The sequence below is a fragment of the Eucalyptus grandis genome, chromosome 3, assembly GCF_016545825.1.
Source record: "Eucalyptus grandis isolate ANBG69807.140 chromosome 3, ASM1654582v1, whole genome shotgun sequence".
Classification (NCBI taxonomy): domain Eukaryota; kingdom Viridiplantae; phylum Streptophyta; class Magnoliopsida; order Myrtales; family Myrtaceae; genus Eucalyptus; species Eucalyptus grandis.
This window is the reverse complement of record NC_052614.1, coordinates 22,123,907-22,195,009: the sequence shown is the minus strand read 5'-3', so window position 1 is coordinate 22,195,009 and position 71,103 is coordinate 22,123,907. Positions and strand designations below refer to the sequence as shown.

The window sequence follows — 71,103 nt, the reverse complement described above, 5'->3', positions numbered from 1 at the left end:
GATAGAAAGAGCACCTCTGGCACATGTCAACTACTTGGTAACAAGACAGTATCTTGGTTTTCAAGGAAGCAAAATGTACCGTAGCTCTTTCTACGGCGAAGCGTAGTATGTAGCTCTTGGAAGTTGTTGTTCACAAATTCTATGGATAAAACAATAGCTAAGAGACTTTGGAATTGAAGATTCATGCACTGAGATCAAATGTGACAACACCGGCGCAATCAATCTCACCAAGAATCCGATTATTCACTCAAGAGCAAAACATATAGATATTCGACATCATTTCATTAGAGATCATGTTCAAAATGGAGAAGTTTCGATTCAGTTTATTGATTCAAAGAATCAACTGGCGGATATATTTACAAAACCTTTGGAGAAAAATTAATTTGAAGTTATTCATTCCAGACTCAATATCTTAAAGTCTGAGGAAGTTTAGACTCAAGGCTGAAAGTCTAAAGACACTCAGACTTAGACGATCAAGATTCATGATTGTAAGTTATTTCTATTTTAGAAACTTATCTCTTGGATCAAATCTCGAAAAGGTACGATCATCTATCTGTAATTGATTGATGTTATTTCCCCAGTTTTCGTGATTATTGCAATATTTCCTTTACGAAAAGAAGTTATTTTTGAAATGACGGTTATCTAATTTTTTTTTTGAAAAGGCAGTTATTTTTTAAAGGAATTTTTATATTTCCTTTTACGACATTCTGTATGCCTCGCTTCGACTGCCTTATATACTGTTAGTTTTTCTTCGTTTTACTCACAAAAACCCTAAGAGAGCACATATCTTCCACTTCTCTTTTCTTCTCTTGTTTAATCCTCGAAAAGTTTTCACCTTTCTTGCAAAACAAGCTTGGAATCTCTCAAAGACTGTGAAAGATGTCGTCTCAAAGAAAGTCTTCGAGGATCGCGAACAGGGGACCACAACAAATGCGTGAGGGACCTACGCATTTTGATCTCACCGAGGAAGAAGAATCTCCTAGACAGCAGCAGAGCCCATAATATTCTCAGCAACGTCCATCTCCTCCATCTAGACCTCAGAATATTGAACATCGAGAAGATGAAGAAATCATCGAAGATGTAGACCCCGTAAGAACTCAAAAGCCCGCTTTTACTTTTAAGCTTTACCGTGCTTTGAAGAGGGGTGGTACTCCTTTGAATTATATTGATGAATTTTTGAAAGACAAAGGGTATCGAAATGAAACCTACTTTTTACGCACAATGGAACGATTGGGAATTGCTCCTATAGGGTCAACAGAAGAAGCATTGGCAAATATCCCAAGCAATCCACGTGTTGGAGGGCTGAGTCAACCTGATGGGAATGATGATGATAGGATGTACACTTATTTTAAACCTAGAATGGGTGTTGCGGCGAAAATCCGAAGCAAAACGACAGATTTGTTTCGCTCAGAGGAACACAAGCAACTATACTCTAAGTTGCTAAAGCGTGGTGTGATTAACTCTAGAAGTGTGGACTTTGATTTTCTTGATTCTCTAAATGTCAAGCTGCGAGAGTTCAATCTTCTTCAACTAGAACGGTTTTGTTCTGAAACAACAGAGGCTCATGCTGAACTCACTGCTTACTTCTATTCGAATCTAAGTTTCTTGGATACGAATAGATTCTCTTTCAGTGTTCGAGATCAGGGCTATGTGGTTGACATGGATACATTGGCTGATGTGATTGGGGTTGAAAGAGGGAAATACCAACCAAATAGTGTGTCTATTGGTCGTGCGACGATAGAGCTTGTTCGGGATAGAACGACGGAAGGAAAGATTTCATATTTGAGGATGAATGCCTCAAATATTTTGCTTCACAAGATAGTGATCAACTGCCTCAGACCCAAATCGACTTCGAAGACTAATGTTTCAAACTCGGAGGCAAAGCTGATGTATGCTATTAACGCTAGCAAAAAGTTCTCTCTTCCACACACTATTATGTTCCACATGTACAGAACGATGGTGGAGGACAAAGGCCAACTTCCTTACTCAGCACTTGTCACTAAGTTATTCAGACATTTGAACATTCAGCCTCCCAGGATTTTTTGTGTTCAAACATGCGATCAAATGGTAGTGGGATTGAAAATGGTCTCTAAAATGCGTCTGAAGGAACTTAACAAGGCTTTGGAGCAATTCAAGGTTAAAACCCCTGTCAAGACTCACCCAGTCTCTTTGGCTGCAAAACGGAAAGGGAAGGAGCCCATGGTTGCTCCATCCAACTAAAGAAGAGCACTCATCTTGGAGGATGAAGAGGATGAGGATGATATCACAATTTCTGCTCTTGCATTGAAGAACTTAAGTCATTCTGTTCCAGAGACAGAGGTGAGATAGGAACAAGATAAGGAGGAGATCGAACAGAGGACTGGAGAGAGAGAATCATTGGAGAAAGAAGCAGAGGAGGAAAGGATTGAGGAAGAAGAAGAAGAAGGCAGAGGTGAACAAGAAGAAGTAGAGCATGAAGAGTACTTCTCACCGCCTGAAGGCAATGAAACAGAGGGAGATGCTGAGAAAAGAGGTACGTCTTCAATTGCTGCCACTAGTGAAGGAGTAAGTCGTTCACCAGCAGATCTAGAAGACATCTATGCCTCTCAATTTCCTGAGGAAGGCCATGAGGTTTCGTCGCCCAATCTGCGTGATCGTGCTAACTTGCCATCATCTGCCAATACACCTTCTGATCGTGCAGAAGCCAGTACTCAGATTGATAATTCAGCAGACTTTCGCAAAGTGCTTGATGTTCTCTTGGAGATGCGAGGCCAAATTTATGGTCTGGGATGTTAAGTTCAGAACTTGCAAAATGCAGGTCAAGCCTCTTCAGTTTCTTTGCATGATCAAATCCATGCCCTTACTCTTCAAGTTCAAGCAAATGCCAAGGGTGAAGATGTGGCTGAACTGAAGGAAGATTTGAAAAAGTTGGAAGGGATTGTCCAGTCAATGGGAGATTTCTAGCGTGTTCGTGTTCCAAAGCAATCCTAATTCCATTCTCTTTTCATCTCTACCTTTTTAATGCTGACAAAAAGGGGGAGAGATGTGGTGTAGATTTGAGATTTAAACTCTTGACTTTTGTGTTTGGCTGTTTGGCTGTGACTGGATTTGAATTTGGACTGTTTGATCGTTTGTTTATCTTAAGCACTATTGGTATTTCATGGCAAAGATAGTTGCTCATTTACAGGACTAACCTACTTTATGTGGATGCAGATTTTAATGTTATCTTTACTAAGATAATTATCTTTTGTGAGATATCCAAGTTTGCTTGAGTATTGTTTGCAGGTCAAAGTTATCCAAATTTGCAGGAAAGTTTTGTCACCATCAAAAAGGGGGAGATTGTTGGAGAAAACTTCCTTGAGTGTTTTGAAGTTGACAAAACGTTTCCATCAGTCTAGTCTAAAGACTTGCGACTCCTCCATCAAAGTCCTAAGACTTCCGGACTGCCGAGACTCAAGACTCAAAGTCTATCCTCATTGATAGTTTCTAAACCGTCGAATAAGGCTTATCCGTAACGAGTATTTCGTTAAGGATTTGATTCTATCGATCAAGAAGATCTCTCGACTGGATATAGCATGTCGGAATCCATTATTCAAATTGAGATTGATTTAGGGATTTTGGATCCGTTGATTGGCAAAGTATACTTGGAATGTTCTACTTATGGAAACCTAGATCCTGATTGTATGGGTGAGCAGGATTGGTGGGCTATCGTCATATTCCTTAAATAACTCGAAATCTCCCTAATTGATTCTGTCCAACGGGTAGATTGGAAGAACTCATTTGGTAAGTGCCAACGGGTGTGATGGCATGAAGGAGTATATAAGGAAGACATTCTAGTTGTTCGAGTGAGTGCACGATAGAAGAATTCCAAAGTCTGAAGCTCCTTATTCTTAGTCAATTCAATTGTTGAGCGAAATCTTATACTCAAAAGAGAGTTTATATCTTTGTGAGACCTTGAGGAAGTGTAGCAGAGTCTCTACACTGTGGAATCAAGGAAGAGCTTTACTGTAACAACTTTTTTGATTCTTAGTGAAATCTAGCCGGTGGGCTGTCAGTGCGGAGGAGTGGACATAGGCTTAGATTAAGCTGAACTACTATAAATCCTGTGTTCTTAATCTTTTGATTTGGCTTTAATCTTTTGTTTGGACTGTGATTGGTTTGGACTGGTTTGACCTTTTTAAATGCTTGTAGTATCTTAAGCTATGTTGATGATTTTGGTAAGGATATTTGATGTTACAAGACTAACTTGTTTTTCTGTGGATGCATAATCACTACCATCTTTATCTTAATCTACTTATCTTTTATAAGATATCCTTGTTTGCTTAAGTGATGTCTTGCAGGTCTAAAGTTTCCAAATTTGCAGGAAAGTTTTGTCATCATCAAAAAGGGGGAGATTATTGGAGAAAACTTTCCTATTTATTTTGAAGTTGACAAAATGTTTCCATCAATCTAGTCTGAAGACTTGAAGACTCTACCGTCAAAGTCTGAAGACCTCCAGACTCAAGATTTAAAGTCTGCCATCATTGACAGTTTCCAAACCGACGAAGAAAAGTATTATCCGTTGCAGAAGACTTATTCAAATGCGGGTATATCTTTAATGATTTGATTCGTACGGTTGAAGAATGTATCACGGCTGGAGATTGCACCTCGAGATCTATTATTCGCTCTGAAATTAATTCGTGCATTTTAGACCCGTTGATTGGCGAAGTATACTTGGAAGGTTCTACTTATGGAAACCTAAATCCTGATTGTATGGGGGAGCAAGATTGGTGGGCTATCATCATATTCCTTAAATAATTCGAGATCTCCCTAATTGATTCTGTCTAACGGGTTGATTGGAAGAATTCCTTTGGAAGGTGCCAACGGTTATGAAGGCATGGAGGAATATATAAGGAAGACTCTCCAGTTATTCGAGTGTGTGAAAAGATAGAGAAATTCCAAAGTCTGAAGCTCCTTGTTCTTTGTTGTTTCAATTGTTGAGCTTAAATTTCTACTCAAAAGAGAGATTAGATACTTGTAAGACCTTGAGGAAGTGTAGCAAAGTCTCTACACTATGAAATCAAGGACGTGAGACTGTAAAATCTCTTTTGATTCTTAGTGGAATTTAGCCAGTGGGCTGTCAGTGCTGAAGAGTGGACGTAGGCTTGGTCTAAGCCAAACCACTATAAACCTTGTGTTTTGATTCTCTATCCCTAAACTCTTTACTTTAAATCGCTGCTCTATATAACTGTTTATAGTTGTTCACGACTTCTGTTTATTATTCTTAGAAGTCAATTTGTTTTGATAAGATTTACAAAAACTTCTTTGATCATCTATTCACCTCCCTCTAGATGCTCGTACTAGCCCTTTCAGAGGGATCCTCTAATCTTGGGAGTTCAACTTTAAAACCTTTGTCGGGATCGAAGGAAGCTGTTGAACAAAGGAGGAGCATCTAAAACTAATTAGCCAAACGAAGCTAACAATAAATCAAGACTTTGTTTGAAATGTCATGGATTTGGTCGCATCGCCTCGAGGGTCCTAATAGAAAGATCATTTCTCTTGTGCGAGATGAGCAATAGGGAGAGTCGCAACACAACCCTTTGCTCCAAGAAGATACACAACCCTTTGCAGCACAACCCTTTGCTCTGAGAAGATTCAAGGAGCCGCGAAGAAATCATTGACAGAGATCAAGGAGAAGCTCTTGTCATTCAAAGGAGCTTGCATGCTGCTCATCTCGAGGATGATGATTGGCTTTGCAACAACATACTCCATACAAGACTGTACTTCTTATTTAAAGTACGTGATGTCACAATTGATAGTGGATGTTGTGAGAACGTTGCATGTGAGATAGCTAGTATAAGCACCTAGAGGGGGTGAATAGGTGCACAAACAATTTCTCGAGATACGAAAGCGATTCTAGGCAAACGATAGAAAGGAAGTTCTCTTCTGATTAATAAAATACGATCAAAGTAAAGTAAAGAATAGGGAAGAGAAAATTGAACACAAGATTTATAATGGTTCGGCTTATTCCAAGCCTACGTCCACTCTTCCGCACCGACAGCCACCGGCTGGATTTCACTATGAACAAAAGAGAAGTTATGGCACAGCTTTTCCTTGATTCCACAAAGTGTAGATGTTCTACCACACTTCCTCAAGGTTTCTCACGAATATAGACTCTCTTTTGTTTACAAGATTTCGCTCAACAAATGAATTGACTAAGAATAAGGAGCTTCAGACTTTGGAATTCTTCTATCGTGCACATGTCTCGAACAACTGGAACGTCTTCCTTATATACTCCTTCACGCCATCATACCCGTTGGCATTTACCAAAGGAATTCCTCCAATCTACCCGTTGGATGGAATCAATTAGGAAGATCATTCGAGCTATTAAAGGAACATGTCGATAGCCCATCAATCATGTTCGCCCATACAATCAGGATCTCGGTTTCCATAAGTAGAACATTTCAAGTATACTTTACCAATCATCGGATCCTTAATCTTCGAATCAATTATGATCAAATAAAGGATTCCGTCATGTCATATCCAGCCAAGAGATCTTCTCTCCCGCATGGCGACATGAGGGCGAAAAAGGGAAATCCTTAATGAAACATCCAGTTCTGGATAGCCTTTCTTCAATGGATTAGAAACTGTCAATGAGGATAGACTTTGAGTCTTGAGTCTGGCTGTCCGGAGGTCTTCAGACTTTAAATAGCAGAGTTTGCAAGCCTTCAGACTAGACTGATGGAAACGTTTTGTCAACTTCAAAACACTTCAAGAGGATTTCTCCAACAGCGTGGACCACCATGGGAGACAAGTTGCATCTCAAGGCGGAGGATCATCCACATCTTTACAAGCATTCTTGGCTCAAGAAAGGGAGTGAGATAAAAGTAAATAACCAGTGCTTGATTTCATTCTCTATTGGCAAAAGATATAAAGATGAGATTATGTGTGATGTATAACACCTATCCCTTTGTCAAAGACCGCGTCAAGATTACATTGGGCCCTTGCAAGACGGAGAGAGTTCCCAAGCCTCCTCATGGGAAAGGAACAAATCTTCTTTCCAAGTCTAAGTTTTCCTAAGCATCGGAGGATGCTTGTGAGGCTTACGCTTTTGTTATAGTGGAAGAAAATGAAGCAAAAGAGGAGATCCCAATCATTTTGCAGCCGTGGCTTGAGGATTTCTGTGAGGTCATGCCAATGAAATTTCATCCAACCTTCCTCCTTTGAGAGAGATTCAACATCATATCGATTTTGTGCTTGGTGCTTCTGTTCAATCGATTGAGCTCTGAGAAGCATAAAGAACTTCAAAGGCAAGTTGATAAACTCTTGGCCAAGGGAGCAATACAAGAAAGCTCGAGTCCTTTTGCTGTCCAGGCACTTCCAGTTCCAAAGAAAAATGGTTCTTGGCAAATGTGCATTGATAATAGATCGGTGAACAACTTAACCATCAAGTTTTTTCCTTTTCCTTGCCTTGGTATTTGCTTGATCAACTTCAAGGAGCTTGTGTGTTTTTCCATGATCAATCTTCGGAGCAGCTATTGTCAAATCCTGATTAAAGTAGCAGATTAAAGGATGACAGCTTTCAAAACTAAGAATGGTCTTCTTAAATGCATGGTGATGCCCTTCTGACATTTCTAATACTTTTAGTACTTTTATGCATCTTATGAATCATGGTTTTAAACCTTTCATCGGCTAGTTTGTCGTGTATACTTTGATGACATCGTGATTTATAGCATAGCAAGGCGCAAGTGGAGCTTTTGGAGTATCAAATTCGTCAAGTGCTACGGGAACAACGTTTGTATGCCGACCTGAAGAAGTGTCACTTTTGCACAAGGAGCCCGGTGCTATGTTGTCTCCAACGATGGTGTTAGAGTAGATCTTAGAAAGATGGAGGCAATAAAAAGTTAGCCAATTCCTAGCTCGCTGAATGAGAGAAAAGCTCAAGAATGTTTTTGGCCTTTTTTATTTTTCAAATATCGTCCGAATGTTATGTTACACAAATAAGGCCAGTCACTCCATTTGGACGTAGCAATTGAACTTTAAGCACATAGACCAAGCAACTAAACAGACAAAAAAAAAAAAAAAAGACGAGAAGATACACACCAAAAAAAAAAGAATAATAGTACAAGGACCAACATTGCCATGACGTCTCATCTTCGACTTTCAATTTCGAAGGACACTTGGTTACTTATGCTATCATCACTTCCTGATGCATTGCTTCTGAGGATGCCATCACATTCGCTTGATCTCTCACCAAGCAAATGCTCAGCTTCTTCAAGGTCACCACTCCGATTCAACCATGGATGCCTGTCCATCACCCTCATCAGTCCCTCCAATTCCATTGCCACTTCCTTCATGGTTGGCCGATCTTCGCCTTTCACTGTCAGGCATTGGTTTGCCAGCATCGCAACTTCCGTAATCTCTTCCGAGTTCCCCTCGTTCAGCACCATCGGGTTGATGATTTCGAACAGCCTCTCGCCCTTTATTGCAGAAGCAAAATACAAGGACAAGTTCCTCTCATTCACGGCCCGCTCAAAGGACAAGGCCCTCAGTCCAGTCAGCAACTCAGCCAACACGACCCCGAAGCTATAGACATCGCTCTTCTCAGTCAATTGGCTCGAGCAGAGGTACTCAGGGTCCAAGTACCCAAGCGTGCCTTGAACCAGCGTGGTCAGCTGTGTGCCGTCGAGGGGGACTAGCCTGGAGGCTCCAAAATCAGCGACCTTTGCGGTGTAGTTTTCATCCAACAATATGTTTGTGCTCTTTATGTCTCTGTGCAAAATCTGAGCGGATGCATCGGAGTGCAAGTATGAAAGCGCACCTGCGGTCTCCCCTGCAATGCGCAGACGAGCCCTCCAGGATAATGTGGACTCGTGGCCGCACTTGTGTATGTGGTCAGAAAGGGTGCCATTGGTCACAAACTCGTAGACTAATAACGGGACCTCCGTCTCAAAGCAACAACCGATTAGCTTAACCACATTGCGGTGATTAATTTGGGAGAGGATGATCAGCTCGTTGATGAATTCTTCAACCTGACTTCGGTCCAAAATCTTGGCCTTCTTGATGGCGACAACCGTGTTGTCTCGCTAAGATCCCTCGGTATACGCTTCCTGGCCTCCCGGCCTAGGATTCGGCTTTCATGGTAGTGGTCCGTGGCCTTCTTGAGCTCTTCATCGGTGAATATTCTCGCCGATTCAATGGAGCCTTCGCGCTCAGAAAGAATTTTCTGCAACATAAGGCGGCCCCCATTTTCTAGGAAGAACTTCTCTCTCCGTCTGCTGATTTTTCTTTCTCGAAGCCCCCAATATAACCAGGAAACGCCCAAAAGAACCAGCAGGAAGCTTATGCTCACGCCTAGTAAAAGACATTATATTCGATGAACAAACAAATTAGTTGTCCATCACACTACATATGTTCTCACAACCAAGAAAAGAAAAGAAAAGAAAAAAAAACAGAATCGAAATTTGCTTGACTCTTTCTTTTTCATTACTCAAACAATCTTGTGTTAATTTACTTCTCTGTCCTATTTTCTTTTTCTTCTCCATCAACTTGAAGCTTTTTCATTAAGAAAAACCTTGATAATAGCAAAATAAACCTAAATATATAATTATGCTGAGAGTAACTTATGATAACAGGAACGATTCAATGCATCAAGCGGATAAAACGTGCTTGATTCTTTTTCAACAACAGAAGAGCAAGTGGTTGATTTTGTTAATATCAAATTGAATAACTTGAGATGACGACACATGTATATAATATCAATTTAATCCACGGACACAATTAATTCAAAGAGAAAGATTTACATCCAAAAAATCTCAATAACTAATAGCAAAAGATGGAACAATGGCATAATAACAACATTTAAAGAATGTGAATAAATTACAAGATAAAAGAAGCTTTTATATGACGAAAAAGTTTGAGCAATGTGTACGACTTACTGACCTAGCACGATGTCCATTGAGCGAAACCTCTTTGTAGGAGTACAACCGTTGCCATCTTTTTCCATCTCCTCGGGATCCCTTCGAACATGAACAATTATACGTTCCCGGCAAGTTCGTACATATTCCAACGCAGGGTTGTAAAATCACACATTCATTGATATCTGGAGGAATATATTCCAAATGGAATAAGCAATCTGACACCATTTCAATTGGAAGAAACTTGAAAAAGTAAATAGAATTCCATGATTTGGCAACACTTTCAATATGAGAGGACATATCAAGTTAATTTGCTTTTCCTGAGATCGTGATACCTCACCACACTTTTTAAGTGATAGGTCATTATCTCAAGAGCCTAAGCGTAACCAAGCATTTGATCTTTGTTTAGAATAGAAGATTTAAGAATTATCCAACAAAATTGTGCCATTACTAATTAGAATAACACATTACATAGAAAAAAATTCAAAAATAATTGTCTATAAATACAGAATAATGCTGGATGTATTAACATTGGTAGATGAAATTGATTTACAAGCTAACTTTACCGATTCATATTGAGGGTTCGGTATGGATCATCTGTTTATAAACTCAATTGCACTCGACTGATTCAGTTTGTAAAACAATTGTACGGATTAAACTTAAGAGAGAAGAATGCCTAGCTATATCCGGAATGATAGCTGTGAAAATTTACAGATTATTACTAAGCGCTTCATAGGTCATATTAAATTTCAAGCAATGAAAATTCGTGCATCTGAAAGAAAAAAAAAATATGATTGTGTTTAACGGCCTAGATTGTTATGATTTTTAAGATTATAAATGTTACGTGATTACTAGGAGAATCGTTTGAAACATGTACCATTCATCAAGTCAAAATTTGGTCCTCTGACTTGAAGTTTCTAAGAATTTCTTTCTCTGGGTTTTTTATGCAATTGGATCCATTTAACATGGTCGCCCTGATGGAAATAATGATCCACGATTCTATACAGGAGCACTCGTTCGGATGTGAGGTGGGTCTAATGAAAAGACCGGAAAAGGTACCTTGACAACCATTTTGGAGATAGGCGTTCCCTTGAAAACCCTTCAAGCAGTGGCACTGGTAGCCCTTTCCATTCTCAGCATCTGTACAATTGGAGTTCTCTTGGCACATGTAGGTCGCTGTATTCTTCTTTGCATCATCGCATGTTTTATTTGGAATTAACCAATCCACAACTAGAGGGACCATATCAAATGGCGGCTCGCGCAGATTGTCCGTAGAGAAGTTAAAGAAGCCGTCTTGGGCAACGAAAGCGTATCCGCACGGATTGAATTCAGAGATGCCGCGATGATTGTTGTAGCTAGTGACAGAGATGTTGTATCGGTAGGCGTCTCGAGGAATGCTAGTCTCGCAGCAACCGATGCCCGAGCACGACCCATTAATCACGTCCAAGACGCTGTGGCATGAGGACAAGCACCCCGTCACATACGTGCTTCCGCTGAAGGTCGCGTACGTGTCGCATCCCACGGCGATAAATTTGTTCTTGGCAGAAGATATGGGGAATTTGGGAAGAGAGAAGTGAGGATGATTCTTTCTCAAGAATGTACCAGACGAAGTATAACAATCTTTGGCTACAAACACTGTTACACTAATCTCATGATTCTCCATAGATATATCGAGTACTCGGAAATTAGAATCTTTACTGTACATACGAGGAGTGGGAGGATCAGTCGAGTCGTTGCAAAAGATGAGGAAAGACTCTGATTCTTCTTTGAAGTAGCAGTCGTTGCCGGCATCATTCATCCCGAATGGGTACGGGAAGGTGAGGTTGCCACATCTGTTCGCGCATCCGGGCTTTGTTGTTTGGACTACATCCGCTGTAACTACTGAGAATAGAGCCACCAATGAGCACAACAACAGCACAGCTCTCAAGGAAAGTCTATGGAGCTGCATGGATCCACCCATATTCTTCCTGAAATGAGATGATGTTTTGCAACGAGATGATGAGCTTCATAGCCCGATGACAACCTTTATAAGCGATGATGGAGCTTCTGGAAAGCTTAGTATATGCATTATTCATAGTCCCCACTATATTGATTGTCTTCGCGGCGATTACATCATTACTAATCAATCATACGGTTTTGTCCACTCTCTATGGCTCTTCACTAAAGAAGCCTTGACAAGCCTGTCGTGATTCACGTTGTGGCGTTGCAATCATTCGTAGGAATTTCCAAACTGACTTGGAAATAATAAAAGTCGTGATCAGATAGATATTTTTTTCTTTTCAATCTCAGAATTAGTTTCGATGGGTGGTGCTCATAAACTATTGGATGCACATCTCTAATATATGAACTCCTTAAATATTTGTACAAATATCAACATCCTATTTAAATCTTTATGCGCAGAGTAATATTTCAATTTATGCTATGTACAATTAAAAAAAAAAATAGGTACATCGATGGTAGGTACTAAAGATTAGTTAGATAAAGCAAGAAACTGTTGATTCGGGTCAGTTCGAATTTAAATATGAAAATCAAAACAGCACCAAACAACCCAAATATAGAAGATGAATGAGAATGAAATTTGCGGTGTTTAGATATGATTTGCTAAGTAAAAGGACTTCAAGAGTCCGAAATTGATTTTGAGAATTTTCTCAGATTCGCCTATAAAGTTTCAAGTAAATCCTAAGTCAATGCGATCAGTTTTCTTGGCAATTTCTCACGCACGAGAGTATGTCTCATCAGGGTGCTTTCATTATCCTGCCAAGACTTGAAAAGTCAAGCAAGTATGAAGCGTATGCAATGGGAGATCACAATGCTAAAATTCGTTAAAGGACTCATTGCCCTCAAGGAAAATATAAGAGGTTTTATAATAGAAAATTATCAAGAAAAAAATTCTAAACCTATTATACTAGTATAAATTCAGTCATAAAATCTTCAATTGTGCTAATTAAAACTCAAACCTTTTGAAAGTTTACCAATTTAATTTTTTTGTTCACACTTGACCAAAAATCGCTATAGTATATAATTTTTATAATTTTTGGGAAAAAGGCTAAGTCAAGGCGGTCGGTTTCCTTGGCAATTTCTCATGTGCAACAATATATCTCGTCTGGAGTTATTGCCCACCAACTTTGGGTGCATCATTGATAGAGAGTATAAATGAGACGAGATGCTTACTGCACCAAGACTTGAAAAGTTAAGCAAGTACTAAGCGTATGCAATGGGAGATCACAACTAGAAGTGATCGGTTCTCGGATGATTTGGTTCCCACCCCAAAATTGAGAATTGGAGCAAACGGATCGATTCTTTGTTTCTAAAACCATGAAACCGGACTAGTGCCCTTGAAACTAGACCAATGCCCCTGAAACCGAACCAACTAATCTGGTTTAGTTCCTAGGTGGATCATGGAACCAGTGGCGTGTTCAATTTTTCTTATTTATTTATTTGTCATTAATGTTCAAGACGAATTGAAGATGTTTATGATAACCAAGATGTTTCTAAAATCAGTGAATTACGTGTAGCATTGCGGGTTACACATAATTTTTTTCCAATTTGTGGCAAAATTTGGTTAGAATGAGCAACTACTGTTTATGTTTTGATTTGTTCTTGTCATCTTACTCACATGCATGAGTGAAATAGGAGTCATGCGACTCGTGCTTGTCTACTCGTGCTTGTCTATATGCGTGAGTGAACTCTGAAATGTGAGATAGATTAGGGTTTTTTACAAATTATAAGGAAATTAAAAAAATTAAATAAATTGGTCGAACCCAGGTGGGCAATTCCACACTTGAATCTGAGAATCGGACTAAAATTCACTAGTTTCAATTTTATAGAATTGAGAACTAGATCGGTGCCCCCAAGAACCGCCCAAAACTGGCCGATCTAGTCCCATCCAAGTGGCTCCTTTTGCTTATCCCTAATCATAACTCTAAAATAGAAGAATGCCGAAGAAGAAAAATCATGAAGAGCAAACTGCTTTGAGCTGGCGATTGGTGATGGTCGGTTCCATTTCAATTTGAAATTTGAAAAGAACAAAAACTAACCAACCTATATATAGCAGAAGAACGAAAGTTGCGGTGTCCAAATCTACACAATAGAAAACATAATCCTCAAATCAAATTACATTTTCCAATTCAAAGTAAAACCATAGATATGATCCGAGATCTAATCATTGCTAACTAAAAGGACTTTGGGAGTTTGAAATTGATTTTTAGAAATTTCTTATGGTTGACCGAAAGTTCCAGGTAAATGCCAAGTCAATAGGGTCGGTTTCCTCAACAATTTCTTATGTAGCACGATAGGTCGCATCAGAATTTGTCATTGCCTGCCAACTTTGACTACGTCATTGATAGATGCAAGGTGCTTTCATTACATTGCCAAGACTTGAGAAGTCTAGCAAATCAACGGTAAGCGTATGCAGTGGGGGAGAGATCACAACCCCAAAACAAGAGAATGACAAAGAAGAAAAATCAACAAGAGCAGAGTGGTTTGAGCTGGGGATTGTCTGCATGTTCAGATTTTTTTCTATTGCATTCTGGAAAAGAATAACGCATATTTCAGAGTGATTAATCAACTAGTTTTAAAGAGGTAAAAACTAAACATTTGCCATTGCCGTGCTACGAAAAATAAGATTCTTAGATAACATTTCATTCTATACTTTTACATTAAGATAAGATACGATGAACGTAGGTTTGTTTTTTTTTTTTTTTTTTTTTTTTATCTTGGTTGTTGGCCTAGGATTTCTAATTAAAAATATGGACTGTGGTGATACGTATTTGTGGAGAATCATCATTCCAAGGAATTTATTTTTCCTTCCATCTGGTATCCGTGTTGTAAATCTTTTGTTGCATTTCCATAATTTTGAGGAAAACACCATCTTGGTGACATCGTGGTAACGAAGAAAAACGCAATCATTATTGCCAAAAGTCATTTTGAAGAAACTAGGCTAATCGAATTAGGAGCAAAATAGTGTCTCATATTGGACCTTAGTGTAAATGTGACTTAAACCGGAAAAAGTACAAAAAAAAAAAAATTCTTAAATCTATTGTCTTGATACCAATTCAGCTCTAAACATTTTAATTGGATCAATTTAATCCAAAACATTTTCATATTGATACCAATTTAGTCCATCCGACCAATTTAAACCGAAAATTACCAACGTGAACACCAGCCATCCTACGTAGCATGATCAATGCTGGCATGAACACTTTTAATAATATTTCAATATTTTTTGAATATTTTGAATTTTTAAAATCCTTTTTTATTTTTCTTTTTTTCGACCTCACTCTTCGTTGCTTTGCTTTTTCTTTTTGCCAGTGGCCATTGCTAGCCACCGACCATAGCCATGGTCGGCGAGGGCTGGCCTTGGTCGGCCTCACCTACCACAAGTAATATTCGGCCTCGCTAGGCCGCCCTTGAGCGAGGGCAAGCACCGACCATCTAGGCGAGGCCCCCTCACCAGATCTAGCGACCAACCATCGCATAGGTGAGGGCGAGGCTAGTTAGGCCTCGCCATCACCCACGTGGGGCTCACCAAGCCTCACTCTCTCCCAAGCGAGCCTCGACGAGGCCAACCCTTACTTAGGCGAGGTGTAGTGAGGCCACCCTGGCCTAGGGGATGGTCGGCCTCGTCAGATTTGGCGAGGGGGCCTCACTTGGCGACACCTGGACGGCCGATGCTCCCCCCTGCTCACGCCCTCACCCAAAGAAATTACCATCGGATAGTTGCATATATGTTGCATTGCTATGTATACAAAGAAATTACCACTATGCAAGGCGCCTATTTAAGCAAAAGCATACGTTCTTCATTCAAATTATCTGATGGCAAATTGAATAGCAGTATTGTGTTGCTGGTTGGAGAGCTTACCTTGTACTCTAACAATTATACCACACATAAATAGATAATGTTTCCTTTCGACGGATTAGTTATAGAATATATAGAATCAATGAGTGTAATATCTTTTAACACACTGTCTAAGGGCTTTGTGGCAGAACGTCAATTAGATATAACAAATGTGACTGTCCATCAACAAATTAACCTAGCCTTGAACCGGTCAACCTACCCTAGCAAAAAACTATTGATTCAGGTCGGTTCCGTTTCGATTTGAAATCTGAAAAGAACAAAAACTAACCAACCTATATATAGCAAAAGAACGGAATCTACAATGTCCAAATCTGCACAATAGAAAACATAATCCTCAAATCAAATTACACTTTCCAATTCAAAGTAAAACCACAGATATGGTCCGAGATCTGATCATTGCTAACTAAAAGGACTTTGGGAGTCTAAAATTGATTTTCAAAAATTTCTTATGGTCGACCTAAAGTTCCAGGTAAATGCCAAGTCAATGGGGTCAGTTTCCTCGACAATTTCTTATGTAGCACAATAGGTCGCATCAGAATTTGTTATTGCCTGCCAACTTTGATCGCGTCATTGATAGATGCAGGGTGCTTTCATTACATTGCCAAGACTTGAGAAGTCTAGCAAATCAACGGTAAGCGTATGCAGTGGGGGAGAGATCACAACCCCAAAACAAGAGAATGACAAAGAAGAAAAATTAACAAGAGCAGAGTGGTTTGAGCTAGGGATTGTCTGCATGAAATGAGCTTCAAGGTGGATGGATTTTATAATCTGAAAATTTGTATTTTCCTGTTTCTAGACTGTATATATGCATTCTAAAAAGGAGTAACTGGTAGCTTCAAAATAATTAATCAACTAGCTTCAAAGAGGTAAAATATCGACTTTTTTAATTGTTGTGTTACAAAATTAAGATGTTGAAATAAGATTTCGTTATGTACTTTTAAGCTAAGAAAAGATACGTCGCATGTGGATATTTTTTTCCTTTTTCTAGGCTAACATTTCCAACTAATGTGGATTGTGAAGGGAATATTGTCCAAATAGTCCTACACCTATTGCACTTTTGTCAATTTAGTCCTAAACTTTTCAATTTTGTCAATTGAGTCATAAATGTCACGCCCCGACCCTCAGGCACGCACACATCCCTTACTTTTGGTCGATTTTAAAATGCGATATCCCAAGACTATGTATTGCCGACCCTTTCATTTTTAATAGCACATGCGGAAGCAGTTATAATTCTCCAGACAATAAAGCAATGGGATAGAAAAGCAGGCCATATATTTTTCTTATTGAAAATTCACAACTACATCTTTTTACATGCATCTCATAGTATTCTACAATACTATATATACGCAACTGTGGTCTAATGTCTATTCACATGCAAACAAGGTCTGACAAGACAGGACAGGATCTCTGTCCTCATCCGGGTCGTACTCGATGTCATACTCGGGGTCCTCCTCCACGTACTCCTCTTCGGGTTCCTCAACAAGGATCTCCTCGTTAGATTCATGCTCCTTAGGCTCCTCATCCAAGTCCTGAAATGGTTATTCAATAACCACTGAGACAACGTTTCAGCAAGTTCTACCTCCTAAGACCCGATTAGTAAACTAATACACCTTAGGGCTGCCTATGCACAACATGAGTCGAGGACTTACCTTAGCCTCGCATTCCACCTCGCATATTAGTACGATCGAATATGCACACAAGCAATCACATCATAGATCGAAGCATCGATCTAATCGACTTAGTCGATTTCATATCAGGAAGACCACTCACGATAATCTCTCTTCAATCATTCAATTCACAACATCAAACCAAGGCAATGAATCACATCAAGTCACACTCAGATCGAATCATCGATCAATCGACCTAGTCGATTACAAGCCAGTCGAATCATTTCTAGGTCATTCATCCCACACCAAGCAATTCCTTGGATTTAGTGGCTTTACGGTTCCACCCGACCTTTCCAGGATTTAGTGGCTTTATGGTCCCACCCGACCTTTTCAAGATTTAGTGGCTTTATGGTCCCACCCTACCCTCTCATGATCTAGTGGCTTTACGGTCCCACCTGACCTTTTCAAGATTTAATGGCTTTATGGTCCCACCCGACCTTTTCAAGATTTAGTGGCTTTATGGTCCCACCTGACATTTTCAAGATTTAATGGCTTTATGGTCCCACCCGACCCTCATGATCTAGTGGCTTTACGGTCCCACCCGACCTTTCCAAGATTTAGTGGCTTTATGGTCCCACCCGACCCTTTTTACAATGCCATACTATGTCACCGAGCCACGTGCATTCTCCAGGAAGACATACCAAGTCTCCGAGCCACGTGCATTCTCTAAGGCTACCTTTTCGCCAAGATGACATATCTAATCACCGAACCACGTGTCTTTCCCAAGTAACATTCAAATTCACTGGGCCACGTGCATTCTCCAAGTGATTTACCAACTCACTTTCGATACTAACAACCGATACCCGACCAATTCTCAATCACAAGGCCAAAATTTCATTATTTAATAACATAACTCAAAAATGCACCATTAAATCAATTCGACACGAATTAAAGCTCAAATAAATAAACGGACTGCTCCACGACAATCATCACGAAATTCCGATCACCCGCCATCCGGGTTGAATTTCCGGAAAATAAATAATTAAATAATTAATTTCGAAAAATAATAAATAAACATAATAATTCCAATTTAGCACAATATGAAGCTCAATTAAATAAACGAACTGCACCACGATCATCAGCAGAAAATCCTGGTCACTGGCCATCCCAATTGAATTTCCGGAAAATAAATAATTAAATAATTAATTTCGAAAATTAATATTTAATTCCTAAAAATTCTAATTAGGCCCGAATTGCTTAATTAACACCCGATAAGGGACGGGAAAAATCCCAAGAAGCATCTAATAAATACTACATGCAATTCTCTATCTAATTACACTAATCACATAACTAATATGCAAAGCAATTAACTAATAATCACTAATCAATTCTAATCTAACAACCTAATTATACTTAATTAACACTAATCAACCTTTAAGTATAATTAGCGCACTAAAAGGCATTAGTGAGTAAAACTCACTCAAAACGACGGACTTGACATGAGGATCGACTTTCCTCAAAGCGGGCCGAGCATCCGGGCTCGGGAAGACGGCCAAAACGGGCCTCGAAGTTGCTGCAATACCCATTCCTCAACTCTCTGTTCGCTGGGGTTGAGGCTGAGAAAGGTGAGGGAAGGCTCGGGTTGAGGCGAGCAAGGGCCAAGGTAGATGGAGGAGGCCAAACCGGGCCAAAGCGGTGGCGGTAGGAGCTTCGGCGGTGGTCTACAAAGTGGGCGGAACAAGCCGAACAACTCGCTGGGATGACGAGCGGGGTGAGAAGGAGGCCGAGATGAGCGGAGTAGTGGCGGAGCGACGGCGTGCAGCACGGCGGAGGGCAGTGGCGTCGCACGCGGCGCTGGATGCTCCGACATCCATCCCAAATCTGGGACCTCGGGCAGCACACGGAGGGGAGGACAGAGGGCATGAGGGCGGACGGCGTTCGAGCGGGCGAGCGGGAGACGGATGGCGGCAGCGCCCTGACACGACGGCAACGGCAGCTCTGGCATGGCTGCGGCTCCTTCAACGATGCTAGCCGCTGATTCTGCTTCTGCAATTTTTTCGAACCAGCCCAGAAGGAGAAGAAGAAGATGTCGAGAGAGTGAGGGAGTCCAGAGAGAGAGAGAGTTAGAGATAAGAGAGAGCGAGAGTTTGAAAAGTCAAAAGTGAAAAGGTGGAGAAAGCCAAGTTGAAGACAACCGTGTATTCGTTGGGAAGGGGGCGTTTCGCACGAGGGGGGAAAAGGAGAGAAGGAGAGAGAGAGAGAGAGAGAGAGAGAAAAAGGAAAGAAAGAAGGAAAGAGAACCTTGTGGGAAAGTTAGGTGTTTGGTCAAATGGGGTAAAAAGAAATGGGAATAAATTTAAAAGAAAAGAATTCCCTCAAATAGAAAATTCTTAATTCATTTTCTTTTGAATAAGCTCGTTGATTCCCAAAAGAAATTTCAGGTTATAGTACTCGGTTCCCACTTGCATTTATGCATCCATTTTCCCTATTTAATTTCTCTCAAATGACTCTCATAAAATCAATTGATGTCTCACTTATCAAATTGATTATTTTCCTCATCCAAGAATCCCTCATACTCCTCAATTTCACAATCCCCGGCTTCAACTGAACGAAAACGGCCCTATTTATCCAGTCGAAATTAGAACCCGAAAATCTGGATGTCACAATAAACATTTTCACATTTTGCAAATTCAATCCTAAACCTTTTTCACTTCTTGCCAATCGAGTCCATTCAACCAATTTTGGCTAGAAATTGCTGACGTGAACAACCGGTGCTAATGTGGCACTTTTTAAATAATATTTTAAAATATTTTTTATGGTTTTTTTACTCTTTTTTTTTTTTTTTTGGTTTTGGATCTAGTCGACAAGGTTGTCGGCCAACCCTCGCTAGCCACAAGTGAGGGCCAGCAAGCGAGAGCCGACCAACCCTCACTAGCTTTGGGCGAGGGCACACAAGCCCTCACCTAAAAATAGCGAGGCCTGTGATGCCCTCACCAAATCTAGCAAGGCGAGGGCTTGGCGACCCTCACTGGCTCCAAGCCAGGGGGTGACCTCACTCAGGGCCTTTGCCTAGCTAGATCTAGCGAGGGCGATGACCTCGCTCAAGGCCTTTGCCTGGCATGCCCTCCCCTTTGCTGGCGAGGGCGTTGCAACCCTCGCCCAAAGCTCGCGAAAGGCACAACGCCCCCAGCCAAAGTTGGTGAGGGTCGACTAGCCCTTGCCTATGGCTAGTGAGGGTCATTGAACCTCGCCTATGACCGATGCTGGCCCTCGCCTATGGCCGAGGCCGGCCAAATCGAACCCAAAAAAAAAAAAAACAAAAAAAAAGTTAAAAAATAAAAATCATAAAAAAATTCAAAATATTATTTAAATATTATTTAAAAAGTGCCACGTCAGCACCGGCCATCCATGTTAGCAATTTCCAACCAAAATTGGCCGGATAGATTGAATTGATAAGAAGTGAAAAGATTTATGATTAAATTAACAAAATTGAAATATTTATAACTGAATTAGTAAAAGTGCAATAGGTTGAGGACTTTTTGGATAATTTTCCCGATTGTGGTTGATACGCATTTGTGGAGAATTATCATCATCAAGAATTTAATTTTTCTTTGTAGTTATTAGCTGTGGATAATTTTCCTGATTGTAGTTATTAGCTTATTTCAAGCCGTGGAGTTAACAACGGCAGGTCCTGGAGACTTTCATGAGACGATTCCACTACAAATCCTTGTGTGACGAAGTCTTTGTGCAGTGCGGTGCGCGTTTGAATTTTCCAAATGCACAATTTATTTGACATATATTTCTTCAATCTTTTGTCGATGCTCATCCGAACAAAACAGGCCATTGTGGGCCAGAGACTGGTGCACAATTGTCACGGAAGAGCTGCTCTTACTTTCCAAATAATCCGTGGGAAACAAAAAGTCTTGGTCTTCTCCTTTCCCAATCGATTTTTATAGTATGGTACATTGGGGATGTTACTTCTAAGCATGGCAAATTTTTTCTTTCGGGGCGTTGATTAAAGCAAAAATTGAAAGTTGATAGCGAAAGGAGAAGACCTAACCTCTCTCTTTCATGAAGAAAGAGCTTCTTGTTTAACTCTATATTTGAACAATTCCAAAACTTAATAATGCACCTTAACTCTCAGTCGTCGGGCATCAATTATCAATGAAAAAGGTACACTAGTTCGTAAATTTCATCGGTTAACTTACAGTAAGGTATAATTATCTTTAGCAATGTCTCTCTACAAATCTTTAGAATTCTTTGGAGAGACTAATTGAAAATCCCAGCCACCGACGTAATTGGATGATGCATTGAGAGATGATTTGCATCTAAACTCAATAACTTATTAATGAGGCCTTTGACGCTCTCCATCATAAGCATCTACAAACTTTTCAAACGGGTTCTTTGCCAACTAATAAGCTAAGTACCCTTGTCAAATTTCCAGTAGAAATTTGGCCATAAGAAATTTTTTCAACACTGACAAATTGACGCATGATGCCTACATGGGCAAGTCGAATTACTTCGATAATCTAAATCTATCAGTAAGAAAATCGACATTATCTGGAGTCTTTCCTTGGGCAATAGTAAAATTGTATCAGTTGGTAATAGAGCCTAAATCTGGCTAGTCCAACCGATTTGAGAAGGCAAGTGCAACATCTCCAACAAGGATTGGAGCAATCTTGATTGTTAAGGCCTGACGATCCCTACCCTAACCAAGAAGAGGAGATTAACACCTTCCATGATGTTTATTTTTTATGCAACTTGTGAAGTGTCTCCTTTGCATCACTGGTGTTGGAATCGTGATTCTAATGATTTGGATGTTAAAGTAGACATTTCAAACTTCCAAAGCACTATGCATTGGAAGACTTCATAGATTGGCTTGACAAAATCGAGCAAGTTTTTGATTATGAGAATATGGTGGAGAATCGAAAGGTGAAGCTTGTGGCCATCAAGCTTAGAAAGGCATGCTTTGATTTGGTGGGAAATCTAAAGTGTCAAAGAACTCGTGAAGGAAATTAGTGTATCGAAACATTGGATAAAATGAAGGAGCTCGAGAGGAAGCATATCTCAGAAACAGAAAATTGTCCAGAAAGTCCTAGATCTATTGTACAACGGCTTATTTAGCTCTAAAAACATTTCAATTGCGCTAATTTAATCCTAAATCTTTTAAGAACTTATTGATATAGTTTTAAACCTTTTAGTTGTGTTGATTCATTACTAAACAATATGATGATTTGTTAATTTGAATCTAAATATTTTGACTGCTTGCCCATTTAGTTATTTCGACCAATTTTGGTGGAAAATCGCTAATGTAGATGTCGGCTGACCACCGGCTATCTTATATGGCATGGCCAATGCTAATGTGGACAAATTTTGCAATTTTCTTCCTATCTTTTTTTTTTTCCTTTTTCTTTCTCTTTGGCTTGTGGCCAATAATCGGCCATGGCTAACAACCAGCCACAAGCGAGGGCTCGTGAGGGTGCTTTGCGGCCCACGGTGGATCTAGAGAAGGCTTGCTTGTGGCCTAAGAGAAGGCTGCCCTCATCAGATCGAATAAGAGCTCGACCTTTGCCCGACCACAGGCCAAAGAGAAAGAAAAGGATAAAGAAACAAAAGGTAAACAAATGGAAATTTTTTGTTAAAAAAAATGCAAAAATTATCCACGTCAGTGCTAGCCATGCCACCTAGCATGGTCGCCTATTGCCGAGTGTCCATATCACTGTCGCGACCTCTCTTTTGCCGTTTGGGGGAAAAGGAAGAGGTTTAGGAGTATACGCCTAAAGAAGCGGGCCAACGACCCTGGATTAGGTGCGAACTCTTCGAAGCCCATTCCTCACACGACATTGGATTTTGTATTTTAGTTCTAACAACCTATGTATTTCTAGAAGTCACCACTAGTCTATTGAGGTTGGCTAGAAACCAATCAAGTCACGTAATGTTGTATTGATTCCTACGCAACCAGAGATTTCTAGAAACGGAGACTTATTTACGCCAATGTTTCTAGTAGCGTCCTTGCAATACTACTAACTTGACTAAAAAGGATCTTTTTATGTGAAAAACTCAATTTTTTACTAAAGTTAACTTTTGATAAAAGGATTGACCAAAAAGTTAACTCCAAAATCAACCATTTGACTTTTCTAGTTTATAATTAAAAAATGAATAGAAAATTGCTTAACAATGACAAGACAGAAGAAAGAAATGAAAACGACACTTTTTGTTCAAAAACAAGCTTTGTCGCAATCGGAAACCCTAACCTCGAGTTTTTATCTTTATTGATGCGTCAACTAAAAATCAAATGTTAACAACCTTAAAACAAGTTCGGTTACCAAGTTGGTGAATAGAGGGGTAAGAATCTCAGACAAATGATTAGCCATATGGTTAGTCAAATCATTTTGTGTTCTTCATACATCCTCCTCATGGTGGCCATTAGTGTTGAATTTGGGTCAAATCCCTCCTCTAATCCTTGGTAAAGTTCCGGGGAATATCATCAAAATTCAAGCTCAAATTGACATCATCAACTGGGTTTGCCTCCTGATTGGAATTTTCTAAACAAGCAGGCCTTTCTCCCACACGTTGCAGGGACTGATTGTCCTCGCCAATGGCAGTGCCACTCTCCTTGTTCCTTATTCTTGCCATAGACACCTCCTAGGAATGGACCATGATGGTCCCACCGACGTGCCAAAAAAAAAATATTCGCAGGGGAAACAACTTCCTTGACAACTTTCTTGGGCCTTTTTTTATGTAAACCGGGTTTTGTGTCATTTCATAAAGGAAGCAACTAGTCCTACTCTATAGACAATAAAGCAAATGATAAATAGGAGATAAAATGTGCAATAAAATGTAAATGTGCAATAACAAGATAGCCAAAAGACAAATGTTCTTGTGTTCATTTGATTGTTAGGAAAATGGTCGTTTACAATTGTGTCTCTTTGGCTATTTATAGCTAATCTCACAAGTAACTGTTCTTCAACAGTTATTATCTTCAATTTCAAATCACTTCTGGAGACTTCGGTACCACGCCAATAATTGCATCACCTTATCCATAGTGTCATGGGCACCAAACTCTTGAAGTTGTCTTCATTTTTATCGCTTTGAGCCGGAGCAATTACTAATTCCAAATCCTCGGTATCTCTTGTAACCCGCTATTCTTCTCACGACTTGGGCTTAATGGGCGTTCCTCTTTTCTAGGCCCAATGAGCTAATTTTCGCGCCAACATCAGTTATCCATTAAGTATGAAGTTTTGACAAATTATACCACAAGCAATGCATCAAGACAGGTGAGTCCCTAAAAAAACTGATAAAAGCAGCAAACCGAAACCGAGCGGTTTCGGGTGTGAACAATGAAAAGAACTATGTTCAGCAAAAAAATCATCGTAAGGAACAAAGAAGTTCTTAAGAAGCAATTACATTTTAACAAGAAAATGCAGTAATACTGTGTCAGAGACCGAATGTTGTATCAACATACAAGATTGTACTGAAAGCTTGCAACTTTTGGTACTAGTTCAGAACCCAAGGATATAATCCTTCAATCCTAGGACTTAATAAGATCCACACATCTCCAGTCAATCGAAGTTCGTCATGAATGGTTACTAATTGCTGCTTCTTGGCTTTCGGTAGGAATTCCTTTTTTCTTTCAGTCGAATACCAGAAATGGTGCACACAGTACTCTTGCGCCAAAATAAGAAACAGAATTCAATGGACTCGAATTCGCTGAAATATTTGGCTTGAAGGATTTACATCAATCATTTTCAATGCCGCATCCTATGCTGATCAATCATTTTTTTTATCATCTCAACTCTAAGGGCGTGCGGGTTGTGTTCTTTTTTCTATTTATGAACAAAAATTCTATTTTTTTGTTCCCGAACAAAAAAAGAACAAAACGCGTTTGTTTGTGTTTTTGTTCCAAATCTGTTTTTTTTTGTTTCCGGAACACATTTGGAACGGAAACAAGAAACAAAAAAAAAAACTTGTTTTTTTATTTATTTCTAGAACAATTTTTAAGAACAAATTTTCTCTCTCCTATCTTTTTCTTCTCTTTTTTTCTTCTTCTTTTCTTCTTCTTTTTCTTTGGCCGGTTGTCGGCCTCGGCCATGGCCGACGATTGGCCGGCGAGGTCGCCAGCCCCCGGTGAGGCCAAGCATCACCAACCCCGGCGAGGCTAGGCCTCGCCTTGGTTGGGCGAGCTCGAGCCGCTCGCCCAAATTCAAGGTTGAGCTCACCCAACCACCGACAAGGCTCGGCCTCGTCGAGGGCCGGCGAGCCTCACCGTGGCTAGGCGAGACCACCGGCCCTCATCGGCCATGGGCGAGGCCGGCGACCGGCCAAAAGAAGAAAAAAAAAGAAAAAAAGAAAAAAGAAAGAAAAAAAGGAAAAATAAAATAAAAATATTAAAAAATTAAAAAAAAAAAAAAAGAACATAAATTTACCAAATGTGTTTCGATTTTTTATTATTTCCGGAACAAGTTTACTAAACACGTTTTTGGTAAAAAATTGTTCTCCGTAACAGAAATAGTTTTTCTATTTCTATTTCCCGAAACAATTTTTGAACAAAATACAAATAAACACACCCTATATTTCCAATCCTTCAAAGAGAACGTGCTGAAATATTTGGCTCGAAGGATTTACATCAATCATTTTCAATTCCCCATTATGTACTTGATCAATCATTTTTTTATCACCTCAACTCTAAATTTCTAATCCTTCAATTAGAACTTGCGAAAACCAGAAGAATTTCATTATAAACCACATAAGTACATTTACGCGATTAAAATCGAGAGATATTTACTAACTGAGCTTCTGTAAGCTAGAAATTACGAGAACCCTTTTTTAATTATCTTCATAAGTGAGCTTTCTAGCGTTTATGCTCCAAAAAATGAGATCCAATTTCTTTTCAGGAAGGCATACATAGATAAGTATTTCTCTCCTCCGTGAGAGCTTCTCGATTATCCATACTCCTCAAACGGGCTCTCTATATTATCATGAGTCATTTCCATGTGCTTTCTATTTTAGTTGACTAGTCCCGTCGCCATTGTTTCATCCCATTAGTTTTCCTATCACTACACATTGGCCCTAACAACCGTTCGACGATATTTCTGAGTCGATTCTCTGCTGACCCATTTCTTTTTTTTTCTCCTTACAGGATGGCTGCAGAGGTTCCATTTAACATCCCAAGCATCTCTGCTAGACGATCTTCTGGGGGGATCAAATTGGACTTGGAGCAAGTTGATGATAAGGATGCTGAGATGGTTTTGAATGGAAGGATTTTGTCGGAGGAGGAATGCTCGAGTCAAGCTGCATAGCTAATGTTTTAAGGAATGCCTGGGCTGGTATTGGTGAGATTCCCATAACCCCTCAAAAATTCATAGGACATAAGGAATGGAGGCATTCCAGCCCAAACATACTCCCATCCTCGCCTCAGCATAGATCGTGCCAAAATGAAAATTGAAGTAACATGCCTGCCCACGCAGGACTGGGACGCTAATGGTGGGCCGATGCTGGACCAATGCTTTTGGCAGCGGTGGTGCTCCACGATATATCGGCCTCCGTTCATTCCAATTGCGGGTGCGGTTCAATCTGGATTGCGGATTGCTTCTTCAGGCCCCAGTCAATGCCAAAAATGGCTTCGTGAATCGACGGAGCAGACCTCCCACGGCCATGACTATGAAGTTCGCCAGCCTCATGTGATCGCAGATCTCCGTCGGAGTGAATCAACGCAGGTTGCGACGTCCATGGCCCTGGTTCATGACCATAGCTGAAATTAAATGAGCGGAAACAACAGCTTTCATTCCTATTCTTACGAAAACAGGTCCGGTATGAAAATTTAATGTAAGAACACACGTTTGATATGTCATTTTTATATATTCTTACACCTCGGTCTCTTTATATACTATTCATGTTTATTAAAAAGCGATTAAATAATCCTTTTAGGATAATCATCTTAATGAATGGGAAATTACTGAAGTATAGATATTTGTTTCAGTTGAAATTACTGAAGTTTTCCAAAAACGAATAGATAGTTTTCCAAAAAAAAAATGTCGGAAATTACTGAAGTATGGCTTTCACTAATGCAAAAAATCTTCTTTTTTTTAATTGTTCTGTGAAGGCTGTATTTCTTGTAATATTGCAAGTGGGGGATTACAGTGTTGTAAGAGATGGTCGTCTGTAAGTGGAAGCCCGGAACACTATAAATTTATCTTACAATATCATCCATCTCTTTACCTTTATATATATATACACTACTGCATCTATATAACTATGTTTCTTTTGCAAAAGCTAATTTTCTCCCTTTTTATGAGATATTATATTTCTTTTAAAATTCAGCCCCTTCTTGAGTTTTACATTAGTAGTCATCTCAAGAATAGAGGATTATGTTGGTTTTGTTTTTGTCGTTGGAGTAATCTATTTTATCCGTACTAATAAGAATTGTATACCGATACAAAAAACAAAAAAAAGATTAATATTATGAAAAACTCCAAATTGATATATTTATGACAAATTTATTCCAAATATTTTTTATTATTAAAAATCCCAAATTGGTACAATAACAATAAATTTGTCCTCTATTAATTTTCATTAAATTAAATTAATATCACGAAAAACCAAAAATTGGTACGCCCGTATAACAAATAGAGAATAAGACCCCACATTAATAAAGGGTTAATACCCTGAAAAATCCCAAACTGGTACACATGTGACAAATTTACTCCAAACTATTTTTTGACGACCAAAAACCTCAAACTGATATATCTTTAACAAATTTACCCCAAACTGGTACACTTGTGACAAATTTACCCTCTATTAGTTTTCGTTAAATTTTACTTGTCAAATTATTAAGTTAAATGACATGTGACACTTGACTAGTATACCAATTTGGGATTTTACGCTCCATTTGTCACGCTTTACAATTTTTGTGATTTTTTTGTGGTATTAATTACGGAGGGGTATATTTGTCATAAATTTACTAATTTGGGGTTTTTTGCGGTCGAATAAATTAGTTTGGGGTAAATTTATTATAAATGCACAAGTTTAGGATTTTTTTATAGTAAGTCGGGTAAATTTGTCACCAGTACCGGTTTGGAGTTTTTCATGGTCAAAAAAATAATTTGGAGTAAATTTGTCACCGGTGTACCCAGGTTTAGGGTTTTTTAGGCTATAAACCAATCAATTGTTATATATCATTTAACTTATTAATTTGACGATAAAATTTAATGAAAACTCATAGAAGATGAATTTGTCAAAGATGTAATAGTTGACGGTCTTTGGCAATTAAAAATTTAATTTGGGATAAATTTATAATAAGTGTATCAATTTTTGTGGTATTAATCCAAAACTATTTCCTTTTCTTTTTGAAAACAAGAGAACTATTTACCGACCAAAAAAAAAAAAACTATATAAGAAACCTGATGTTTTTTTTTTTTTTTTTGGTCGGTCCTACTACTCTAATCCTACTCTACACTCACTCGCAGACTTGTGCCCCGCGCCTCTTGCCGGGCGTGGGAGTCGCAACCCACTCGCGAAACTTACGCGTCCCTACCCATCGATGGAGGTGGGGATTTGAACCTCACCTCCCCTTCCATGTTGGAAGGGTGGCCACCGGGCGAACCCCAGTGGTTTATAAGAAACCTGACGTTAAGTGTGAAAAGAAAAGGCCATGTGATCCCTCTCCTCTCCAGAGCACCGAAGCGCTTTACTTGGAACAATGGCACTTCCGGTCTCTTCTCGGTCGCCTCGGCCTGGCATATTATTAGAAGAAGGAAGGATAGGGTTAATTGGGCATCATTTATCTGGAATAAGGTTATCGGCCCGAGATATCAATTCAATCTCTGGCTCATTATAAAGAACGTCTTCCCACTCAAGCCTTACTTATGTCGCATGGTAGAATTGGAAGAGTGGTTTGTGCTTTTTATAGGCTGACGCCGGATTCCATCAATCATCTCTACTTCGGGTGTTGCATCACTGTCAGCATGGCTTTCTTTTGGGTTGCTAAATGCAATCTCCCTTGGCGTAACAAGACATGGTTTGAAAACCTTCAATGGGCGATGGAGTTCCTCTTCGGTAAGAACTTTTATCGCTCCATTGGCCGTTTTTCTTTTGGAGTTCTTTGCCACCTTATTTGGAGGTACAGGAACAACATACTCTTCAAAAATCACACGGTCGCAGCAGTTAAAAATCATCTCATCAAAGTGGTGAAGGACAAGGCCTTAACTTTCAGAAACGTTAAGGATAATCCAAGAAATGTAGACTCCGGCAGAATCGGGGATAGATCCTTGCATCTTCTCTTCTCATCCGGCGGATCCTTAGTGTTCTTTGGAGTGGTTCAGAAATAGCTTGCGGTTGGGTCGCAGCCGTTGTCTTCTCGGGCACTTGCTGTATGAAGGCCTTCTGCCTTCTTCCTTCGGCTGGGGTTGTGTTCACCTTGACTGGTTTGGTTGTTGTTTGTCTGAGGCGATGACCCCTCCTTAGTGTTTTGTGACTGTTTTATTACTTTGTTGTTTGTCCTTTGTTTTGATTGTTTTGTTGAGGTTGGGTTCCTTTTGGCCATGCGTGGCCTCCTCTTTTCTCGTGTGCCTCTTGTTTAGGTTGTTATTCGCTTTGGCAGTTCTTACGGAGTTCTTTTGCATCCGGCTTCCTTCCACTCATTTAGACTTATTATCTTCGTGAGTGCAAGTTTTGTGGTGTGGAATCTTGTGTAATTGTTTGGCTTAAAAGCTCAATATATTATTACTTCTGACCTAAAAGAAAAAAAGAAATTTTTTTTTTTGGGTCAGAAAGAGCCATATGATTAAAAAACTCAAGAAGGACACGAGACCAAAAGCTTCAGATGGGAGTCCATTTCTGATTCTTAGTCGTCATTCGAGTTCGCGCGTATTGTCTTGCGGAATCGCTTTGCCACCATCGACCTCGTCCCGAGCTAGAAGCCCCTTCGACTTCAATCGTAATTTGTCGAAGACGAGGTATATTCTCTTCGATCACGAGCTTTCCGATTTCTTTGTTGACTGCGAATTGTTCGTTCTTGGTTCGGTTCTTCGATACCCAGAAATCGTTCGATCGATATTTGATCAAAAGCAACAAATTTGTAATCTGGATATGCTTAAAAGATTGGCTTTGATTGCTTTCGTTGCGGTGGTAGGTGAGTCTGTGCTCGCGGTACATTTTCGTGCTTGATTCTTGAGAAATTGCCCGGATATGAGAGGGGAGTCATTTAGGAGTGGTGAGAATGCACGAATTATATACCTAAATGTTCGCTGAGTATGCTTGAAAGATTGGCTTTGAGTTCTTTCGTTATGGTGGTAGGCGGGTCTTTGCTCGCGTACAGTTTCGTGCTTGATTCTTGAGTAATTTGCCTGGATATGAGAGAGAAGTGATTTGGGAGTGGCAAGAATGCGCAAGACATATACCCAAATGTTAGACAGCATAAGGCATGATTTTCTTTTTTCTTTGAGCTTTTTTGATATATTGGTTCACTGTTGTTCAATCTTTCAGTTGAATTTGGTGGAAATCAGATTTCCTGTAGCAGACTTAACTCGGGAGGATATATTGAAATGCAGGTATTACTGATTACTTACAGCTACCAGCTCTTTGTTCCGCTGTTTACACACAATGGGGAGTGAAGTCTATTGTAATCAAAATTATGAACCCAGAATGTGATCATTCTTGAAAATTTTTCTTTCTTATGGCAAAATTTACACTAGGTTATCATATTTATGTACTGAGTAAGTCCTTTTGCGATGCCGGTTATCTCATGAAGCAGCAGATTTGATCTCCTGCAATTATATACATGGAGGAATTGCGTTCTGCTTTTTTCTTTATGACCCCAGGTTGGTTGTGGATCCTAATGTCGACGTGTGCTTGTATTTGTAGACATCGAGGGCAAGGCTGTTCAAGGAATACGAAGAGGTGCAGCGAGAGAAGGGAGCTGATTTGGACATTCAGTTGGTTTGCGATGACTCAAACATATTTAAGTGGACTGCTCTTATCAAGGTGAGATTGAATGGCTGATGGGGCTAATTGTCAAGGAAATGGTGCTGTTGCTCATATAAAAGATATGGCGATTCTCTCTTTCATTAGGGACCATCGGAGACTCCTTTTGAGGGTGGTGTTTTCCAGCTCGCATTTGCTATACCTGAGCAGTATCCACTGCAGCCACCTCAAGTTCGTTTCCTGACTAAGATATTTCACCCCAATGTGCACTTTTACTGTGTTGTTTGGCGATCAATGTTTCTTCTCATCAATATCTATTATGTTCAGAATCAGAAACTTGAAAGAGTTGCTAGTTTTAGGGTTTTGATTTATCTGGCACTTAAAAAATAGATAGAGGTGCAGAAGCTGAGAATTGGAGACTTCTTTGACACTTTGTCAGGAAACAATCTTGACCTGTTTTTTTCCAAATTCTGTTTCCAGAGAATCTCTGCATGAATAGATTTTCTGATAACTACTAGCTTGGCAAAAATCAACAGAGATACCTGATGCATAAGTATGAGATGCTGTAAGTGTTTGTTTGACTAATAGATTGACATTTTAATTTACTTTATACAGACAGGGGAGATATGCCTTGATATTCTGAAGAATGCATGGAGTCCTGCCTGGACACTTCAGTCTGTTTGCAGGGCTATAATAGCTCTCATGGCCCACCCTGAGCCTGACAGCCCACTAAATTGCAATTCAGGTATCAATGAGTTTTTTTAACAAAAAAAAGATATAACATGTGTATCTAAAAACTCATTATTCTTTCATTAGTACATAAACCTCAACCAGAAATTTCCTTACCTAAAGTCTTGTAATGCCTATTATCTAAGTGACCTGGTGTTTAATATTTGTTGCTTGCACCTCTTGCAAGGAGTGCATACTTGTATACTTGCATGTTCACTGTTTCATGATAAAATGTGGCAGTGTCGCTTCCTTAATAATATCTAGTTGAATGTAGTCTCCTTTACATTTAAACTATGCAGAGTCAGGGCCAAGAGCCAAAAGTTGGTAGAGTCACCTTTCTTGGTTATAAAAATCTTGATTTGGGGTTTCCTCCACCTTCCCACCTTGTGAATACCATAACAACAAGAACAAGAAGCCATTGCACTTTATGGAGTAATATTTCCTCCCCTCTGCCAAAAAGAGAAAAATGAAATTCCCTCTATACCACCTGGTTACAGGAAAGGAGCAAAACTTTATAGCGTAGTTCATATGAGAACAATCATACTCCATCCTCCTTGATATTGACATAGACTAGTTGTATCAGTGCCAAAGAGGAGTGCCCTTGACATCTTGCGGGGATTCTTGATAGGCTGCTTTTAGAACGAGATGCAAGAGTGTCTTTGATTGAACTTTTCTGGAAATAACAAGGGTGAGACATTTGTAATCGTTTGACAAGTATTGAGAGAGAGCGTGAGATTTCAGTGGGAATCTTTCGTGCTCCTTTTCCACATTTTGTTTCCTAATCCTATCTCAAACGATACTTCATCTCAAATCTTTATTTCCAATGGTCAGTTTGTTGGATCGGATATATAGGACAGTAGTGCTGCGACAAGTGATAATAGTTGGATGTCTTTGCCTCGATTGAGTATTCACATAAACACATTCTGTCGTTCTGTCAATTATGCATGAGATTCTGGGGATTAGATGAATTAGGTATGATATGATGCTTCGATTTCAACTCAAACTCTATCTGTTAAGAACCTTGAGAGCTATTCATCTTAATCATTCATGCAGTCAAGCATTCTCGGGGTTTGTTGATTGCCTTCTGGTGGGCCAATATATTATATGGCATCAAAGAGATGATTTCAACAATGAAGTGCTAGAGAATGGTAATAAAGAACAAATGCTTGTACTTGTTCAATGTAACAGTTGATGGTTATTTTTTCCTAATGTCCTGGTCCTGCTTGTAATGGTCGTAGTGTATTAGAAGAGAGATCATGTTTTCCTGAGGTAATCCTTCAGATGAGAATGTGGCGCCCCTGGGCAGGACTGCCTGCTCTGCATGAATCCACTGTTGTGTCAGTCATGTTCTTCTACTGCTGTCCTTAATACAACTCTTCACTCTGCTCAACCATGTGCGGTGAAAAAAAAAAAAAACCATGTGTGGTGAGGCAAACCTCTCGTTTCCTTTTATTTCTCTCTAGGCAGCTCTCTTGCTCATGTTGCCACTGAGCTCTTGGAATCATCTTTGATGGGAATTAGGCTCCTTGAAAGGCTAACTGTGAGATATCTTGTCTGATTACTCATGGGAGGAAATAAAAGATTAAATAAAAGAAGCTCTCACTCATCTGACAGGAATTGTTCACAGCCAGTGAAAGAATGAATTTTGGAGCAGCTAAGAAGATGAGAATTATAAATAAAGCACAATTGCAGAGACTATCAACAGTTGATCTTCCTGAATTTGAAAGAAATTTAAAAAAAAAAAATTCCCATGGGGTTGCCAAACTTGAAGGAGGTTCATAGTTAACTTTATTTTCTTTATGTCGGGTTCGGTTGAAGTGAGTTTATATCCCCACCTCTCTCTCTTTCTCTCTCCAGGGTAAATCCATAACTCATAGGTGTGGAACTTCTTCCTAGTAGTCATCAGAAATGCACATGCTAAATCTCATTAGAAGGGATGGCTTATTAGTTCCGATTTGATCTTGTAATCCAGGGATGAATCACTTCTACGTCAAGGATTAGCTTTGAATGATGACTTGCAGCGTGTACTTGCCAAGCATGAAGTCATTGCTTCTGGAAGTTCAGTTCAGGCTGAGAAACCCCGCCGGGACCTTCTGGCACCATGACGGATGTCAAAGGTCCTCTACTTGATATTGTAGATAACAGCACAAAGCCTGATGAAAGGTAACTGGTTCATTAGTCATGATTGCAATATATAAACCCCAAATACTTGTTCTGTGGCAAATTATGAAGTTCAGCTGAAGTCTGTGAACTGAGCAGTGCTACTCTTATGATAAGTTGATATGGATATTTTTCGCTAATTTTCTGCTGTTTGGTAAAACTTGGTGGATATTTATACATTGAGGCTCCATTTGTTTCATGAAAAATGACTGGTTTGGAAAATTTTTGCTGAAAATGACCATTTATATTGCTTACAGAAAGGAATGAACGAAAAATATTTTCATCTTCCACGAAAATGTTTAGACACAAATTGTTGTAGAACATTTTCTGTTGACTAGTTATTTTAAGCAAAACAAGCTATTGGTGAAAATGTTTTCCAAATCATTTATTTTCTGCAAAACAAACGTAGTGGAAATTTATCATCTGTCTTTTGATCCTCCAGTTGTCAAGACCTTGTCTGGTGCAACTTTTTTCACAGCAGATTTGGCTGTGAAAAAGGTGTGTCTGCAGCTTTTATGGACTGTTTGTCAAATTCTTTACTGCTGTAGTGCCCTCAAAATTGCAGCAGTTATAACAGTTTCGAGAAAACTGCCTTGCCCATTTTTGAGGTGTTGCAGCTGTAAAGGATATATTCCAAACATAGAAGTTACAGTGCTTCACAGCACAACCACCACATGTGCTACAATGCAGACACAGGCCCACAGCTTTACCAGGCAGATCCTTAGTAGTACTATTGATGTGATTTAGGTCTTGAGAGAAGAAGAAAGGAGAGAAAGGGAGAAATGTACCAATGCATCTTGTACATGTGCTCATTATATACATGCAAGTACAAAATGATTGAAGCATGCTGCACTAAACATTTATCTTGTGGCTTAAATTGATCTAAGATCTCAAATATTTGCTCTTGAAACTTTGTGTCTAAAAGGCCGATTAAACTTTGGGAGATTGCCGTCCAACATTGTGCATTCAGTTCTTGAGTTCCGATTGTTTCTATGTCTCCCAATTTGCTCATAGGATCGCTAGGGATCATACTTAAAAAGCTAGTCTAGATTGACAAGACAGCAGCCATTTTTTTGGGTTAAACACCTGCTGTCTCTCTCCACTTATTACTTGAGATTTACATAAAGATCGGTTCCGTTAGTGTTATACAGAAAGAAATTTATTTGATACAGGATAAGCATGAGTATACATAAGAATTCGGATTTACTATAATAGAATGTAAAATGAAGTTATCACGACTTCATGCAAATTCTATTCTAATGGAAAAGATTTACGTGGTAGAATAAGACCATTTAAATTACAGACTTTGTATAAATATTATATTTAATAATTGAATTTTGTTATATTTTTGTGCTATCTTGTGAAAGTTAATATGAATATTATACTTGTTCTTGTAGATGTGATACTATATAATCACTTATTGATAATTGGCATGTTATATCCTTAATAGACTAATAATAAGATACAAAATAAGTTCCAAGTTCAGCAAACACCCAGGAGAGGGAAGTAAAACTGAAAATCATGTACATATGTGCATTTTTACCTAAAAGTACCAGTAATTTACTATTAGAGGATCGGTGATGATCTTGATTTAAATTTTTAACTATTGAACACCAGTTTCTGGCCAATTGAGCTATAAGAAGTGGGATTTTCTGCAGATCAACATCAAGTGCCGGTACGGGGTCCAGCTAAACTTGATCCAAAAACGGACCTTCTCAGTGGAGAGGACTACAGCTCTCCTAAAGGCAGAGACTTCACTAGCACTAGTGCCTGTTGGACACCCACAGTCAACTGCATCTCAGTCACAGCAGAATGCACTTGTTCTTTTCAATGTGTTTTCGGACAGTAACAGCAAGCCCAATACTATCAATACCCAGAGTGGCTATCCAACTACACAAAGCAATCCTTCTACTCCTCAATTCCAACAGCAGCAGAATCTGCAAGCTCCACAACTTGGGGTTTATGCTAATGGCAACATGCCAAACATGGGATCGAACGAGCATGATCAGTCACCTTATTCTCAAAGCTCTGTTCCTGTTTGGAATGGCCATATTGCGCAGCAGCAACAGCCTCCCTCTCCTGTCTATCGTGCACTTCTGCTTCTTCATCAGTACCTGACATTACTTTCTTGGTGATGCGTATTTTGCCGGTTGGCTTGTACTGTACAACCTTATTTGGCATGTACTAGGGGCATGCTTGGTATTCTTTTCCAGATTACTGAGTTGCTATGAGACTTAAGTCCTTTTGGCGAGCGTTGACCTCTTCTTTGTGGACATAGCTGAACTCCTAACAAACAATCTCACAATCTGTTGAGCCTACAGTTTTGTGGTGCTTCGCAGGTGCTCAAACTAGTGATTCGCTACCACCACCCCCTTGGGAAGCTCAGTCAGTGGAAAACAGTCAGGTGATGGGCAGTCAGTACCCCCAACCAATGCAAGGTTCACAGGTGGTCGTCCTGCACGCACAACCTGCACTGAGTGGATTGCATCTCCAGGCAGCTTATCCAATGGGGAATGAGCAAGCGATGGGCGTGTACTTGCAACCAGTCGCAGGTGGCCACATGCCATTGCTGAATAGCCAGGTTGTTCCGATAAACCAAATGGTAGGACTTACCACCTCAGCCCATCCAAGGAGGTCCTTATATGGGGATGGTTCCTCAGCTAATGCAAGTAGGTCAGATGGCTTATTTATATCCCCAGCAAATGTATGGCAGCCAGGTGGCAGCCTACGGCTATGGCCAACAAGGTGCTCAGTACCTTGACCAGCGGATGTATGGGCTATCGGTTAGAGATGACAGTAGCTTAAGGAACTCTTCATACCAGGTGTCCACTTCAACAATAACAGATACTTAGTATCTCGAAATAGACAGAATATTAGGAAAATAAAGTTTCTCTTTAGATAAAGGAAAACAAGTTATAAGTGAACAATATCCTTATCTTTCTAAAGAATCTTCTTCAATCAAAGAAAAACAAGTCTAGACCGGATGCACACATATGGAAAATGGCAATGGATGATGAGATAAAATCTATCAAGCGAAATAATATAGGGTCACTAACTAATCTTCCTCCTAACAATAGAACTATACGTAAGGCAGGATTGGTGGCTAAAAGGTATTGTGAAAAAGGAGGACTTGACTACGTTGATGTTTATTCTCCGGTAACTAGGCTTACAACAATTAGAAAAATGATGGCTTAAGGTTCAAAAGTAATTTGGTAATTCCTCGAATGGATGTTAAAACTACCTCTCTAAGTAGTGATTTAGATGGAGAAATTTATATCCATAGGGGCTATTTAGAAATTGTTCAAGAAGATAAAGTTTGTAAATTGAATAAATTTTTGTGTGGACTCAAACAAACACCTAGACAATAGTGTAAAAGGTTCAATGGAGAAATTGAATATTTTGGTTTTAAAGCCAGTAAAGCTGCAAATTGTGCTTTCGCGAAAGTCACAAATAATGGTTGTGTTGTTATTACTTTTTGTGTTGATGATTTACTTATTTTTGGATCAAATTCGGAAATTGTTGAGAAGACTGCATCTTACATATATAATTGTTTTAGAGTTCAAAAGATTGGTACTGTGGATGTGATTTTGGAAATTAAGGTCAAGTCAGAACTGGGCCTTTTGCTTTTCATCGCCAATCACAAAATATAATAAATAAAATGTTTTTGACTCAATCACATTTTAAGGAAAAAGCGCTTAGTATATTAGGTTTTCCTAATTGTGAACCAAGTGGTGTGCCTTTGGGTCCTATTGAGTTAATATAATGATAAATCAACTGATCAAGAACACTATGCTAAGATAACCTGATGTCTTATGTATGCTAGGAATGCCACAAGACCTGATATTGCACATGCGGTAGGAAAAATAAGTTGATTTACTTCTAATTTTCAGTGCATCTCATTGGAAGGTATTTGACAAATTAATGCAAAAATTTAAAAGAAGAAATTATTCGGGCTGAGTGATTATTAGGAAATACTCTCTTTTCTGCATACTCCTTTGCGTCCTATAACAATTTATTGTGACAATAAGGCAACGATTTACATTGCCATATGAAGTATCACCATATTGGGAAAATGGTGAAGGAAGGTAAAAGTTGTAGTTAAGTACATGCCAATCGAGTCAATGTTGGCCGATCCTCTTACAAAGAGATCAATTTGTGCAAACCAATCAAAAGCTTTGAAGGAGATGCAACTAGCACCAATCATTTAAGGATTTGTTGATTGTAGCCTTCTGTTTGTTTGTATTGCATACAAGTTGAGAGTTTAGTGTAAATTTAAAGGCAATTTGTCCTATTAGTCATAAATCTACTATATGGATTAAAATAGTCATCTGATCAATTTTCACTGAAAAATCTCTGAAATGGTGGTGTGAATGTAGGATGACTGGTGATAATTGAACTGTTCCATCAGCAATCTTTGATGAAAATTGATCAAAAGAATTATATTAGAATTTTGAGCAAATGTTTAGGATTAAATTGGCAATTGGCAAAATAAGACCAATTATGACAAATTTGACTTTTATATAATAAGTTTAGAATTAATTGGGTAATTTTTCTAAAATTTTAATCAATTGATCGATATGTTAACGATTACATTTCCTGTGCAGATTACTATGGAAATAGTGGGGCTAATAATATTTCGCCACAAAGTGAGATTAATGAACCCATAGCACAAGTGGAGCAAAAATGGTGGTTCGAATGCTTATGATGGAATTTGCTTTTATTAGTTTGGCCTAATGTACAATGTGGTCTGTAAACTTTTAATACATGTTTAATATGGTCCTTGAAATTTATGAAAATGTTCAATGTTATTTGTGATCTATTAATGGAAGGACAATATTGAATATTTTCATAAAATTCAAGGACCATATTAAACATGCATTAAAAGTTCAAGGGTTACATATAAATTAAAAGTTCAAGAAACACATTAGACTAATTGAATAAATTAAAATTTTAAGGATTATATTATATATTGGGCCAAAGTTTATAGACCATTTGTGTCATTTTCCCTATGATCTATAATGCATTGCCTTTAAAAGTTTGCTCATGGCGTCAACATACCTTTTTTTCGGAGATAAAAAGAAGAAAAGGACAAATTGCTAGGACAAGGAAAAAGAATTTTAAAGGGAAATTAACATATATGGTCCATATACTTTGACTTAATGTGCCATGTAGTTCTCAACCTTTTTAATTTATTGATCTGATCCTTAAACATTAATCCAATGTGCAATGTTATTTTGAATTTTTAATTTTTTCAATGTGATCCATAGACTTTTGGTACATGTTTGATTTAGTCAATGGACTATATAAAAATGTTTCTCTAAAGTTAAATTAATAAAAATCAACATTGAACATTTTCATATAATTTAAGAATTATATTGAACATGTACTAAAAGTTCAGAGATCACATTGAACAAATTAAAAATTCATTGGACTATATTAAATAAATTAAAAATTGAAAGACCACATTGCACTAGAATAAAGTTCATTGAATATTTGTGTTATTATTCTGATTTTAAAAAGACTGCTAATTCAGAAACAACTTTATGGCAAAAAAGTAAGGCATCTAATTCGTGGCCTCCTCTGACAGTGTAGGTCTAGGATAACCTTGGGCGAGCCTTGCACGGCCCGAAGGCGCCCCCTCCCGCCGCCTATGGCCGGTGAGGTCATCGGCCTCCTCCGACTATGGCAGCGGCAACGGCGCCCGACCACCAACCCTCCCTCCTTTTTTTTTTATATTTATATTATGACCTCTCAAGTATTAGAAATTTATGAAATTGACTTTGTGGATGTCAGAATTCCAGACTCGCGTGTCGGAACGTGTTGGAGAGAGTTGACCACGTGTCGGATTTTTCGACACTCGTTGACTGCGTGTCGGACACATGTCAGAGTGTCGGACACGACACAAAGGCTCCCGAAGAGTGTCGATGCTACATAGGTCCTACACATGCATCCTACAAAAAGAGAGTGGGCTTTATCCCAATCTAATTTACATTAAATTAGTTGGTGGAGAATATGATTACCCAATAGGAGCAGCCGTATTGCTCTTTGGTTTTCTTTCCTATATGTTTTTTTATTAACAGAACAAAGCAAGTCAAGTCAAGAGTGCTGTTGACAAAAAAACAAGAAGAAGGTCGAAGTGTGCCGGATCTCAAATTTCTATCCAAAGCACGTGCCAGGCACCCACCGCATAATGCTGCGGAGGAGATTACTATCTTATTATTATTATTATTATTATTATTATTATTATTATTATTAGAGGGTATCGTGTTGAAGATATAAAATGGAAGGCTGAGAATCCGTGGAGACCAGACCACAGCAACGGGGCGGACTGTGTTGTCTCGGCACTCCTCAGGTAACCTGTGGTTCCTTGCTCTTCTCCGTTTACTGTTTCGACTGCTCTATTTTCTTCTGACGAGTTGAATGAGAGTTTTTATTTATATTTGATCGTAGATCCGAATTCAGTTACGAGAGACATTTCTGCAGTTCCCGGATCTCGGGTATCCATATTCATCTTCTCCGTTTCCTGCTTTCTTTTGAGGCTCTGCTCCGTCAATCTCCATTACTGCCTTTGTATTTAGGACAATTCTCTCGAGATGGAAAGAAAAGAACCCACTCCTTCAGAAGATCCGACGCACGGGGCGTCTTCCTCATCGACCTCTCCGCATAGAGGCGACTCTGGAGGCGGAAGGCAAAAACCAAAAGGAAACGATCGCGACGTGTTCTTGAGCTCGGTATGCCCGATGTGGAGCACGCTATTCGATGATCTCCGTCATGGCCTCGTCATTGCAGGAATCGACACGTTCTGCAGTAAGGACAATGCGGATGAGTGGATTCCTACAATCTTCCGCAGTGTAAGATCTCGATCCCAATTTTCGAGCGGGGATTTGTTAACGACAAATCGGGCCTTCGCGAGCTTGTTCACATGTGGAAATGCAAGAGAAGCAGCGGGCAAATAGTGTTGCCCATATTTGATGAAGTGGGACCCTTGGAAGTGCAACTTCTTGAAGGGGAATCTATAGAAGAATTCTCTAGACTTGAAGGTCGGGTGGACGAAATGGAACTAGGGGAATGGAGAAAAGCGCTCGCCGAAGTGGGTTCCTTGAGAGGATGGGAAGCAGAGAAATTTGCCTATGGGTACATTATTTGTCACCGAAACATTATTTAATTTCTCATGAATAGATCTTTCTTGAAAAATAATTTAGATATTGCACTCCTATAGCTGAAATTCAGTGTCATTTGACAGGAAGAAAGGAGCATTGCTTGAACTAGTTGTCGCACGAGTTGTGAGCTTGTTGAAAACAACTTTCAAGCATCCCATAGAGTTGGTTGGAATTGATGATTATGTGAAATATATTATGAGCTCAATAGATCCTAAATATAATGATACAAGAATTATCGGAATTTGTGGAGTGCGTGGAAGCGGTAAGACAACTCTTGCTAAGGTCCTGTGGAACAATCTCTCTGGTGATTTCGAACATCTTAGCTTTGTACGAAATATTCGAGAAGTATCACTACGCATGGGTATTGAGTACTTACAAGACCAGCTCATTTGTGATATACTAAGAAGTCCACATATAGTGTCTAATGTCGACAAGGGAATCGGCATTACTAAATCTCAATTTTCAAGTAAGAAAGTCCTCGTTATTCTTGATGACATGGATGATGATATTCACTTAAATGCCTTGGTCGGAGATGGTAATTAGTTAAAAGCTGGGAGTATAGTCATAATAACTACAAGAAACATGAGTATTCTTGATAAGGCCAATGCAGACCCCAAGTACAAACTCAACGAGTTGACTCGGTATCAAGCATTGACCTTATTTAGTAGACATTTATTTGGAAAGGATTCTCCTCCCGAGGCTTATAAGTCTCTATCCTGGGATGTCGTATCTGGTATAAAGAGGATTCCCCTAATTGTTGAACATATAGGTTCAGCCTTCCGCCAAAAGAGAGAAGAACTATGGAAAGATACATTTAAGAAATTAAAGGACGATGTGTATAACAATAACCTGCAAGACCTGCTGCATATAACTTACGAAAGTTTAGATCATGAGCAACAACAGATATTTTTGGATATTGCATGTTTTTTCATTGGATCATCCAAACAAATTCCGACTTATATGTGGGATTCCTGTGGTTTTTTACCAAAGAGGGGGATTGAAGCATTGATCGATAGTTCCCTAATTGGAATTGACAAAGATGACAAACTAATAATGGATGATCAATCGAGAGATTTTGGAAGGAAAATTGTTTATCTAGAACATCAAGAGGAGTTTCAATTGCACAGTCGATTATGGATTTATGAGCAAGCCCTGCATGTGCTTGACAACAACAAGGTAAGAGTTTTCTCTACTTGTCTTAGATGCAGAACAGGAGTCCATCTTCTCTTTATTGTTTGTGATACAAATCATTGTCAATCTCAAGTCCCCAAAACTTGCCACTTCTACTAGCAAAAATTGGTTGTTGTTCTTGCTTGATTATGGGACATAATTGAGGACCAATTTGTTAGTCATTGATGATTGATATATATTGTTTCCTTATTGTATTGTCACAACAACAAAATTACAAAAACAGAATATTTGACAGACCATTTTTAGAGAAACCTGACGCACGTAAAATGACTGATGGAATAGTTGGTGACTAAGCAAATATGCCATGAAACATACTCATGCAACTCACCATGCGTTCTTTCTTCTTCGACTTATCAAATTAAGTTAATAACATATTTATATTATAATTAAGCCTCGAAATTACGAGATATTACATTACAGTAGAAAACGCGAAGCATTTCTTAAATCTTGTGCGTAACACAAGACCTCTACAATCTACAACACTTGAAAAATAGAGAATCTAATCATTCTTCCCATGCGATATAAAGAAGAAAAAAAGTATAGAGAGAAGTCATCACTATTAAAAAAATAAAAAATAAAAAAAATTAAGTAATATACACATTTAATGTGGAGATCAAATGGTTTGAGGAATGACCTAAAATCAGAAACAACATTATTTCTAATCCTAAAATTGGATGATTGAACTAAAAAGTAATATGGAAATATTATGTTAATATTACTTTGTTGAAGTTTATATTCTAATGATAAAATGTCCTTACATTTACAATTTTTTTAGAAATTTATAAAAGAATGATAATTAGTAATAAAACTAAAAAAAAAAAGCATAACAATATGTTTACATCGAAGTAATATTAACATAATATTTCCATATTTCTTATTAGTTCAATCATCCAATTTTAGGATCAGAAATAATGTCATTTCTAATTTTTTTTTTTTAAATGATCATCACATAAGTTTTAAAACCATGTATTCACATAATAATAGTTAATAACATCATATATCTATGAAGCAATATTCATTGGTGAAAAAGCAACAGATCAAAATTTTCTTTAATGAGATTAGTATGTGATATATCTATAAAAAGTGGGTAAATTCAAGCCAACGAGTCATTCCAATACTTTTAAGTTTAACTTTTGTTGTCATGTAACTAAATATGATTTTGAATCTTTTGTGATGATTAATTATGCTAAAAGGTAAAAAGTACACAACTAAAAGCAATCATATCATATGGATGATTTGTTCAAGCATCAAGCAAGCATGTGCAAATGTCATGAGTATCTTTAGTTAAAAAAAAAATTGAATATAAATGTTGAGATGCAAAATAATATAATGAAGTAGCTAGATTGTTGAATAACATGCTACTGATGCTTCTCAGCGAGCAGATTTTTGCGCAAATGAAAATGTAATCAACGAATACAACATTTATTAGAACTAGAAAAAAGGTATCTATGAAATTATCCAAAATAAATAAATAAATAAAGTAAAGATACATGAAACTTCTGAGGCAAAATTAAGTATGGTCTCATCTAAAAGAATAAAAGCTTGAAGTTAAAATTCAAACATCCAGAGAATTTCCATACTATGATCCTCACGATTTGTGCTCAATGTGCAATTCATCACCTAAAACAAAACACAAATTTGAGCTCCTAAAATATTTGGTTAAAGCAAAGAAGAATGCGAAAGACTCAAGTTCCTTAAGTATTCAATTTAATCAAATTTCACATCCAATTTTTCTGTAAGCAAGATCTCATTAATCTATGGGCAAATTGATCAAACATTTAGATGACTACTATCTCACCTTAACAAAATCAACGTGGCAATGAAGAGAGAACATCAAACATCTAATGTATTAAAATGTGGAGTGAAAATCATTTTATCACAAATAATCTATGATTGATTTAGCTTCCATGTACAAAGAAAAATACTCATGGAAGAAAAACATGATAAAGAAGGAATCTCAAACGTGGGTACCTTCTGGGATGACATTCTAGTTATTTTGCTATTGAGAATTGCAAAAAGGTACAGCAGAAAAAGAGAATGGGCGTGAGGGGATTCAACAATTAGCATATTCTAATTTTGATACCTGTTTTAATGGTAAGTTTGATAGATGTATTTGGGTTGTAAGAGTCATGTTGTTTTACATCTAAAGGATATGCAAGTAGAGTTTTGTTGTTTCACATATAAAGGGAAACAAGTTTTGGTGGATATATTAGAAGTAGCGTGTGCACGAAGGGAGACATTTTATTGTTATTTTGAAAGGATGCAATTTTTGGGAATTCAAAAGGTGGAAATTGTGAAGGGCATAATTGGGGGAGGAAAAGTCAGGAAACACCTCTTTGAGCTTCACATTTTTACATAGATTAGATAAATAATATGCAACCACAATCTATCATTTCACAATGTTGAGCGAGAAGCCCACACTACAATAGTATCACAATAAATTGAAATTAGTATGTCTTTTCTCACGTATAGTTGGTTCCATCTCGTCATTTAAAACTCATGCTCCACAATATTTCTTATTCATAGGGCACTAATATGATTCAAGCCATCTGTCTCGATGAATATGACTCCAAAAAAAAAGCTACACAAGTGAAAACTTTAAAGAACTGACCAATTTGAGGTTCCTTAAAGTATGTGGTGCAAATTTCACTGGAGATTTCAAGAACATGCTTAGTGAACTTAGATGGCTTCATTGGGAGCGTTGTCCCTCGAATTTTGTAGCGGCCAACTTTCATCTGAAGCAATTAGTTGTGCTCAATCTGTCAGGGAGTGAGATTTCAGAGGATTGGGGAGGATGGGGTCCAATCAAGGTAAGATATAAAGACGGCATATCTCTATGAATAACAACGTGTTATTCAAGGGTCCATTGCACGAATTCTCCTTTCTTTCTTTCGGAAAAGATTAATATCCTTCCTTAGATTCAGGATTTTCCTTTAAATATAAGAGGATTTTATAGGCACCTAAATATACCAGAAACTTTTGCCCCTTAATATCTTAAACTAATAGTATCCTAACAACCAATCATGCGTAACATTAGGCATACTTTTTCAACTAATCTATTAAAAATATAGTTACAGTATTTTTGCATGTCCTGATATTTTTAATCTAAATGGTTTATGGCTTCTAAGATAAATTCTCCCCTTGTAAAAGTATGTCTCTATGGCAATTCTTGTTATATTCTATGTCAATCTTCTTACATGAGAAATGAAAAGTTACGACTACCTAGTCATCATTTGGTTACATTCACACACACGCAACTGCTTTTGCACGAATTACTATTTGAATTATCATAGTCAGGATAATTATTTTAGAAACAAAAGTTGACCGCACTACTTCAAAATAAGTGCATTGCTTTATTATAGTTCTGTGAAGGGCGAACCATGTGTTATTTTTGTGAGAACTAACCGGTTGATATTTATTTTAGTCAAATTGGAAGGTATGCCTAATGCAATGAGAAAATATAGTTATCACTTGTGTATTACTTACTAACATTCTTTATGCAATGGGTATGTTAAAAAAAACACTACTACAGAAATAATTAAACAAAACAAATGTGAAGTGATGGAGAATCATGGCAATTACAGCATGTGAATTGAGTTACGAAATATTTATATTTTTTTATAAATTAAAAAAAAAACAAGGATAGTGAAAAATCAGGCGTTACGGTGTTTAATCTTAAAGGTAACCTCTCTTTCTTTCAGACGGCAACAAATGTCAAAGTCCTCAACCTTTCGAGTTGTCCATTTTCAAGAACTCTTGACTTGTTTGCTTTCAAAAGCTTGGAGATTTTGATTCTTGAAAACTGTGAGAATTTGGAAGAGATTCATCCTTCTATCGAGGATAGCAAATCCCTTGTCTCCTTGAATATCGGTGGTTGTAGGAGACTGGAGAAGCTACCCATTGGAGTTGGTAGATTGGAAGAATTGAAGGAGCTTCTCATAAATGACACTGCTATACAAGAAATTCCGATGTCGGGAGATGGTTTGATGAAATTGGAGACTCTAAATGCCTCGTGTTGTGGGAGATTGGAGGAACTACCTGCAGGAGTAGGTAGAATGGAAAAATTGAGGGAACTTGTCATAAATGACACTGCTATACGAGAGATTCCGATGTCGAAATGGGGTTTGAAGGAGCTACATACTCTAAATGTCTCAGGTTGTAGGAGTCTAGAGGAGCTTCCGATTGGAGTAGAAGGACTGGAAAAATTGAGGGAGCTTCTTATAAATGACACTGCTATACGAAAGATTCCAATAGGGAGACATGGTTTTCGAGAGCTAAAGACTATGTGTGCCTCATATTGTGAAGAACTTGCTCAACTTCCAATACCTTCTAGGTCCCTTTGGTTATTAACTAAGCTAGATCTATCTCATTCTGGGATTGAAGAATTTCCAGAAGGCATTGTCAATCTTAGGTCTTTAACTCAATTGGACCTATCTTATTCATGGGTTGAAAAATTACCAAGATCCTTCAAATCCCTTGTCTATTTAAGTCAATTGAACCTATCTCATTCAGGGATTAGAGAATTTCCAAATTTCGAGGGCTACATGAAGTGGTTAACTCATTTGGACCTATCTCATACAGGGATTGAAGAATTACCAAAATCCATGAACTCCCTGAAAGAGGTAACTCATTTGAACTTATCTTATTTAGGGATTAAACGGTTACCCCAATCCATGGAAGACCTCGTGTCTCTACAACACCTGTTATTACGAGGATGTTATTTGTTAAGACACTTACTTGATTCAATCGAAAGGTTGACATCATTGACTAAGTTGGATTTGCAATCTACAAGAATTGTGGAGTTACCCCCTGAAATGCGGAATATGAAGAACTTAAAGATCTTGGGACATTCGTGGAACTAATGTAACAAGATTGCCTGATTGATTCAGTTTTGCCCTACCTAATCTCGAGATATGTTGGGAACAAATGTGATGTCATATGTCTGATCAATTCAGATCATGTTATGTTACTCTACATCTAGATTTGCAAGCTTCGATATCGTGATGTTGTATTAGTTGATTCATAGTTTTTGAATGATTCTTCAATATGATTGAATTAGAACACATCACTGTCTCGAATCACTTGAAGATTATGCCATACTGCTTACTTTTTGAATCGCCTCTAGGTCAGATCTCTCATGTAAAACTACGTGTGAGCTTCTGATTTTCTGGCCAGACTAAATAAAAGGAATAGGGCATTGCGAGTTTTCAAAGCAAAGAGAAGAATTGAGACTCGAAGATCATATTCGGCTGAATTCATTCGAGAATCAGCTGAATTTGTTTTTACCCAGCGTCTAAACCTCAAAATCCAGACAGCTATGTTTCAGTGTGTAACCTCAGTGTCTGTGCACAAAAATCGACTCCCACATGTGAAATACATTCGCGATAGATGAACCATTAGAAACGACTCTTATGATGAGACGAGATCAGTGTCGCATCGCACAAATCCTGTGTATGCTCTTCGCGAATTCCATGGATAATTCGCACGATTACCTGTGAAAAAAATCAGATTTCTGGGAGGCCGGAAATAGTAGCAACAGAAGTTTCGATCAAGAGAATGTGTCAAACACAGCATGGAGCTCAGGACAGGTGAGTCCCCTGAAAATTAACAATCGTTCGTCATATTTTCCCAACACAGTTCCCTGAGATTTCGGAGATGATTCTCTGCCGACCCGTTTGCTTTTTTTGTTTTTTTTCCTCATTACAGGATGGCTGCAGAGGTTCCCTTTAACATCCCAAGCATCTCTGCTAGACGATCTTCTGGGGGGTCATTTGGGTCTTGGAGCAAGTTGATGATGAGGATGCTGAGATGGCTTTGAATGGAAGGGTTTTGTAGGATGAGTGCTCGAGTCGAGCCGCGTAGCTTATGTTTTAAGGATAGCCTGGGCTGGTACTGGTGAGATTACCATAACCCCTCAAATTCATAGGATATACAGTTGGGAAGGGAGGCATTCCAGCCCAACATACTCCCATCCTCGCCTTGCATAGATCATGCCGAAATGGAAAATCGAAGTAACATGCCCACCCGCACAGGATGAGAATACTGGTGGTGGGCCAATGCCGGAACAATGCTTTGGGCGGCGGCGGCAGCAGTGGCGTTCCACGGTCTTCAAGCAGGGCATCGGCCTCCATTCATCCCAATTGCGGGTGGGATTTGGTCTGGATTGTGGATTGCTTCTTCATGCCCCAGGCGATGCCAAAAAATGGCTTCGTGATCGATGGAGCCGACCTCCCATGGCCGTGGCTATGGAGTTCACCGGCCTCATGTGATCGTAGATCTCCATTGGAATGAATCGACAGAGGTGAGAGATACAATTTACACGCACAGGCCATCTTTGAAATGGAGAAATCTATACCCATCCTCCCCAACTATTCCTCGGTTATAAATTTTGGGGATGAACTTGGTAGGAGAGAGGCAATTCACACCAGCAACATGAATCTGCGATGTTGAGAGGGAGGTGAATCTACGTACGAGCTTGTCGGCGTTGATGGTGAGTGAGGATTGCATTTGAAGAACCGGGTTGGACCCGGAATGAATTCTTCCGAGTTCCGTTGTTCGTCGAAGTCCGCTCTCGCAAGAATCGGTCAAAGATGATCGACCGCACGCGGCACCACATCTGGCTCCATCATCGCTGGCTCAACCTTATCGCAGCTTCGTCGAGAGAAAAAGGGGAGTGAGAAGACCAAGAACCAAGAAGACACGAACCGCCAATGAAGAAGAAGAAGAAGAAGAAGAAGCAGATGATGAAGAAGAAGAGAGGGGAGAAGGGATCTCCATTCAGTTCCCAAGAGAGGGAGAGAGAGTGCAAGAATGGCGGCGAGAATGAGAGCGAGGCTGTCATGTGAGCAAAAGATGAAACCTTTAGATACGTTTTCTTGGCTCATGAGATTAGTTCCAGCATAAGCACTACCGGACACAGTGGCAGATTCATGTTGCTGGTGTGAGAAACTGTGGAACTCTTCCTCAAAATGGATGCTTCACATCTGGTTTCGGCGCACGCATGCTAATCACTTGTTTGTTGCCTCTATATTCTGTGGTCGATTTAATAGCTATATCTCCCTTCTATTATAAATCATTCTGTAATTCCATCTCGCTTGTGTGGATATATAGAAAATTGTTCGGCTGAATTCTGATTCCTAGTGACCTAGATCGGTTTAGCTAAAATCAAGCGCATTTGGTTGCCTTGCCCTCTTGCTTCCTTTGATATTTCATCTTATTGCTATCTTTGTGTGCAACTTGTCCATTTGTTTTAGTCTTACCTCATAAGCGGACATATATAGCGTGTTTCTAGATGAAGGGTCAGGATTTAAGAGATATTTCATGAGGTATGGAGAAGTTTTTTGTGTTGTACCTGCTGTTGTTGGAGCTGTATTTGGTTGCTTTTGATTGCTGATTAGGAAGAATTCTTGTATGCTAGAAATTTAATGGGTTTATGAACCCAATACGGAAAAGAAAGTTACTCTCTCTAACGAATTACTTGAGCTTTTACGGTATAGTCACATAAGCATATAGGTGCCAACGATTGCATGAGTTCTGAGCTTGTAAAAGGCTAACTGCAAGATATCTGATCTGATCACTCGTGGCAGTTAATAAAGAATAAAAGAAAAAGTTCTCGCTCGTCTGACAGGGATTGTTTACAACTGGTACAAACATGAATTTTGGTGCAGCTAAGAAGATGAGAACAATGAATAAATCCCAGTCGCAGAGAGTAACAATGATGGACTTCCTGTATTTGAATGAATTTCCCTGGGGTTGCCAAACTCAACAGAGGTTCTTAGTTAACATTGCTTGCTTTATGCTGGATTCGGTTGAAGCAAGTTTGTACTCCCTGCTCTCTCTCTCTCTCTCTCGGATAACTTAATAGCTCATAGATGTGGGACTTCTTTCTAGCACTCGTGAGATAAGCACACGTTAAATTTCATAAGAAGGATGGCTTATTACTCCCAACTTGGTCTTGTAGTCCAGGGATGCATCACTTCTAGGTTAAGGAGTAGCTTGAAGTTCTGAATGATGACTCGCAGCATGTACTTTTGTTTTTTACTTGCAGCATGTACTTTCCAAGCACGAAGTCATTGCTTCTGGAACTTCAGTTCAGTTGGAGAAAACCTGGCCAAAATCTTCTGGCTCCACACCAAATGTCAAAGGTCCTCTACTTGATTTTAGAGATAACAGCAAAGAGCCTAATGAGAGGTAACTGGTTCATAAGTCATGATTCCTGAATATAAACCCCAAATACTTGTTATGTAGCAAGATATGAAGTTCAGCTAAGTCCCGTTAACTGTCACATTGCTACTCTCATGATAAGTTGACTTGCATATTGTTTGCTAATTTTCAGCTGTTTGGTATAGATTTCATAGTTATTTATTCAGGATAGTGGTGTCTTCTTGGGGTAGTTAAAGGAGTTCATCATCTATGTTTCTAATTTGTTTGGTGTAGCTTTTTCACAGTAGATGCAGCTGTCAAAAAGTGTGTCTCAACTTTTATGGGCTGTTTGGCAAATTCTTCAAAGCTGCAGCACCCTCAAAGCTGCAGCAGTCATAAAAGTTTCTGGAGCAGTGCCTCACCCAGATTTTCATTGCGAATGTGCTTGTGTTATTGTTGTGGTTTTTGAAGCAATATAGTAATCATAAGGTGTTGGTCCCACTTTGGCTCTGAGGAAATGTTTGGTAGCGTTGAAATAGATGCATTTAATTAATACCAGTATAAGGGCACAAACATATGTAAGTGCGAGAAGGGATAGAAGGAAAAAGGATCTAGTAAGTGGTTATCAGCTATTAAGGAGAAGAAAGAATGGTGAAGAAAGTGAAGAAAGTGGATAAATGGTTATCTAAGAAGAGATAAGGGGGAAATTTGCTCATGTTCAACAATTATGGTGACCTTATGACTATAAAAAACTGAACTTCTCACAAAGAGCAAATTATGGGATATTACAGTTCAATTTGATATTTAAAAGCTGCTCACAAGTTTTTAATGAATGTAAAGAAAGGTTCTATGTGGGTGTGTCTTTTGCAATTTCGAGGTTCAATGCCTTGGGATGCTTATATCAGGAAATAGTTACTCAAAGAGTTCCTTAGAGTGTATTTGAAGATCCATGTTCTGTTGTCGCCTAGAAACAGTAGATATGAGAAGCAGAAGCCAGTCAAACAAGAATCATGAGCCACCCGAAGCAGTCTAATAGTTTTCAATGCTGAAAAAGGTCCAGAGTACGAGAATATGCTTGTAATAATTTGGGAAATTTTTTATTATGCTAATTCTGTGTCTTGTTTGGTTCACTAAAGTGAAGATGCATTAGAGGTTTTAAACGTTGTGGATGAACTTATTTTTTATTAAAGCACCGTCTATAATCTGACATACCTACTGTGGAAGTTTCCTATTTTAGTGTTTTCTTGATCCTATGAAATCTTGTCATTTGAGTGTATAGGTGATGTGGTAACCTTGTTTGCTTTGTGCAATCTGTTTCCGTTCAGTCACAGGAAGATGCATTAGAGGTTTTAAACGTTGTGGATGAACTTATTTTTTATTAAAGCAGTGTCTATAATCTGACATACCACATACCTACTGTGGAAGTTTCGTATCTTAGTGTTTTCTTGATCCTATGAAATCTTGTCATTTGAGTGTATAGATGATGTGGTAACCTTGTTTACTTTGTGCAATATGTTTCCGTTCAGTCACAGGAAGGAGATTTTAGTAAGGGGAGCAATTTACGTTATTCTGTTGTATTGACTGAGAATTGCATTTGCATAACTACACTTTGTTTTCTTGGAAAAGTTTGTTCATTTTATGGAGTATCTGAATTGATTTGCATATTGTATGGATAGGAACTCTGCTCTAGCTCCTTACGAAGTCTTTTGTCCTGGATTAAAATGCTTGTTGGATCTTTGTCTACTGCAGATCAGTCGGGTTTTTTTTTTTTTTTTTTTTTGTCTTATTAGTTATTGGAGACAATTATAAGGAATTGTGGAGACATTGTTCATATGCATGTAGCTGAGGGAGAAGTTCTTCATGAGATGGTGAAAATAGTGAAGAAGAAGGTAAGAAATTTTAATGCATTTGGATGCTGAAAGGTACCTGTTGGCTAAAACTTCATGGTATTCCTGATTCTTTAGCCTGATATCCATGTCAAAGAGAAGATACTGATTTTGATAGATACTTGGCGAGAAGATGGCGAGAAGCTTTTGGAGGACCGAGGGCTAGATATCCTCGATACCATGCTGCCTACCAGGGGTTGCTGGTATTTATTTTTCCTTCTCTTGAGAAAAGACTTATTTTATTTGTGATTTGGATGATGTATTTAGGTCTTGACAGTACCATACCATTTACCTTCTTCTAGTATTGGTCGTTATGTTATTTTAGTTATTAATCACTAAGTCCACTCATTTTCGTACAGCGAGCAGGAGCAGTGTTCCCTCAGAGAGAGGAGGCTCCTGCGCTGGTTTTTACACCTCCACAGACAGAACCTCTTTCATCATATCCGTAAAATATCCGCAATGCTGATTTCTGGCCAGAGCCATCTTAGTCTTCTGCTGAGTCTGAGTTTCCCACATTGAGGTGCATTTATATGTAGAAATACTGATACCATTTCTCTTGTCTTTCAAAAAAAATTATTTCTTACAGATTTAGGTCAAAAGAATTTTAAACCTGCTGTTTGTATTATAGTACTGTGTGGAACTTAGCATTTGTCTTTACTTCTAAGTGGCAAAATCTGTTCTTCAAAAGACAGTTTGTTTGGTAAGACTTTTGTTGAGTACTTTTTATTTTCTTTAATCCTGTGGCTTACTCAATTTGACTTTTGTTAATGCAAGGCACCTGAATTTTTTTTTTCAAAATATTCAAATAATAATTATTTTTTTTCAAGCGAATTCAAACAAGCTCACTATTGCCTTCTAGCTCGTATGTATCACAGAGGTCCTATCTTTGTGATCCTTAGACAGTCTGTATGATTTTGTTGAAACGAACACTTTGATTATTGTTTTACATACTTTTTTGATACACCGATGATTAAAGGATTGTAGCCCTAGGCAAATGGGATAATTTAGTATCCTGTTAAATTTGCAGCACCTTGCTTCTTTCATATACTTTGAGGTTCTTGAGGCATAACTTAATGTTCTTGTGTAGCTTGACAGAAATACAGAATGCACAGAGGATCATGGATGTGCTTGCGGAAATGCTGAATGCCATAGATGCTGGAAACAAGGAGGTATATTTTTCAATTTGTGATGCTTAATTGAGGATGTATTTTTATGCATCAACCAGTTGAATTAGTGGAAGCTGATAGTATCTTATCGAAATAATATAAGATTGAAGTTCACCTTTTTTTTTTAAGTTTTTCCATTCATTTGGAAACCATCCGGTGGTGTTTCTTTCACAGTTACAATTGTTCTCTTATTGGCTTTTTTTTTTTTTTTAATTATAAAAAATAATCGCAGGGGCTTAGGCAGGAGATCATTGTTAACTTGGTAGACCAGTGCTCCACCTGCAAGCAGAGAGTGGTGCACCTTGTAAATTCAACATCATAAGGCTCAGATGCCCTTTTTGCTGAATGTATTTTGATGCTTGTCATCTTCTCCAGCTTTCCTTTTTGGTGTTTAAATACTCTTGCTACCATGTCCATAGGTGGGACATTTTAGTGGTTGTCCTTTTTCTTCATTTGGTGACGAGGAAACATTTATATATGTTTTCTTTGCTTATGTGAAGTTCAATAGCTATATCTCTGTTTTATAATAAATTGTTTTGTATTTTATCTAACTTGTGTGGATATCAACTTTTGTCTTATCTGGTGAAGAGGATACTATAATAGACAATTGCTTGACTGATTTCTGATTCTTAATGACCGTAATTAGTTTAGCTAAAATCAGTGTATTCATATGCCTTGTCCTGTTGCTTCCTTTGATAATTCATCTGATTGCTATCTTTGTGGTGCAAATTGTCCATTTTAGTAGCATAAATGGACGTATAGCATGTTGATATTGTAGATAACAGCACAAAGCCTGATGAAAGGTAACTGGTTCCTTCGAAGCCAGAGGACAAGCTATTTGGAGATCTCGTTGATATGGCTAAAGTGAAATCGTCTGCAAAATCTACTCCAGGCAGAGCTGGTAGCATGTAGCAGTAGTATTTGCCAACAATGTTTTGCTTGTTAAGCTGATTTCTTTTGATTTTCTTATTTCAAAATTTTCTATTATACATATTTGGCAGTTTTTTCTGTTTGTGGCCGTGTATTGGCACTACTTGTTTGGCATTGAGATCATGTACATTCTTTGTAAAGGGAAAGAAAAGGAAATCTCCTCGACCTTTTATCTCTTATCGGGGCAGAACCGTTAATAAGTGCACGTCATTAAGTTGATATAATTCTTATAGAATTTCGTAGTTAGAGTCGGTGCTACAGCAGATTTTTATGAGAATTAGAGTGTGCTGAGAGAAGAATTTGTCAGAATGATACTAGGATTTTCATCTAGCATGATTATTGGCTTTTGATTTTGAGCATACCGTCATCGCAATGGGCTCTTTTATTTCCAGAAGATGTACTTGTTAGTGAAGATTGGATGAGTGAGTTTGTATAGGTGTGGGTACATTAGAGGAACTCTTCTTCAGTAGGAGAAACTATGTCTTGCTGTTCTGATCTCATTTTCGTGAAATGTAAATTGCTTGGCTTTTGGTGGTGTTCATATTATGCTATACTTAGTATCATCGCTATATTTGTAGAATGTTTTGGCCGAAAGTTAAGCTCCGTCGTTTTTCTTAGATTTTATGTAATCTTGGATTTAGCAATTCTCAGCAAAGTTTACGGTACAAGAGCTTTCCTGGGGGTGGCTGTCTATTTTATTTTTTTAATTGCCCTAAAAAGAAACAGTGGTGTTGTTTTCCATCAATGATGCTTCAAACTTTCATGATTGTGGCTAGATAGACCTCCTAGATTGACCCCAGGACATTCACTTCAAGATGAGGGTGATTCTCCCATGATCAGAGCGGGGACTGACTTCATTGCAGAGGTGACCTTTTCTTCTCGTTTTTGCTTTCACGACCAGGTACGAGGAGAATGACTTCATAGCTATTCACGGGCACGAAGATCCTGAGAGCGTTTGGATGAGACCATTGCGTAAACGGAGTGACGACGTTAAAGTACCTAAAGATGCTCCGGCAACGGCGATGCTTCCAGGGAAATTCTCGCATGCGCCCGATAACGCAAAGCATCGGATTCGATGAGTCTCGCATGAGGCTCGCATGCTCTATGGTTCATATGTGCTGGGGGTGCATCGGGTGTATGATGCAAAAATGGCCCATGATGCGAAGACGAGAAACGAAATACTTTACCCGTGAAGGAGATATATTTTTTGGTCAGACCGAGAAGGAGATATTAACGATTAGAATCTTGACGTTTTTTTAATTCAACAGGTTAGCCAAATTTTAAGTACGCAAGTGCCCAAATATGCATGGTGACAACGCCTTGTTTAATGAAAATGACGTTAAATAAAGATCTATTATCAGGCTCAATTACAAGTTTCACCAATTGAGTCACATGTATAACATATTCATACCTAATGATTTTCCGCAAAGTGGTGATGAAAGGTTGTGTTTGATTAAGAAACATTTAAAATTAAAAATACGTTGAATGATTTTCTTAAAATAAGTTAAATAATTTTCTTGTTTATAATTGAAAAGCAATAATAAACATATTCAAAGGGCATACAGAGTGCTGCGAGGATTCAAGTATTTTTACCTTCGTTTATTAATTTTATATTTTTTCTATGCCACATTATCCATATTTATTTAACACCATTTCTGGGGAGCAACATTTTCAATGTTTAAATGCTCCTTAAACCTTTATATATTTTATTGTTCCATGATAACTTTCACTCGTAACTTATACAGTTAAAATAGATTTCAATTAGCTAGAGCTAACAAAAGTAGCATATTGATAACATTGCCAAATTACTCGATTTTCAATAAAAAAATTATAACGTTAAACTTTTTAATAGATGTAAGCAAATAACAATTACTAAAAGATGATTTTCAAAAACTCACTTTTATCATATGATATGAATGGGATCATCATGGATATAATGAGATGCAATTGCCATTGAAATTGCACAAAAGTTTCAAAGGCTCTCAAACCTGATTATCAGTTTTGTGGCTAAGAAAGAAACTGTAAGAACAATCAACATCATTTTTCTGATTATGCAAAGCAAAAGAATAAATATATATCTCTCCTTTTAGATTTGTGAGGAATTCCCTTATGAGGTTTTGCAAAATGATAAAACGATCATAGGCTACTAATATGCTTATTGTGGAATCAACTTGTCAACTCACAAATTAATATATAGATGGAGTGTGGAACAGGTAACTCTAGAGGTTGGTAGTGCTCTGCTTCCATAGAAGGTGAATAAGATATGAGACATGAAGAGTATCTAAGGCTAGATGGGTGAACAAGTTGTGAGGTTCCTTAAAGCTTGGATGGACAAGTAGAAGGTGATTAGTTTTGTGGAACTAGAAGCCTGACAACATGGTTGGAGGGACTAGTATGTCGAAGGTGAACAGTCAATTCAACGTGAAGGGTGAAAAGACTTTTTTTTTGGATTATGCATCAAATAGTGAAGCATATAGCTTTTCTAATCTTAGTACTAATACTTTTTTTTTGAAGCAATTGACACTGAATTTTTTAACATTTAACAATAAAAATAGTAAGGGTTCGAATAATAATCATTTTGTTTCTTTATTATTTTGTTCTTGAGGATATGTTTGGAAAAAAAATCCATTTGGTAATTTTTTATTTTATTTCTACGACAAATTTTTAACTTTGAAAGTCACAAAAATGAGAATTAAAAATTTTCTATTTTTCTATTTTTGAAATAAAAATAAAAATAAAAACTCTTATTATCGCTCGCCCTAGTTGTTGCCCGCTGGCCACTACCTAGAAATTTTGAGGCTTATTGAATGAATTTCTATTTCGAAAACCGAAACTATGTTGCTATCAAATGCGTATCTCTACTAAAAAACTCATCTAAGGAATATAAATTGAAAAATCTATTTCCACATAGAAATTGTTTCCAAGAATAGAAGAATTAGCATTCGTTCCCTTAGTTCGAAATCATCGATTATTTTTAATGTCCATTAGATGAATTACCAAATTACTTTAGAACCAAAAGCCATCATTATTTTGATTTTTGTAAGCCTTGTTTACCGGAGAATAAACATCAAAGTAATCAAGTCCTCCTTTTTTACGATACTTTTTAGCCACCAATCCTGTCTTATGTATAGTTCTATTGTTAGGAGGAAGATTAGTTGATGACCCTGTATTATTTCGCTTGATAGATTTTATCTTATCATCCGTTGCCATTTTCCACATATGCGCGTCCGGTCTAGAATTTGTTTGGAAAAGATTCTTTAGAAAGAGAAAGATATTTTTCAATTATAACTTGTTTTCCTTTATCTAAAGAATCCATTTCTTTCTTAATATTCGTCTATTTCGAGACTATTAAACAGGGCCGGCTTAAACTAAAATTTCAAGTAAGTTTTTACATGATTTTCTTATGTTTGGAAAAAAAAAAATTACTCATCGACATAATGAGATCCATATGTTCAAAAAATCCTCCACTTCTTCCTAAATTCAGAAGAACAGAAAAAACGAAGGAAAAATCCTCAAGTAAAGAAAGCCATGACCTTAAAAAAGAAAAAATCGTCCCCCTCAAAACCTAAAGAGCTTGAGTGGTGTCACCTACTCCGACTACGATGATACCAAAATAAGTTCAGATCTTTTCACAAGCTGAAGTTCATTAGTCTAACAGGGTAGGATGGGTTACAATCTAAAGCTGAAAGTAGTATTGGCGAAGGCATAATGTACTTCAAAATCCTAGACGTTACATCATTTACTTGAGGAGACTCACGAGCAGGGTGAGCCAATTCCTTATGACACCTTGGTTGGTCTCATTTCCTGATAAAATTGCCAATTCCAAGGCTGAAATCGAGAATCAAGCTAGTGTTGATCAACCTGGAAATTTTTGAGATCGTGAACTAAATCAATTCTCGTTGAAATCGGCTTGGAATAGAGCTGATTGAGCCAGTTCCAATTTTACCTGAACCTTTGCTCACCCCTAGTGTTGAAGGCACTTTCGCAAATTAGCATTATAATATAAGCTTCTTGCTCCATAATGATTTGACTATATTTGAGAACACACCTAAAGGATGAAAATTATAAAAAAAAAGCTTCTTTTCTCTTTCTGAAAAAAAATAAATATGAAATGATATTTTCCAGAGTCATGGAGAAAAGATGCATATTTTTTTTCGAATGCATTATGTTTGTTATTTATACATTACAAATATATGATCACTCATTCTACTCTTATGGTTTTCGCTTTGTTAGGGTTCGTACTTTTGTCACTCTTTTGGTTGGTCTTTTTGCTTGATCTCAGTAGTTCCGAAATTATAATTCTAGAAATTGTTGGGATGTTGAGGCTAGCGGCAGTTTGGTAATGTGGAGGGAGAGTCATTGATCGCGAGTTTAAATGAGCTGGAGGTTGATTTTAAGTGCGATTTGGGTTCGCTGTTTGGACTCGAGACGGCATCGTCAGAAAATCAAAGTGACGGGACCAGTCAGCAGATGAAACCTGACATCGGCATTTTATTTACTTTGAAAAAGTCGACCGGCTAGAAATTTAATTTGATTATCTAAAGAAGCTGCATTTATTCTCCCGTTTCAATTGATCGACTCTTTCCCAAATCAACTACTGAATTAGCTTTCCTCGCCTGAAGTCGCCTAACCATCCATTTGTCATCAATGTCAGATACCCTGTAGCCTTTCTTCCCTTCACAAGCCAAGGGCAAGATTAAACTATTTCCTCCCCTCCGTCCATAAGACCGATGATCTTTTGCTCCCTAGAGGCAAAAGTAAGAGTTATATTAAACCGATCCATCTAATCAAAGATAGATTACACTTCATAAAGTCTTTGAGAGCTAGAAGGTGATTTATGCAAATCGTTAGGTGTTCTCGGCAACGTGCCGATTGGACATTATCCATGAAGAGGGTGGATGCATTTGGCGAATTTGAGGTATATTGAGATCCGACAGGATCGAGATTTGCAAGCTATTTCTCAAATTGGATGGCGATTGAAATGAATATAGATGTTGGTTTGGCATCGGAAGCTCAAAATTAATGGCTATTAGATGATTGGAAATGTAAGTCATTTTACTTTCGGTTAACATACCCGGGGATTGTGCTAGAGTTGTTTCAATATCACCTCTACCTTCCTTTTTCTTATTAAATTTGTATACCACAATGACAGAAAGTGTAATGGAGATTTTGGAAAAAGCTTTTCCTTTGTATTTCATTGTATGTATTTACATTACATTGGTAAACTTATAGTGTAAGAGACTAAAGAATAAAACAGGAAAAAATAATAAATGAATCTCTATTTTCTTATTTTCCTATTTGTCAAAACTAATTCACGATTGACTGGATTACAATCAAGATAATCAGAATCTTCAAGATATATTTCTAACACTCCCCCTCAAGCTGGTGGCCTGTAGATGTCAAGGATACCAAGCTTGCTCAGTAGGTACCTATGTTGTCTCTGACATAATGCTTTAGCGAAAATGTCTGCAGGTTGCTCCGTTGTTCCAATTCCTTTTGTCACGAGGACTCCATCTTTGATTCTATCCCGAGTGAAATGACAATCCACTTCTATGTGTTTTGTTCTTTCATGAAAAACTGGGTTTGCTGCTAATTTGAGTGCAGCATCATTATCACAGAACAATTCAGTTGGTCCACTAACCTGTATTCCAAGATCCAAGAGTAGTCCTCGTATCCAGACTATTTCGCAGGTAGCCTTTGCCATGGCTCGATACTCTGATTCCGCAGACGATAATGAGACAGTTGACTGCTTCTTTGTCTTCCAAGAAATTAGTGACTTTCCTAGCTTTATGCAGAAACCAGTAATAGATCTTCTGGTCATTGGGCAAGTGGCATAATCTGTGTCACAAAAAGCTGTCATCTTCATATTACAGTCACGAGATAGAAGTATTCCAAGGCCTGGACATCCCTTCAAATACTTTACGACCTTCAATGCTGCATCCATATGTGATTGCTTTGGCATATGCATGAACTGACTCAGTATTTGTACCGCATACGAAATGTCAGGTCTTGTCATTGTAAGATATATCAGTTTTCCAACAAGTCGCTGATATTCAGAAGGATCTCTGAGTACTGAATCCTTAATGGTTGAAGGGGAACTAATGTCATAGTCATGTGTCGTCAACTTCACATTCTGCTTAACTGGGATGACTGCTGGCTTACATCCTGACAAACCTGCTTCAGAAACAATCTCCAAGATGAACTTCCTTTGACTAAGGCAAATTCCTTCATTGGATCGAGCAATCTCAATGCCGATAAAATATTTTGGTGGTCCCAAATCTTTAATATGAAAGGTGGAGTGCAAATACCTTTTGAATTTGGCAACATCAGAATCATTATTTCCCATGACAAGTATGTCATCGACATATATCAACAAATAAATTGATGAGTCTTTTGTAGTACGTGTAAACAAGGCATAATCATACTTAGAATGCTCAAAACCTGCATTGGTTAGTGCAGTGGTGAACTTGGCATACCATTGTCTAGATGCTTGTTTTAATCCATATAAGGATTTGCGAAGACGACATACCCGAGACTCCCCCTGTCTGCGTAATCCTTGAGGAATATTCATGTAGATTTCTTCATCTAAATCTCCATGAAGAAACGCATTATGTACATCCATCTGATGAAGAGACCAATTCCGTATGGCTGCAACGGACAAGAAGGAACGTATAGTGACTTCTTTAGCTACTGGAGAGAAGGTCTCATGGTAGTCAAAACCTTCTTTCTGAGTGAATCCCTTGGCAACCAAACGAGCCTTATAGCGCTCAATAGAGCCATCTGCCTTGAATTTTATCTTATAAACCCATTTACAGCCAATCGGTTTCCTTCTGGGAGGCAAAGGAACAATGTCCCAGGTGTTGTTCTCAATTAGAGCAGTAAGTTCGGATTCCATCGCCTGTCGCCATTTAGAATCTTGTGCTGCCTCAGCAAATGAGGATGGTTCCTATTTTTCCGATATACGGCTGATACAGCACATATGTCCTGGTGACAATTGATTAAATGACACATATGAGGTAATAGGATGTTGTGTACCTGAAGAACTCCTTGCAGAACATATGTAATCCTTGGTCCATGTAGGTGGACGAGTTTGCCATCCAGAACGTCGAGGCTGCTCGATTACATTTTGTGCTGGAGGATCCGATAATTCGGGAATAACTGGTGATGCAGATGTGGTTGAGGGAGATTGAGAAATATCCTCAAATAAGTTTGGTGATGTAGAGTCCATTGATACAGACGGAGATGGTCCTGATGATATGAGTGGTCCCGGTGCAACAAGGAACCCCGGCGCCGAGATAAAATTCATTGGACAGAAAATGTCATGTCAGGCCGGATTGTAAAGAGGGCTGTGATGAAGAAATCATTTCTTCAAATGGAAATACATCTTCGTGGAAAACAACATCCTCCGCTAATGAAGAAAGTCCTCGTAGAAGCTTCCATAACTCTATATCCTTTTTGAAGAGGAGGATATCCCATGAAAATGCACTTAGTAGCCCGAGGACTCATTTTGTCTCGAGGACCCACATTTGTGGCATAACATAAACAACCAAACACTTTAAGATGACTATTATCAAATTTGTTTGTTGTAAAGCATCTCAAAAGGGGTCCTACCATTAAGAATCCGAGTTGGCATGCGATTAATCAAGTAAGCTGCTGTGACCACACAATCTCCCCAAAAATCTTTTGGAATAGAAGCTTGGTATTTTAGGGCACGGGTTACTTCTAACAGATGTCTGTGTTTGCGCTCAACAACCCCATTTTGTTGTGGAGTGTAAGTGCAAGAGCTTTCATGAATTATACCATGAGAAGATAATAATGTGTTGAAATCAGAAGTGAAAAATTCACGCCCATTATCTGTATGAATTCGTTGTACAGATCTACCAAACTGATTCCTAATTATGGAAAGGAATTTTGACAAATTACCAAAAGTTTGGCTTTTCGACTGCATAAGATACACCCAACTGGCACGAGTGTAATCATCAACAATTGTAAGGAAGAAGCGAGATCCGTCACGATGAGGCGTATGATAGGGTCCCCAGATGTCCATATGAAGCAATGAGAAAGGATTTGTTGTACGAGATGTACTTTTTGGAAAGGATGCTCGAGATTGTTTAGCTAAAGGACATATTTGACATTTGGGGTTAGGAAAAAAAGCACTGTGACCCAATCGTTGATGAGAAAGAAGATTTTTATTTTTATTGATAGCATTACAAGAAGCATGCTTATTTAATAAATCTAAATCTCCTGAGGAATTGTTCCAGAAATACAATCCTTGTGCCATACTACCCAAGCCCATCACTTTGCCAGTCGAATGGTCCTGAAAGAGACAATTGTCTGAATTGAATATTGCATGGCAAGAATTATCCTCGCAGACTCTTGAGACAGATAGAAGATTGAATTCAAATTCTGGAATATATAGAACATTTCGAGGATAAAATTTGGACCAAGATGTACGGTGCCAATTTTGGTAACATTTGTGATGTTCCCATTTGGAAGACGCACCGTGACAGGGAATTCTGGCATTTTGTATATTTGAGAAAATAGATTTTTGTTGCATACTATGTGGTCACTAGCACCTGAATCGATTATCCATACATCAACTGAAAAGGAATTCTTATTGGAAAGGAAAGTACCTGAAAATCCTGCACCCTTGTCACTAATCTGGAATTGATCCAGCATCTGAACAATATTCTGATATTGCTCTTGAGTTATTGTTTGATGAGGTGATCCACCGGCCCTTTGTGTAAAAACTTGTGAAACTGTGGATTCCCTTTTTTTGTCTTTGTCATTAGGCTTTCCATGCAGCTTCCAACATGTTTCAACAGTATGGTGCGGGCGTTTACAATAGTCGCAATATTTATTTTTAAAATGCGAAGTTTGCCCACTAACCTTTCTTGCAAAAGTGGTATTCCTCGGCCCATTCCCTTTCTCATAAAAGGGTGCGATGTGGCACGATCCCGGCCGTCCATCTCCGTTGAAGCCGCGGACGGATGGTAGCCGTCCGATCCAGCGCATCGATCGCGGCCGTTTATTCCAAATAAAAGATCCCAGCCGTTAGATCATCGATCGCGGCCGTTTATTGCAACGCCAAGATCCCAGCCGTCGATCCTCCCTTCGATCCGCACCGTCCGTTCAAATGTTTTAGGGTTTCCCCATTTCGCCTCGCCGCAGCCACGCTTCTCTCTTTCGCTAGATCCGTAGGGTTCGCGAGGTGGTTTCCACCGGAGGTCGTCTTCTCGCTGGAGGGTAGGACGGTGAAGCTCATACCCTCGCCTTCCCGAGTGTGTTCGGCAGCGACCACACAGTGGTTTTCCTCTTGCACGACCAACTGATAGATGCGGCCGAGTGGCGGCGGATGGTCCATCGCAAGGATTTGCGACCGAAAAGCCGAGAATGACTCGTTGAGGATCGGTAAGAACCGTGTGGCCTTTTCTCTTTCTCGAATTTCTTTGTACTGTTTGAGTGTCGCTTCGGGTCCTTGTAGTTTCTCTTCGGCTGATTCTAGTTCGTTCCATAGGGAGGAAAGCCGGTTGAAGCAAGCGGTAACCGAGAGGTTCCCTTGCTTCAACTCGGTCAAAGCTTGAGTTATACTGAAGAGCCGTGCTCGATCGAGCCGGCCATACATCTCCTTGATGTCGTCCCAGATCTGCTTGGAGTCCTCTGTAGGCGGCAACCCAGCAGCGACGTCGGGGGCGAGGGTGTTGCCGATCCAGGTGCGAACCAAGTGGTTGCACTTCCGCCAGTGACGTTGAAGACGTTCGTCGGTTGGGAACGGCACGAATCCATCAACGAAGCCATCTTTGTCTTTTGTTACAAGAGCTCGCCGGAGATCCCGAGCCCACGAGGAGTAGTTTCCCGGTCCGGTGAGTTGAAGACTGATGAGGCGCAGTTCGGGACCGTCCGCCGGTGATGTGTAGAGGAGGTCGCCGGATTCGAGCCGGTCGCCGCCGCCAACCGGGAAGAACAGTGGCGCGTATCCGGGTTGAAATCCCGGGTAGGGATTCGTTCCCTGGCCCGGATTAGATCCGGATCCCTGACCCGACGAAGCGTATCCGGGTGGAATCCCCGGTAGGGATTCGTCCCTTGACCCGGGATGGATCCGCGCCTTGACCCGGAACGGGTCCAAATTCGGCCCCGTATTTGTCGGCCGAAGCTTGTTGGGCCTGCTCGACTCGATGGCCCAAATGGGTATTGGGGCCACACCTGTCGGCGATGGCCCAAAAGGGTACTGTGCCCATACCTGTCCATACGCGGGCGGAAAAGCTGAGGGCCACTGGGCTGGGCCGGAAGTCTGGGCTATCGTTGGAATCACCCTTGCAGAGAGGGTTTCCTTTGATTGTTGAACAGAAAGTCTGTCTTCACGAGGAAGAACAGCTGAGTCGGAGGTAGGTGTTTCCTCTGTTGAGGAATTCTCAACATTGTATGTCATGGCACCAAAAAAATTGAATTCCTTACCGATTTGCTAGTCTATTTCACAGGTAAGACTTATGCGACAACAGGCCAGAAAAGAACGGTGGCAATTCAGCAACGTGCGGAAGCTAGGCCAGGAGTATCGGCTCTGATACCATGACAGAAAGTGTAATGGAGATTTTGGAAAAAGCTTTTCCTTTGTATTTCATTGTATGTATTTACATTACATTGGTAAACTTATAGTGTAAGAGACTAAAGAATAAAACAGGAAAAAATAATAAATGAATCTCTATTTTCCTATTTTCCTATTTACCAAAACTAATTCACAATTGACTGGATTACAATCAACATAAACAGAATCTTCAAGATATGTTTCCAACACACAAGGCCTTAATATGTCCCTAATACATATCCACATTCTCTCGCCTAATAATTTAATTTTTTTTCGGTAATTACGATTTAATGTGGTAATAGAGCCTGACCAATGAGAACTTCATTTGGCCGATATCTTAGCAAAACGGAAAAATTATCAAGAAAGTCCTAAATTTATTGCACTTTTACCAATTTAGTTATAAATATTTCAGTTTTGCAAATTTAATCCTAAACATTTTCATTTTTTTATCAATTGAGTCTATTCAATCAATTTTGACTGGAAATCGCCGACGTAGACACCTGTAATACCATAAATGACGGTTGGCATTGATATGGACAATATTTTATTTTATCATATTTTCATATATTTTGAATTTTTTAAAAATATTTTTCTGATTTTTTTCTTTCTTTTTATTTTCGTTGGTGGCTAGGTTGGTTGGCCTTGCCATATCTAGCTTGGGTGAAGCTAACTCTTGCCTAGGTGAGGATGAGCCTTGCGAGGGTTGACCTCACCTGGGCTTACCTAGGTAAGGGCTCCCCTCACTTGACTGTGCCTCACTTATGGTGGGTGAGGCCAACTTGCTTTGCCATGGTTGATGCCAGCCATAGCCACTACCAAAAGAAAGCATAAAGGAAAAAAAAGAGGAAATAAATAAGTTAGAAATAAATAAATAAATAATTTGAAAAATATTATTAAAAATTATCCACATCAACATTGGTTATTGTACCAGCTTTGACATCGCATTAGTGAATTCGATTAAAATTGGCGAATGAGCTCAATTGACAAATTCTGAAAAGTTTTAGGATTGAATTTACAAAAGTGGAACGAGGTTGGGATTTTTTGGACAATTTTAGTAAAAACTAGGGAAAATCCCAAATAAGGACTAGAAATGCTCCCATTTTCTCAAATAAAAACTTGAAGTAGACTTTGTTTCTAATAAGGGCCTAAAGTGGCCAAATCGTCTCAAATAAGATCTTTAAGTGGTTGGGATGTCTCCTAAAGAGTAACGGAGGTGTATGAAGGTAGGCTTAAGCTAAGATTTTACTCGTGAACATAATGGTACAAGCCTACTTGACTATGAGACTGATTGGTCGAACAGAGACGAAAGTCAGCCATAATGATCCAGGAGTCTCATGTGGAAGGGCTCTCAGTCAACAGATCAAAGGTACACTAGGGATAACAGGTTGATGACTCCCAAGAGCTCTTATCAACAGAGTCGTTTGGCATCTCAATGTGACTCATCACATCCTAGAGGTGAAAAGGTTCCCAAGGGTTCGGTTGTTCACTGATTAAAGTGGAAGAAAATAGACTTCCATTTCCCCTAGTAAGAGTCTTAGCAAGAAATAGAAAAGGAATGGGCTGCCTTTGCAAAGGAGAAGCTGCTTGATCAAGAGGCAAAGGAGCCGCATAACTTGATTCACATTTCCTTCTTGAATAGAGGGGCATAGTGGCATGGGAAGAGGGGTATATTAGTTTAAAAAAAGAGCCTAATCTCTCATATTGAAGGATATTTTCATCTTTTATTTTTAATTTTTTTTCTATGAAAAATTTCAAATAAGGACTTGAAGTGGAGCCATATTCTTAAAAGAGAGTCTAAAGTGGACATTGTCTTAAATAATGACATTAAGTGGCCAATTTAGGTTCAAATTAGAGCCTGACTGGCCAAATCTTGTCCATATCCAAGGGCATTCTCGTCCAAGTACATTTGTTTCTTTATTTTTCTTTTTTTTTATTCTCTTTGTTTCATGTTTTCATTTTGTTTTCATTTTTGTTTTCATTTTGTTTTTTTTAACTTTCTCTACGCCATCATCTTCTGCGACTTCAAGTATAAACACGCTCGTAAAATTTTTTGTCCAACTCCTTGCTATGTCTCTCGCCTAGCTACAAAACCCCCCTTCCTGTTTGCTCTCTACGCAGCCAAAAATTCCTAACACTCTCAAAAGATTAATCGGCGATATTCAACAACCGTATACAAATTATTTCACAACCCTATACAACTTATGACCCGAGACAAAACTGTTCGTCGCCCCCTAAAAACTTTTCCACAGGAATCATAAGTTGATTCAACTACTATCGTTTCAGGGAACATGGGAACTGTGTTGTGCAGCATAGTCGTCCCTTGAAAGACCATCATCCGGTCTTGATTGTTTCAACTGCAAAATAAATGAATGTATGAGACCGAGCGTTTCAAATCTGCTGCTCCAGAGGGATAGATAAATGCACGTTCACAAACTTCCTCTGGGGTCATCTCGCCAAAACCAAATCGGTTCATCCATATCGATTCTGCTTCCTCCGCAGCAGGAAGCACGAGATTCTTCACATTGAGAGAATGAAGAAGCCTCCTCTGGGTTGAACTAAGAGAAGCCTTGCTAATGTTTTGCGTGCCAATGGATAGTGGGGTCGACTTAGTTGAGGAAGAAGAGAACCTTTACGAGGCATTGCTTGATAGTGACTATTCTGTTATTTATGACTCTGAAATGGTGGCAAAGGACCTCTCCACTTGGAATACAAGAACAGAGCTCTTTGGTTTCATTTCTTTGAATTGGATGAGGTAGAGCGAAGATTGGTGAAGGATAAATTGGGCAACTAAGGACTGTTTTTGAGTCAAAATTATCCCGCATCCATTGACTTCTGAAATCCCATGTTGCAGGAGAAACATCATTTGTTATCTTGATGGTTTCACAGTGAAAGGAGGCACCAACATGAAGAAGGGTTACAATTTTTGCGGATTCAACTTGAAAAGTAGAGCCACTCAACACGTTATTACACTTGTCTTACATGTAGCTGATCCCCGTTGCCCCTTCGGACGGGGCATTGATTTATTTCTTTATCTGCAGGAGTTCACCGTTCTACTAATCATGTTGTTTATGATTGTTTGTTAGCAAAAACATATTCAGAAATCACTATTGCATGGTAAAGAAAACAAATACATGAAACAAAGATAGAGGAAAAGAAAAATAAACAAAAAAATTGTATGCGGACAAGAATGCTCCTAAACGTGGACAAGGTATGGTTAATTGGTGAAGCCAGGGCCTTATTTGAGACTAAGGCCCTGCTTGTTTATTTTTGTTTCTGTTCCTCGGAACAAAAATTTGCGTTCTTTTGTTCCGAGGAACAAAAAAAGAATAGAAATGCGTTTGGTAAAACTTTTGTTCCCGAGAATAAAGAATTTTTTTTTTTTTTTTTGTTCCCGGGAACAGATTTGGAATAGAAACAAGAAGTAGAAAAAAGTTATTTCTTGTTCAAGGGAACAATTCCAAGAAACAATTGTTTTCTCTCCTCTTTTTTTCTTCTTTTCTTTTTCTTCTTCTTCCTTTTGCCGGTCATCGGCCTTGGCCATGGTTGGCGTTAGTGACCTTGCTAGAGTGTTGCCGGCCCCTGGAGATGTCGAGCCACTGGTGAGGCTCGGCCTCGCTAGGCCGGGGCGAGGCCGACCTCGCGTTGCCCGGTGAGGTCGAGCCTTGCCGGTGGCCTCACGAGGCCTCGCCTGGCCATCGAGGCCATCGACGAGGCTCGACCTCACCTAGGCGGCATGAGGTTAGCCTTGCCCCTAGCTTGGCGAGGCCGAGCCTCGCCGGCTGGTGCTAGGCTCGCCCTGGCCACCGAGGCCACCAACAAGGCTTGGCCTCGCCCCAAATCCGGCGAGGCTCTTGCGAGCTCGCCGACCCTCGCGGTGGCTGGCGAGGCTCCGGCGAGCTTGCTAGAGCTCGCCCAGCCGGTTGTTGGCCGCCACCGTGGTCGGCGACCGGCACAAAAAGGAAAGAAGGAAAAAAAAAAAAAAAGAAAGAAGAAAAAAAAGAAAAAGAAAAAAAGAAAAAGAAAAAAGAAAAAGAGGAAAAATATAATGAAAAATATTGAAAAACTAAAAGAAACAACAAAATTATACAAGTTTATCAAACGTATTTCTATTCCTGGAATATAAATTTTTGCAGTTACCAAGCGCGTTTTTATACTCAGAAATTGTTTTTGAGAACAAAAAAAAAAAAAAAAATTTATGTTAAAAAATTATTCCCAAGAACAAAAAGGTTATCAAATGCGTCCTAAATTGCCAACTTGAGGCCCTCATTTGAGACAATGTGCACTTTGAACCCTCTTTTGAGAATATGACTACAATTCGAATCCTTATTTGAATTTTTCCTTTTTTTTTCTATTTAGTTATTTTTCTTTCCTTTTTCTATTTTTTTTTTTCTTTGCCCCTTCCCTCAGCCAGCCATGGTGGAGGTTGCTGGACTTGGGTGAGGGCCACCTCACTGGCGTTGGGTGATGGTTGCCATCGCCTAGGCTAATGCCAATGAGGGCTGCCCTCACCAAGTTTGGAGAGGGTTGGCGAGGGCTACGCTTGCCAATGTTGGGTGAAGGTTACTGTCACTGGATTTGGTAAAGAATGCCCTCACTGCCCTTGCCTGAGGTAGGTGACCTCCGTCGGCCATCGATGGTGATGGCCAGGGGAGGGAAGAGAGAAAGGGAAAAAAGAAAAGAAAAGGAAAAAGAAAAATTATAAAAAATATATAGTTACAAAATTTTTGACCAAATTACCTTTTCTTCGTTGGCCAGAATAGTCACCGGCTAGCCAAAGGATCTTATTTAAGATGATTTGACCACTTTGGATCTTTATCTAAGACGATTTGATCATTTCGGACCATTATTTGAGAAAATGATAACACTTTAAATTCTTATTTAAAATTTTCCTTGCATCTTAATTTCATTACAACTCATTTTTACTCCACCCTCAAAGGAAGAAAATATCCTCTAACCACGACCAAGAATTTATGGTGTAATGTCATCGGTGGTACCTGTTATTGACAGCTAACTGTTTTGCCCCAACGTCTCCTCATTGTAAATTCACCGGTAAATCGGAATCTAACCCCTAAGCAAACTCATCTATAATGTATGCCTCGACTTCTCATTTCTTTTGTTTTCAGAAACTAGGGTCACTTTTTACTTAAAATAGGACGTCCGCATGGAATATTAAAATAGGCAAGATCGCGAATTTTTGTGAACCAGCCCATTGTGTTGCTCCAGGCCAAACCCACAAGCCCGGCCTCACCCACCTTACGGGAAATGGCATAGATGTATGCCATAAAAGGACCACTCCAAGCAACGATAGAATGAAGACATTCATGGAAGGTGAGCACGACCAAGATCAGTCGAGGTTAGGAAATGTTTCAATGAATTGCATAATTCTCTTCGCAACAATGAAAATATTATTCTTTAGAATTAGATCGGTATCGAGCACACATACAGACGTTGTGCATTATATATCCGGCCTAGATGCAATCAAGGGGAGGAGTGAACCTAGCATGCTTCTATGCAACTTTGGGTCCACAGGTTTACTCTTTTGATATTTGTTCAGCTTGGTAGAATGAGGCATGGATGTGTCCATCCTCTTCTAATTCTCTATACCGCATTTATTTACAAGTTCCTGGGCACATTTTCCTTGGTGAATGAAGGTCCCAGCCTCGGTTTAAATTCATTTTGCATTACCTTTGCAAAATCCTTGCACAGAATCTCATTAGTAGAAATTTTGCATTTCATATACTTCCATAATTTTTTTTTCGTTTTATCATTACTATTTCATATTACTGTGTATCATCATCATCATCATCATCATCATCATTTTTCCCGTTTGATTCTACTTAGAAAACAAACAAAAACCATTTGGTTGCGATGCAATATTATATGACATTATAATTGGCC

The 71,103-nt window shown here is 38.9% G+C and overlaps 5 protein-coding genes across 21 annotated transcripts; 3 read left to right on the top strand and 2 right to left on the bottom strand.

The window, feature by feature from the left end:
• Window positions 1–8,108: 8,108 nt before the first annotated feature.
• Window positions 8,109–8,869, bottom strand: LOC120291739 (putative wall-associated receptor kinase-like 16). The gene is made up of 2 exons (XM_039309449.1): window positions 8,842–8,869; window positions 8,109–8,791 (listed from the first exon to the last, which is right to left on the bottom strand). Exons 1-2 carry the CDS (start codon window positions 8,867–8,869, stop codon window positions 8,109–8,111), a joined length of 711 nt encoding a protein of 236 aa, XP_039165383.1.
• A 218-nt stretch (window positions 8,870–9,087) lies between these two features.
• On the bottom strand, window positions 9,088–11,886 carry LOC104431212 (wall-associated receptor kinase 2-like). Its single transcript, XM_010043881.3, has 3 exons — window positions 10,935–11,886; window positions 9,901–10,060; window positions 9,088–9,312 (listed from the first exon to the last, which is right to left on the bottom strand). Exons 1-3 carry the CDS (start codon window positions 11,833–11,835, stop codon window positions 9,171–9,173), a joined length of 1,203 nt encoding a protein of 400 aa, XP_010042183.3. The 5' UTR covers window positions 11,836–11,886; the 3' UTR covers window positions 9,088–9,170.
• Window positions 11,887–29,819: 17,933 nt separating this feature from the next.
• LOC104436956 (protein PEROXIN-4-like) lies at window positions 29,820–37,010 on the top strand. Of its 8 annotated transcripts, none has more exons than XM_039309092.1 (8): window positions 30,099–30,284; window positions 30,820–30,886; window positions 31,200–31,319; window positions 31,407–31,490; window positions 31,875–32,004; window positions 33,042–33,865; window positions 33,961–34,151; window positions 35,807–37,010. In XM_039309092.1, exons 2-6 carry the CDS (start codon window positions 30,881–30,883, stop codon window positions 33,128–33,130), a joined length of 429 nt encoding a protein of 142 aa, XP_039165026.1. In that variant the 5' UTR covers window positions 30,099–30,284; window positions 30,820–30,880; the 3' UTR covers window positions 33,131–33,865; window positions 33,961–34,151; window positions 35,807–37,010. The 8 variants fall into 8 exon arrangements, with proteins under 8 accessions (XP_039165027.1, XP_039165026.1, XP_039165025.1 ...); XM_039309091.1 differs by having other exon boundaries at window positions 30,100–30,292; window positions 30,822–30,886; window positions 33,042–33,136; XM_039309090.1 differs by having other exon boundaries at window positions 30,100–30,292; window positions 30,822–30,886.
• Window positions 37,011–40,983: 3,973 nt separating this feature from the next.
• Window positions 40,984–54,847, top strand: LOC104436954 (disease resistance protein RPV1-like). 10 transcript variants are annotated; one of them, XM_039309085.1, is made up of 9 exons: window positions 40,984–41,282; window positions 41,392–42,484; window positions 46,201–48,087; window positions 48,206–50,689; window positions 52,432–52,530; window positions 52,646–52,730; window positions 52,887–53,047; window positions 53,615–53,696; window positions 53,926–54,847. In XM_039309085.1, the coding sequence occupies exons 2-3, from the start codon at window positions 41,891–41,893 to the stop codon at window positions 47,359–47,361; spliced, it is 1,755 nt and encodes a 584-aa protein (XP_039165019.1). In that variant the 5' UTR covers window positions 40,984–41,282; window positions 41,392–41,890; the 3' UTR covers window positions 47,362–48,087; window positions 48,206–50,689; window positions 52,432–52,530; window positions 52,646–52,730; window positions 52,887–53,047; window positions 53,615–53,696; window positions 53,926–54,847. The 10 variants fall into 10 exon arrangements, with proteins under 10 accessions (XP_039165019.1, XP_039165018.1, XP_039165016.1 ...); XM_039309084.1 differs by having other exon boundaries at window positions 52,606–52,730; XM_039309082.1 differs by having other exon boundaries at window positions 48,206–49,340; window positions 50,547–52,730.
• LOC104428660 (disease resistance protein RUN1-like) lies at window positions 41,071–41,851 on the top strand. Its single transcript, XM_039309448.1, has 2 exons — window positions 41,071–41,282; window positions 41,392–41,851. The coding sequence occupies exons 1-2, from the start codon at window positions 41,071–41,073 to the stop codon at window positions 41,849–41,851; spliced, it is 672 nt and encodes a 223-aa protein (XP_039165382.1).
• Window positions 54,848–71,103: the final 16,256 nt, after the last annotated feature.

Bases quoted from the DNA above. Each gene is read 5' to 3' on its own strand.
- LOC120291739 (XM_039309449.1), bottom strand. From the start codon at position 8,869: ATGGCACCCTTTCTGACCACATACACAA. The intron at 8,792-8,841 runs GTGCGGCCACGA...TGCGCATTGCAG, and splicing joins CTTTCTGACCACATACACAA to GGGAGACCGCAGGTGCGCTT.
- LOC104431212 (XM_010043881.3), bottom strand. From the start codon at position 11,835: ATGGGTGGATCCATGCAGCTCCATAGACTTTCCTTGAGAGCTGTGCTG. The intron at 10,061-10,934 runs GTACCTTTTCCG...ATATTCCTCCAG, and splicing joins TCTCCAAAATGGTTGTCAAG to ATATCAATGAATGTGTGATT. The intron at 9,313-9,900 runs GTCAGTAAGTCG...GTCTTTTACTAG, and splicing joins CTCAATGGACATCGTGCTAG to GCGTGAGCATAAGCTTCCTG.
- LOC104436956 (XM_039309088.1), top strand. The intron at 36,237-36,487 runs GTGCACTTCTGC...GGTGCTTCGCAG, and splicing joins GCCTCCCTCTCCTGTCTATC to GTGCTCAAACTAGTGATTCG.
- LOC104428660 (XM_039309448.1), top strand. From the start codon at position 41,071: ATGTGGAAATGCAAGAGAAGCAGCGGGCAAATAGTGTTGCCCATATTT. The intron at 41,283-41,391 runs GTACATTATTTG...GTCATTTGACAG, and splicing joins GCAGAGAAATTTGCCTATGG to GAAGAAAGGAGCATTGCTTG.
- LOC104436954 (XM_039309082.1), top strand. From the start codon at position 41,891: ATGAGTATTCTTGATAAGGCCAATGCAGACCCCAAGTACAAACTCAAC. The intron at 42,485-46,200 runs GTAAGAGTTTTC...TCTTTCTTTCAG, and splicing joins ATGTGCTTGACAACAACAAG to ACGGCAACAAATGTCAAAGT.